The sequence below is a fragment of the Nannobrachium achirus genome (genome assembly GCF_963921795.1).
Source record: "Nannobrachium achirus genome assembly, chromosome: 16".
Classification (NCBI taxonomy): domain Eukaryota; kingdom Metazoa; phylum Chordata; class Actinopteri; order Myctophiformes; family Myctophidae; genus Nannobrachium; species Nannobrachium achirus.
Genome location: NC_137823.1, coordinates 44,360,113 through 44,432,201, shown reverse-complemented (window position 1 = coordinate 44,432,201; position 72,089 = coordinate 44,360,113). Strand labels below are relative to the sequence as shown.

Below are 72,089 nucleotides of genomic sequence, written 5' to 3'. Positions count from 1 at the left end.
GCAGAAATATTTTACAACCTTGTCTTTTTATTGGTGTCTTTGATCAAGGTTATCATTGTCAACGAGGACTGCTTATTTACTTTATTTGTGAGCAATTTTTTAATGTTGTTTTTTGGTGAATACAATGTGCATGTACATGAAATGCTTAACAACATGCGCTCCAATTCATACATTTTATTTCCCTCCCTGGTGAGTGGTTTTACCCCTTCCCATTCCCCTCTAGTTAGAGCCCACATACGTTGTTGACTTTTGAAAAGTGAGAAACGAACCATTGTAAACAGTGTGACCTCGTTTCTGTCAGTGTGAATGTGTGAGAATGTGCAGAGAAAATAATGTCACATGGAATGTGCAATCCTTTACAAAGGCAGGATTCCATCCTCTCACACATCTCACAGTGCATCACTCCTCCTAGTGGAGGGTTCTGAATTGTTACCATGGAGGGCCATGACTGTTTGTTGCCATAGTTTCCCATCTGATCTTCAAACACACATGGTAAATTCATTATTCCCACAATGCCGCTGAGGCATTTCCTGAGGTCGCAGTTATAGCATCAGCGGGGCGTCCATCCAGTAGTAAAAGAAGACAAAAAGTTGTAGAGGACCAGCCCCATGTCTTTGTACACGCTACCCTGTTACTCGTCATTGACTTTCCATTTATTTGAAGTATAAAGTGACAGACAGTGATGGGCAAGCTACTTGGAAAATGTAGTTACCTAAGCTACAAGCTACAAGTAGCTAGCCACGTTTTTTGTTTTTTAATTAAAATGTCTTAAGTCCTTAAATTGTCACTTTACTGTCATCTGGGGATCCCCCTGGGGAGGGAGGGTCAGACATCATGAATGTCCCCTCACTATTGGGGACACTATTGCAATTAACCTCGCCCACCAGGCTTTCTGAGAGAAAATTGCAATTGACTTATTGAATTATTTTTCCCAAATGTGATGGGCAAGCTATTTGGAAAACGTTGTAAGCTACATTACTACTCTGATTAAATATAGCTAAACTACACTACAAGCTATCCCCAGAGAAATGTAGCAAATTTCCATTACGCTACTTAGAAATGTAGTTAAGCTATGTAGCTTAGCTACTTGTAGCTAGCTACTGCCCATCACCGTGACCCTAACCCTAACCCTGACCCTGACCCTGACCCTGACTCTCTTCATCTCCGGCTGTTGAGCTCAGAGCATGGAAGGAGGAGGCGTAGAGAAGGAGAGGGATTGTTAGGGAGCGGAAGAGGGAGGAGGACAGTGAATGACCTCATGGAGACAGCTGCATGATTTTTTTGACTTCAACAAAAACAACCAGACAAGTCAGTGTGTCGCTTCGTCAAACGGACAGCACTTCGAACTTTTTCAATTCAGGGACATCCTTTTAATCCCTGTGGTTGTTTTATACATTTTTTCTCTCTTTATCTGACGGATAAGTGGAGAGTTTTTATTCCGTTAGCATTTAGAACATTTTCTTGGAATGCGTTCCTGCTCACTTTGCACTCCGCTGCCGTCATTTGCATGCATGGAACTTGGAAGTCCTGGCTGCAGTTCAAACTCGCTATATACTTGCGCACATTTGCTGTATGACATTCCAGCCGTGGGCCACCTCTGTGGCACATGCCTCTGACTGTAAGTCTTATTTTAGAAACAGCAGCACTTGTCACTCTCAGGCACTCCCCCCCTCCTCACACACACACACATACACACACAACTGTTTCTCTTTAATTTTTTTAGAGGGCAGGAGTTGATAAGTCACACTTGTGCACACTTGCGAACCCCCCCACCCCCCCAGCCGAGGGACAGAGAAAGTCCCATTTGCAAGGCTTGGGCAGAAGAGAAGGGAGCTTGGATATAGCTCCTCTGTTGTTAGCTTTGACTTTGGGAACTTGGGAATCCTCCCCCATGGTTTTGGACTTAGGCATGGATAATACGGCAGGATGTCCAGTCGACGACTCAGATCTGCCGGAATGTGACTGCGATGTCAACAGGCAGGACAATCTTAGAACTTTATATGCTTCTGAATTGTTGTTTTTGAAGACAGTAGCTGAGCTGTTGTGTTTGCCAAATCGGTTTGCTTTGTGAAGTAACGTGAAAGCAATTGAATTCACTTGGATGAATCAGAATCAGCATGTTGTGTAAAGTTAGTTAAAATTCATACCGGAGGGACACAGAGAATGAAAGCTGATTCATCTATGGGCACACTGTAGTAGGCTTTTATTCTTGTTATTTGTTTCTGCCTGTCAGACAATTATATTAGCTTTGTGGCTCTATTTAGATTCTCAGTATTATGGTTGTGCAATTTCTGTTGCCTTTGAGAAATGGTGTGTACTGTACCTGCATTATATTAGGGGATGTGCCACACAATGCCACACAATGAATGGCAGAAAGCTTAGCCATGTTTTTTTCTGCTGTGATTGGTTATAATTTTACTACAATGAACCAGTCAGCAAGTTACTGTATCCTACAGCAATGATTATTTGGGGAGATCCGCAGAGGATTAGCGTAATGTGCAACATTGTTTTCTCACTCAACAGTAAACAAACTCGACGTATACAGTAAACAAACTCAACGCCTCGCAACTGCGATCCTCAGTTCAAAATTATTTTGGGGGGTCGTGGCCTGAAAAGGTTTGAGAACCATTGTTTTACAGTAAACAAACTTGTACAGTACAGTAGCAGGCTGGCATATTTCCAGGCAAGATATTCTGACGATGACAGCTCCATGGACAGTCCAATGTGTGTGTAACTCATACAGATACAGTATGGCGCCAATGGATTGTGCAACGTCAGCCAGAGCAGTGGCGTGCTGCTGTTTGCACATAAGCTGCAGCAACACTGGGGGCCTAAAGTCATACTGACCTGTAAAATGTGTCCCGCAATAGCAAACCGAAGTCATCTTAATTAGTCTGTGTCAATGAAATAATGGCTTTCATTGCTTGCCTACATTCTTGACAAATTCCTCTGGTGAGACTGAGAGTTGTGTTGCTCTTTTGGGGTTGGGCGTTAACATTTGGCTGCTTTAACATTGTCAGTTGTTGTAACACAGCAGACGCATTGCTAGAGGAGTACAGTATTAGAGCTTTGCAGGTCCAAATTTGTTCCCAGTTGTTGTGTGTGTTAGAGACTAAATGTCTCCCTCCAAACCCATTTCTAAATAAATCCATGGCGCCTCAAACCTCCAAATATCCATCCAGCTCTTAAACAATAAGCTCTCAAGTGTCATATTACTGCATTGCATTTTTCAATGTTTGCGTCTCCATATTCTTGTCCATTTTCCATTAAGACAATGTTATGGAATTGAACAGTGTCCTTTACAGTTGATTGGAGATTGTATTATCCCATTAGTGCTTTGATACCGTTCTGTGTTGAATTAAAGCACATAGGTTTTAAGGTTTATCGTGCTTTATGATTCATTATTATCACCGTTATCTGATATCCAGATATCCTACAGTACCTAAAGTACAGTCAGTGTATTGCATTGCATGTTGTTATGCTGACTGAGCCAACTGTGTTACACTCTGTGTGTAATAACTTTATAAAAAAAATAAAAAAAAAACATTACTAGTGGAAATTGCCAATCGAAGGATCGTGGTTTTAGTGAACAGGACCTTGCCAGAGGTGATTGGCTATGTTTGGCTAGTGAAATACTTGGTTTGTTTTGCTCTTGTAGGATGGTGTAACAGAACTGGAAAGACATCTCTCTGCCTTAGCGTGAACTGCTGTTATTGCTGTACGTGTAATGACTGCGTTACTCCCTGCCTTACTGTGTCTCTGTCTCTCTCTCTCTCCCTCTCCCAGGGTCAAGAAGTTAAGAGAGACCCTGGTGGCTGTGCAGCAGCTGGACAAGAACATGAGCAGCCTGCGCTCCTGGCTGGCTCACATCGAGACAGACTTGTCCCGGCCCATCGTCTATGACACCTGTGACGACCAGGAGATCCAGAGGAAACTCAACCAGCAGCAGGTACGATACTGAGGGACCAAAACCAAAAACACCAAAAACCAAAACACTGCTGGTCATGGAGGCATGACAGACACAGAGGCTGGTGGATTTCAATTTTCATCAGCTGATCTCACATTTTCTTTTACAAATTTGGGTTTACAATTAGAACCTTCAAAAAATTAAGAATGAAGCCACCAGTAAAAGTGATTAAAAGTGTTAAACGTTTAATCCTCCATATTCTGAAAGTAATCATTGCTCATTGTCTCTCCGTCTTTCCAGTTCTTTAATAAACAGAATATATATTTTCATTATGATTATCCAAACGGTAGAGAGAACCAATTTACTGTATCAGCTTCAACTTTATGATGTTCCAATACCAATTTAGTTTCATCAGTTCTAGTCTCCTGATTGGATAAAATTGGTTGCGACCGTAGGTCGCAGTTTACTGTCAGAACCGGCACAGCTTGTCCGTATCCGTCCGTACAGGTAACGCCTGACACTGTGGTTCTCCTGACTCATCACTGTGACATCACAGGTGACATCACAGTGATGTCAGATACTCAGAGCAGGGATCTTCATACATGGGCATAAACAGGTGACATCACAGTGGTGTGGCTGGTTCAGACAGGGATCTCCATGTATGGGCATAAAAGAGATTGTATGTTGTGATGTCATGGGAACCACTATATGCCCATATATGGAGATCCCTGATGTTATCAATATTAACTCATACCCTGCCAAAAAATATGTTTCTATGATAAAAACGTCTTTAAAACGTCTTTTTCACTATGGACCTCCCTGCCAGACGTCTTCTGAACGTCTTTTTTTAAAAGATAATAAAAAAAAAAAAAAAAAAAATTGAAAAAAAATGTTTTGAAAAAAAAATTTTTGGACCTCCAACAGTGTACTAGGCATGATCACGATCGCGAAATTGCATGTTTAACCCCCATACCAACCCCATCTTTCAAACATGGCAGCCATGTTTGTTTACATTTGAAGAAAACATAAGGGCTCCTTTCTCCTGAATGCCTGAACGGATTTCCAAGCGGATTTTTTTGTTTGAAAGCTGTGAAAAGCATGCACATGCATAGTGCATGATCTGTGCACGAATGTGTGCACCAGCGTGCACACTATTTTTTTAACCCTTTGTTGGCGAACCGGCAATATAAGAGGTCATCCCACTTTAAATATGGCACCGACTGAGTTAAGCCCGTATCTAACAGGACTTCATATGGGAATGCCCATATATGGAGGAAGACAGCCCATATCTGTGGCTGGTACAGACAGGGATCTCCATGTATGGGCATAAAAGGGATTGTATCTATGATGTCAGATAACATAACAAATAACTGAGTAAGCATGTTTGGGGTCTCACAGCATATCTCCAGACATGGCGCGACCTTGCCCTTTTGGGTGAGGTCGCTTGTCGCCTTCAGGCGTCTTACTATATTACCTGTTAACTACCTGTTCACTAAAGACCTGGAGAGATGGGGAGACTGTTACTGAACAAATGCCTGAAGTACCGGAATATAGAGCTGTTTAACACTTGTTTTAGCTAAAAGAAAATATCACTTACACCAACTTTGATTAACTTGGATGGACATGCAGACGCCAAATAAACATTTGTTCTTACAAAATGTTACGCAAGACAAATAAAATGTGAGAGAACGTGACTCACAGTCACAACTCACACGCTGGATAGAAAACAAACACAGAACAAATGAGGAAACAACAGTATGACTCATGTACATACTGTATCTCTGGCTATTTGACTTGAGATAGATTGAATGGCTTCTGCCAAGACACAGGTCTAAATCAGGACCGGAGTCTGAGAACCTAGTGACCTATTTTCTCTCCATAGTTTGGATTTCACCACACGTGCATCTGGCTTAGTACCAGTCCCTCCCCACTACAGTGTGTTATACAGCATTCTCTGTCTCATTGCAGACAGACCAGATCACATAATCAGTTCTTTGTGGGTCTGTTACCCAAGGATGTCAGAAACACACACAACTGATGACATTGCAAAAGGCTGGTGTTTCTTTTTGTTCCAGACTAAACAAATCCTTAGCCGTTCAGTTTGTTGTTTTAATCCTTTGTTTTGTTTCGTTGTTTGCCGTTTTTAGTTTAATCAGACGCCAGCTTTAAAGGACAACTTTGTTTTTTTACAACAAGGGTTCAGATTGTAATTAGAGAAAGGAAAAGATGAGTGTTAAAATGTTTTCATTTACAGCTTTCTATTGTTTTAGCGATTTTAGTATTTTGATTTCAGTGGGTGGGCACAATAAGCCAACAATTCTTTGTTACTATTTACACCAGCCACCATAAGTCACATCTGTCCATGAAAGATTGCGGTGCATCTTGGGAATGCATCTTGAAAATTACTTTTGAGCACTGCAGAAAGGGAGAGCCACCTAGATGGCTCCAGACTTCCCAGCCTTGCTAAAATGCCCTAAATTATACTCCAAGAGCAGTTTCAAGTCTCTAGATGCCTTAGTTTTGGAGTTACACACACTCCTTACTTTAAAATGACACAGGGCAAAAAGGTAACTTTTGTGCACTGCAGAAAGGGAGAGCCACCTAGATGGCTCCAGACTTCCCAGGCTTATTGTGTCTAAGAAACATTTAGCCACAATCAAACTTGTTAAAATCACTAAAATTATAGAAAGAAGTAAATGAAAACATTTTAACACTCATCTTTTCTTTTCTCTAATAACTATCTAAAATATGAACCCTTGTTGGAAGAAAAAAATAAGTTGTCCTTTAATGGCATCAATCAACCAGTGAGGTTTATTGGCACTGTGCAAGTCCTTGCTATAAAATGCCTGAACATTTATTTGAATCATGACTCCGCTGCAGGACTTGCAGAGGGACATAGAGAAGCACAGCACGGGAGTGGCGTCCGTGCTGAACCTGTGTGAGGTGCTGCTGCACGACTGCGACGCCTGCTCCACGGAGACGGAGTGTGACTCCATCCAGCAGGCCACCAGGGGCCTGGACAGACGCTGGAGGAACATCTGCGCCATGTCCATGGAGAGGAGGCTCAAGTCAGTCTCTCTTCTCTGGATGAATAACGCAGTCATGTCTCTACTGTATACACATACTGCATATGAACGTATTCCTTCTCTCATATTCTACATATGTTTCTGTGCAGGATTGAGGAAACGTGGCGACTGTGGCAGAAGTTTCTGGACGACTTCTCCAGGTTTGAGGAGTGGCTGAAGACGTCAGAGAGGACAGCGGCTCTGCCCAACTCCTCTGGAGTCCTTTACACGGTCGCCAAGGAGGAGCTTAAGAAGTTTGAGGTGTGTTTACTATAGTTTCATTAACCACTTAAAACCTACTGTATATGTAGTGATTTAGACCTGAGCTGGGACGTTTTTGGGAGCATGTCCTCATGCTTCCCACTACGCGCTACACTCACTCACGATAGGCACAGCGAGGAACATCTTTCATGTCCCTCACTCGAGAACCTCCTCCATGTCCTACCGACTATGTCAGATGTAGTGATTTAGACTACTCTTATAGAGTAGACGCTTGGCCAAGCCAGATGCACAGCTGAAAGCTCTTCGGAGCTGGCCGGGTGTATGGAGAACCGGAAAGATTGGAGACTCCGATGGAAGCTCGTCTGAGGACGACCGAGAGAGACAGTGGTGGATTTTGACTCCTAGTTCTTTACTACTGTGCTACAACAAATCTATTTGTTGGGTAATGTTTGTCCCCAGAATAGTCATGAGAATGCTGATCAAGAACAGCTACTGAAAGGGTCAGTGGATGTACATGATGAAGTACCGCCCAAGGAAGTTGATGCTGTGCAGATCTGGGCATGAAAACCATGTTGACATTGGTCGAAAAAGACAGCTTCCCACCTTACTGTCACTTTTAGTACTTTCAGCTGTAGTTCTTTACAAGGCTTTTCTCTTCGTCAGATGTGTGTGAGTGTTTATGATTGGTGAGAGAGAGTGAAGCAAGCATGTCAGAGAAAAATACTTGATGTGATATATGCATGATGCATGAGGCTTCTAAACAGCACCGATGGCTGGCTGCAGATAGTGTTCATATGGACATGGCCATACTCACTCAAACGGACATACATACAAACTGGCAAATGTTGAAGTGGCAGGCGCCAGATCTGATTAGCCGTTAGTAGAGAGAGAAGCAGAGAGAGAGACAGGGGGGGGGGGATGACGACAGAGAGAGCAGTGTCATGTTACTGAAACCTGTCTGTGCTGGTCTACTCAGCTGCAGATGCTGCAGTCCATCATCAGGCACGTGCACATTCCTAGATGATTGTGTGTGTGGTCTGGGCCCTGCATAATGCTATAACACTCAAAAAGAGAGAACTTACAGCTTATAACAGTTAACAACTGTTATGATGAGGTTTTGGCAAACCCTAACACTGGTTAACTGCCATAACCACTGTTGTATTGGTGAATTTACCTTTGGGGGGGACGCTATTTTAATGACGTTACGCGCACGTTGCTTAACTAGCACTAGCAGGTCAAACAATGGACTATTGATATGCACCCAGGCATGTTCCGTTGTTAAATCACCCTGGTATGACACTACAGCTTTTGTAAACGTTGTTGAGGTGTGAACTCGAGGGTTGTTTTTAACCGGTGCATGTGCGTGCACATGCTCCTGCTTGAAAAGATTCGCGACGGAGTGGTACAGCGTGACACGACCAATACAACACTGGCCATAACACCAATACATTGACTGCGTGTGTGTGTGTGTGTGTGTGTGTGTGTGTGTGTGTGTGTGTGTGTGTGTGTGTACTGTGTAGGCATTCCAGCGACAGGTGCAGGAGTGCCTGACCCAGCTGGAGCTGATCAATAAGCAGTACCGCCGGCTGGCCCGGGAGAACCGCACCGACTCCTCGTGCCGCCTCCGAGAGATGGTGCACGATGGGAACAGGAGATGGGACAACCTCCAGAAGAGAGTGGCCTCCATCCTACGCAGGCTCAAGGTACTGTGCACCAGTGGTTACCAAACCTTTTAGCTTGAGACCCAAAAGGGAAATTAGACGTTTGCCTGGGACCCAAACTAGTGAAAATAGCAGATCTACAAGCTCACAACGCGTTGCTTCACACCACATTGTGAGCTTGTACAATAGATTGGCTATTTTCACTACTTCTTAATTTTCTTTTTCTAATTTTCGAATATCTTAGATTTTTCTTTTATTTCGTCATGAAATTACTCTGAATTTGTTTATTTATTCATGAAAAACGTTTTGAAAATGTTTTGATATAATAATAATTAAAAACATTTTGAAATTTTGGAAACAATTTGTCTGTGACCCACAAATGGGTCCCAAGCCACTGTTTCGGAAACAGTGCTGTGTACACTGCCTGGGAAGGCTATACATACTGTATGGATTAACATCCTGGACGGTTGAAGTAGATGACCGTGAGATCAAGATGTTTGGACAGTTTTCCCTCTTCCCATAGGCAGTGTTAACAAACCTCTCTACTCCCTTATTTACTTAGTTATTCATTCATGGGTATTTAGTTGGGTTAAGGTTTGCGATCAATAATGGTGTCCTTGTTTCACTCCCTCTGCGTGTGCAGCACTTTATCGGCCAGAGAGAGGAGTTTGAAACGGCCAGGGACAGCATCCTGGTGTGGCTGACCGAGATGGACCTGCAGCTCACCAACATCGAACACTTCTCCGAGTGTGACGTTCAGGCAAAGATCAAACAGCTCAGGGTAAGCGTGAGACATAGAACAGTAGACATAACATACTCTGAACACCGTATAAAAGACATCACTGCTTAGCCTGAAACATTGGGATGTTTGTATTAGCTGGTGTTTATTTTAGCTGCTGCAAATCGTCACTGTCGGGCATAAACCTCGTATTTCCAAGTTTCAAATTTGTACGTTTTTGTGTGGCTATTTTCACTAGTTTAAATTATTTTAAATACAAAATGAACGGTTTTGGACATAAAAGGTTTCCACCCGACAACGACGAAATGGTCCCTTCTCGTCTCGTTCTGTCTCGTCTCTTATACGTCTCCATTCTAAAAACCATGTGTGTGCGTTTTCCTCAGGCGTTCCAGCAGGAGATCTGTCTGAACACAGGGAAGATAGAGCTGGTGTTCAGGCAGGGCGAGACGCTGATAGACAAGAGTGAACCCCTGGATGCCGCCGTCATAGAGGAAGAGCTGGAGGAGCTGCAGAGGTACTGCCAGGAGGTCTTCGGGCGAGTCGAGAGATACTTCAAGAAACTCACACGGCTGCCGGTGAGTGTTTGGGGAGATGCTACACCCATATGCTATGCTACAGTATGTATAAGCATAGGGCTACACTTTGACCTTGTGCTGTGACCTTGACCAGTGACCAATTTGGATGTTTTTAAATGATAAAACCTATGGCACATATCCTGACCGTATCCCATCTCATCTACCAGGTTTGATACAAATATGATTTAAGATTTAGTCTAAAGAATTAGTAAAGGACACTACAAAATACTGTGAATTTCTATATGTGTGAATATTAATAATACAAATTCTGGGACTTGCGTTGTTAAATACATTAAACAAACATACCAAGAGTTCGTAAATATTCAAGCTGTAAAAAGCAGAACGAGCAGACATTCTGGTTTGGCTGTGTCTTGGAGCTATTTTACTGCATGCAGAATATCTACCGCATCCCCCAGGAACCATTTACTCTGTGCATTCAAAACACACTCTGCCTGTAAACAGATAGTAAAAACCCAGACTGTGGCCTCTCTCACCACCTGCGACGTGCATCATGAGGTTGCTGTTACACATGTCAAGCATACCTTCACACAAACAGCTGACTAAGACCACACTGTGCACACACACATGTTCTAGCACATTAACTGCTAGTGCAAGCCTATACACACACACACACACACACACACACACACACACACACACACACACACACACACACACACACACACACACACACACACACACACACACGTCTCACAGTTGTTGGAACGGCTGTCACCCTTCCTGATTTCACGACATCTTTGTGAAGCCACATGGCTCGTGCTTCTCTTATAAGAAAAGACAACATCAGATAAACCTTTATTGATCCCCGGACAAATGTGTGTGTCATCATGGTAGCAACAGCAACAGCAATAACAGTGAAACACAGGAACAGGTAAGAGTCAATAGCCAATATAAAATAGGGTTAAGACAAAATATATCTGCACTGGGTCTCTGAAAGTGAATATAATGTACTGTCTACTAGTAAGACACCTCAGGGTGACATGCGACCTCGCCCTAAAGGGCGAGGTCGCGCCAATTCTTGACTATCTGGCCAACCACAGTGTTTCTCTGACGATTCTAGTTGTTATCATTCTGGGGGGAGTTTGTTCATGTTTTTGTGAGGGTATCAACCCTAGGAGACACGGGGAAACATGCAAACTCCACACAGAAAGGCCCTATCGCCAACCCCATCGAGGGTGTGAGCGATGGGGCCTAAACATGGAAATGTGGAGAACACTATATATGGAGATAGTCCAGTCCATCATGTCATAATGGGACTACCGTCATAGACAGTAGCCATTGTTAGGCCGGAGTCAATGGCTGTGTCTATGACGGTAGTTCCATATGACATATTGGACTAGACTATCTCCATATATAGTGTTATCCACATCTCCATGTTAGGACTCATATATGGGCATAAAAAGTATGTCATGTGACATCACTTCCTGTACAGACAGTCAGCCATTGACTCCGGATTAACAATGGCTACTGTCTATGACGGTAGTCCCATATGACATATTGGACTAGACTATCTCCATATATAGTGTTATCCACATCTCCATGTTTAGACAGCCAATGACTCCGGCCTAACAATGGCTACTTTCTATGACGGTAGTCCCATATGACATGATGGACTGGACTATCTCCATATATAGTGTTATCCACATTTCGTGTAGCCGCCCTGTACAGGAAGTGATGTCACAACTCGCTGACATCACACTGACATCACAGAGGATACGGAAGGACGGTCACAAGGATACGGAAGGAAGGAAGGAAGGAAGGAAGGAAGGAAGGACACTCAAGCGACACGATTCTTCAGAGTATATGCGACCTTCGGTCGCAAAAAAATAAAGAATGATATATGTATACATGTTCAGTACAGTCTATCATCTGTGAATACAGTATACTTGCAAATCGTCACTGTCGGGCAGAGATCTTGTATCTGCAAGTTTCAAATTTGTAAAGTTTTTCCGTAAAGTAAAGCCCTGCTTCATCATACAAGACTGTCGCACAAAACTAGTGAAAATAGCAGATCTACAAGCACACAGCGCCTCGAGATGCGAGGCGTTGTGTGCTTGTAGATTGGCTATTTTCACTATTTCAAATCATTTCTAAAATGATAAATACAAAACGAACGGTTTTGGACATATAGGGATTCCACCCGACAATGACGAAATACTGGTAAATAATAGCAATGCTGTTGAGTTTCATTTAACTTTGTTCTTCTTCTCCTCTCCTCTCCTCTCCTCTCCTCTCCTCCCAGTTGGCTGATGATGACCTGGACGGTTCCGACCGGGAGCTGGACATGGAGGAAGGAGGCGACCTCTCGGAGCTCCAGTGGGGCGACCCCTCCCTCCCCCGCCCCTCCAGCCGACAGGCCGGAGGTGCGGCCGTCCTGGCCCGGGCCGAGCGCTCGGGACGGGGCACCCCAGCCAGCGTGGACTCCATCCCCCTGGAGTGGGACCACGACTACGACCTGAGCCGGGACCTGGAGAGCGGCCAGGGCCGGGGGCAGGAGCAGGAGGATGAGTATCTCAGGACCACCGCTGCCGTGCTGTCAGGTGTGTGTCTTGTGCGAGGACAACATTCTGTAAAGCGGGACAAGCCAGAATATTATGTTGCTGGTTGCAGCCCCCCCCCCTTTTTTTTGCAACTGCAAACCCGCAAAAGATTCACCATATTTACGTTTTGGCCATTTTGGTCTTACCCGAAACTCTGGGGTGGGTAGGATGTATGACATCAGAGCAAAATTGCCAGATGTGAATAGGTTGAACAGATTTAGATATTGCGCGTGCAGCCGCGCACACACACGCACGCACACGCACGCACGCACGCACGCAGAAGTTATAGTTGTTGTTTTTTTGGGATTTTCCTGTTGATGTTCTCTTTTTATTTTCTGTTTCAATCTCTAAGCCATAATTAAAGCCTCACTATGTAACTTTTTTTTATATTAATAAAATGTAACTGTCCAATCCGTATGGTAGAGTATGTTAATACTATATAACTTGTACCATTGGGCTCTTCTATTGAGACATTTAGATCGTGTCAAAGGTCATGTCTCACCTAGACACAGGATCTGACAAATGTTTTGACGTCAGGGTCAAGATTCAATGTATCCCCTGAGCAAGCATGCAGGCAGTTTTAGCTCAATGGTGTAAATTTCAGTGCAGGAAACCGGATTCAAATCGGGGGTTGGAAGAGGAAAGTTACATAGTGCAGCTTTAAGGTTCCATTGTTGGTAGCAGGAGACTGAAGACTAACAGACTGGGACAGATAAACAACATGACACACATTATTAAGTGGTGTGTTGTATGTCTCTTTTTCCCAGATGTAGTAATCCCAGAGAGCCCAGAGGCCTATATAAAACTGACTGAAAACACACTGAGATCTTCCTCTGGTAGGCAACGTCAACGCCCCCTTGTGGTTCCCCATGCAAATGCAGTCAAAAGACACCAATACCTCTGACCATAGCATGCTAACAAGGAATGCTGTTGCACAAGCTGACATGGTGTGTCTAAACAAACAACTAACGAGCATTTAACGAAATTACCATACCATACCATAGGCAAGCATCACTAAAGTTGCATGTTCCTCTGGCAAACGAAGTTGGACAAAAGTGTGCAAAGCATGCATCATTGCATGCAAATGGCTGATTCACCGAATGCTTAATCTCAACCATCACATTATTCATTGTTTTGTTTGGCTGCAGTTTATTTGCTTTTCTCCATTCGCTGCTAATATTTATTGTTTAATCATCTTAAAACATGACTTATTCCTCTACCACTGATACCTCATTCTCATATGAACGCATGCTTCTGTACCTTCAGTTTTTGCATCGGTCCATTTCAACAGCATGCCAAAGTACATGTACATGGTTAAAAAGGTCCTCAGTGTTCATCCATTTGTAACCAAATCAGAGAGTTCAGTGGTTCTCAACCTATGGGTCGGGACCCCCGGGGGAAACAAACCAACATAAAGTACAAGTGTATAGAGGGTATCTGCACATTTCTAAAGTGACAATTTGAGGATTTTTTAATACTCATACTCTAAAATGACAAATTAAACATTGGCCTAATTGTCAAATATTAGAGGCAGAAGTTGTGGCAGAAGTTGTGAAAATAGCCGAGCGTTGCGAGGCGTTGTGAGCATGTAGATCTGCTATTCTCACAATAGAACCATGTTATACAAAATGTAATGCCCCAACTCTTGCCTCAACTCGTGCTCTTCAGGGTGGGGGGTCCCCAGTTAAAAATATGATTATTTTAGCGGTCGTGGCTTGAAAAGGTTGAGAACCACGGCTCTAAAGGTCCTCCCTCCTAAATGTGAGAGCACCTTTCTGACCCCGGTGCAGGTGAGCCAGGCCAGTTGGAGGCCCATCTGAGACAGCTGGACCAGGCTCTGGACGCAGGACGCTACCAGCTCCAGCAGAGAGAGGCCATGCTCCACAGCTCCAGCCCTGAACTGGACTCCACATACATGGGCTATGTGAGTCTGCTTTACCCTGCACGCACAGCACATTCCCCTTCTATTAGGTTTAAGAGACAACTAGCATGTTATAATACAGCTATGTGAACATTTCCAAGATATTTTCAAAAGTAGCAGATCTGCAGTACAAGCCACTCACTATGAGCTTCGCTATTTTTGAATTAAATAAAAAAGAATGTGAAAAGATCATAACAAATGTCATAGGATGTCACTTTATAGTTATACTTATAAGAATCTTCAATAAGTAAAACTATTGTCATTATAGATGCGTCTGATGGGTGAGTGCCGTGGCAGTATTGATGCAGTGAAGAGAGTAGAAGGTGAACTCACTGAGGATGACATGCCTGGACTCACCAACCCCACCAGTACAGACTCACAGAGTGCAGGTCAGTCACACACACACACACACACACACACACACACACACACACACACACACACACACACACACACACACACACACACACACACACACACACACACACACACACACACACACACATTCAACATATTTATTTTTCTTTCACATTTAACAATAGATTATTTAACACAAACAATAGTAGATGCACAAACTCAACAACAATATTCCAGGCTACACATCACGGGTACAGGAAGCATCGCCTCCTCCATATATGGCGACTGCCAATTTCCACAGACACTGAACAGAATTCTGACAATGCCTTAGCTCTTGGCTTGGGCATGCCTGCAATCTGCAGGCCTCTCACAACTGATTTATGGACATTACCGACTATCGAGGCACATGACACGTGCAATTAATAATAAAGACTCAGGGAATTGTCACATTGCAGGCAGGCTGCTATGAGATGACCTTTCTGCTTTATTCAGCCTTGCTGACAACAGCCTTCCTCTCCATTCAGGTGTGATTGAGCGCTGGGAGCTGATCCAGGCTCAGTCTCTGAGCGAGAAGCACAGGCACAAGCAGAACCTGCAGCAGTGGCAGCAGCTGATCTCAGACCTGCAGACCATGAGGGCCTGGCTGGGCCAGTCTGAGGCTGAACTCAGCCAGCTCAGGGGGCTGGACCTCAGCACGGACATACACACCATCCAGGAGAGAATCAAGAAGCTCAAGGTGTGTGTGTGTGTGTGTGTGTGCGTGTGTGTGTGCGCGTGCGTGCGTGCGTGCGTGCGTGCGTGCGTGTGTGTGTGTGTGTTGGTGGATACAGTATATCGTCAGTGTCGGGCAGAAACCTCGTATCTCCAAGTTTAAATATTTTGTTTTTTTCGTAAATGAAAGTCTTACTTCATCATAGTGTCGCACAAAAGTAGTGAAAATAGCAGATCCACAAGCACACAACGCCTTGCGATACGAGGCGTTGTGTGCTTGTAGATCGTCTATTTTCACTACATTAAATCGTTTTTAAAATAACACAAAAAAGGAAGGTTTTGGACATACAAGGTTTCCACCCGACAACAAGGATATGCAAACATGGCATAAAACAATCTCTGCAAAATGTCATGCAGTGCGCCATGCACCCTGTGTTTAAAGGGTGTGTTTTGTGTGTGTGTGTGTGTGTGTGTGTGTGTGTGTGTGTGTGTGTGTGTGTGTGTGTGTGTGTGTGTGTGTGTGTGTGTGTGTGTGTGTGCGTGCGTGCGTGCGTGCATGTGTGCGTGCGTGTGTGTACAGACCGATTCATAATTCATTGTGTCAACGACTTGTGCCTAGAAGCGTTGTGAGCTTGTAGACTATCTTCGGTGTGCTACATCAGCAACTAAGCACAAACCAGGCTTAATTGTACAGTACGATATCTTTCTTCTCCAAGCAGTTTATCAACAGTAGTTTGATGCCACTGGCCTCTTCAGCTGCAATGTGCATTGCATTCATGAGCTCTGCATGCACACACACACTCTCACTCTTTCTCTCTCTCTCTCTCACACACACACACACACACACACACACACACACACACACACACACACACACACACACACACACACACACACACACACACACACACACACACACACACACACACAAGCAACTCAGCTTTGGCCTGTAAAACATCAGACAGGATGTCAGCATGCTATAAATACACATCTCAGAAACCTACAGTACCATGCGGTATCCAGCCTGTACGTACTGTCCCTGTCAGCACCTGGAGTGTTGTCTAGTACTGTTAACGAGAAGCAATGTTGTGTTACGACTGTAAACAGTGCTGTAAACTCGACAGTACAGGTACACAGATTTGTTGCACACATATACATGACTCGGGTATCAGGTGCATCGTGCATGTCAAATAATAGCTCTTTACCTCTACGAAACGTAACCCAGAACCTTCCAGAACCGGAAACTACAGTTTTCAGAACCCATGGAGTTCTGTGACAATGTTTTTGTTTGTTCGTTTATGCTTCGATTCTATCTAGAACCACCCCTGAAGGGGAAAATATGTCATAAATAGAACAAAAAAGTTCACAACGCTTCACATTGCACCGTATTGGGAGCTTGTAGATCTGCTGTTTTCACTATTTTAGAGGTAGATTTGTTGTACCCTTCTTTTCATGATGCATTGTGGGATAAAATGGGTCCACCATTAATTATCATTATACATTCAGACACCACTACAAAAGGAAGTAATAATGCACTATATAGTGATTATTTACTAAGTAGAAATGGAGAAACACTCATTTATGTTTATTATTATTGTTGTATATTTTAACTCATCTATTCCTGTCTCTTCTGACCAGGAGCTGCAGAAGAGTCTGGATGGCCACAAGTCAGAGGTGCTGTCAATCAACCTGAGCAGTGCCGACTTCCTCCAATCGGAGCCCGACTCTGAGGAGGCGTGGGAGCTGAGGGACGCACTGAAGGAGATGAACTCTCGCTGGGACAGGCTGGGTGCCTCCCTGGAGGCCTGGAGGGAAGAGCTACAGAGAGCACTGATGCAGTGTCAGGTACCATAGATCACACACACACACACACACACACACACACACACACACACACACACACACACACACACACACACACACACACACACACACACACTCACGCACTCTGGGCGGCAGTGGCTCTGGGGTAGAGTTGCCGTCTTAGAACAAGAAGTGTTCCCAGTTCGATCCTGGGCTCCCCCATAGTTAATGTCGAAGAGTCCTTGAGCAAGACCACCATTTACCACTCTCTCTCTCGTTACCTAATCTAATCCATAAAAAAATCTGGTTCGATTTATGTTTCATACACTTTGCGTATGTTCCTGTGAACCTAAGCATGTACAGAGGCTCTCAGATTAATATTGTGAACGCTTATGGATGGATAAAATGCTCATAGAGGAGGTAATTGCAGCCTACATGCACCGAATGTGAATATGGACAAATCTGAACAATGTCTACTGTCATCTCTCCTCCTTAAGGAGTTCCACGAGATGAGCCACGGGTTGCTCTTGTGGCTGGAGAACATCGACCGCCGGAGAAACGAGGTGGTGCCCATCCCTCCCAAACTGGACCGTAAAACATTACTAGCTCATCACAGAACACTGATGGTAGGTCTGTCCATGCAATACTGGGTCGTGTATAACAGCACGTACCGTCCAATCTACACTGAAAGTTCTTTCCTATTACTGATGAATGTCAGTCTCTGTGACTAATATTACCAATATCAAGACCATTGAATAGAAAAATAATTAACATTCACGTAACTCTTTTAACCCATTTAGACCTGGAAACCATATGTCACTTTAGATTTTAACCACTATTTTATACTTTGGCTATAAGCAGGTCTAATAGCAGATCTACAAGCTCCTAGCGTGCCACTGTGTGCCACGCTAGGATCTTGTAGATCTGCTCTTTTTTAAGAATCGTGAAAATGTGTGAAAATATTTTAATATATTTTACAGCAAACATTTCTAACTCCAATCTTTGCTTCTGGTGGTCCCTGGAACAAAATATTTTGAGATTGGGGTCTGTGACCAAAAACGAAACAGGATTTAGAAGGCATTTTTTAGTATCGGCCTCAGGTCTTAATGGGTTGATCATTCTCAATCTCCAATTTGTATACATCCTCATCCCCCAGCAAATCAAGAGTGAGCTGCTGGACTCCCAGCAGAAGGTGACCTCCCTCCAGGAGCTGTCGGCCCAGCTGCTGGTTCACACTCAGCCCCAGGGTGTCCTACTCCAGGCCCCGGCCTCGGAGCAGCAGCAGGCCCTGCATTCGCCCACGCAGCAGCAGGCCCAGGGCAGTGAGCGCCTGGAGGCCCAGGAGAAGGTGCACGTGATCTGGAACAGGCTGAGGCTGCTCCTGAGGGAGGTCAGCGCTGACCTGGAGGCTCTGGAGAGGAGGCTGGAGAACACGGACGCACAACAGGTCAGAGGCGGACCGGACCGCACCGCACGCCTTTTTGAGTTTCCTTGAAGGTTCCAGCCCCAAAGTCACTGTGAAATTTTAGTAATTAAGTGAAGTAGGTTTCTTTGGATGAGGTGACTGTTGTGAACTTTCCTGTTAAATATATAGGTGTGTCTCAAAGAAATGTGGAAAAGTTAATTATTCTCTGTAATTCTGTTTCATATACTGTACTAGATACTTCTTGATACGGTGAGCATGCAGTGAAATATTAAAAATTGTTTTTTCTTTGTTTTAATTTAGATTTTTATGGCATACAGCTCATGAAAATCAAAAATCCATATCTCAAAATATTACAATATTACACAAGACCCAAGATTTCTAACAGAAATGTCAAGTCAGAGTTACTTGAAGTCCAATTTAAAAATGTCCCAGTCAGTAATGATTTGGGATATTATGGCATCTGCTGCTTCCAATGCTTTTTTACTCAACATTCACATTTTTCGAGACAAACCTGTAATTTCCTCCTCAGTCAACACTGTCATTTTCTACTGGGTTTATGTTGCAGGAGTCCCGGCTTTCTCTCCCTGTTAACAAGTCCAGCATCTCTTCATCAACTAGTCCAGTGACAGAAGGGGCACACCCAAGCCGCAGGCGATCGGTAATGTATTCCATTGTACTGTCATGGGAGCTATGTAGTTAATGTCTCTGATATAGCATCTTTGAAAGTTAGTATGTACTATCAACCAATGTATGGTTCTCCCTCTTTCCCAAATGCATGTGTAGACCCTGTAATAGTGCTAGACCCCACCCTACCCCTTTGTTTTTATGATCAACGCAAGTTGATTTCCCATGGTTTCCCTTGTCAGTTGCTTGCCAACATGCCAGCTGATATTTTGCTATCCCAACCACCTTTTTGGAAATGTTTTTTGCTGCCCACACCATATTGATCTGCATAGCCAAAAAATGTACAAGAAAAACTGGCTTTTCTGTTTGCTAGAATGATGACCAAATGATTTAATAGATTAATTGATAGTTTACATGATGCTTGAATCTTTATATTGTGTCCTTTTAATTACGTAATTTGCTTCACTGTTTTTAGCAGTCAGGTTTGAGAAGCCAGATTTCTTGGTTCCGACAGTATGTCACCGTCATTGATTATGTTGCTGCCCCTTTGGTTGATAATGTCCTCTCTCTCTATAGCCGAAGTTACTGCTATCTTTATGTTATTAGTTTGTTTGTTTTCCTCTCATCTGAAGCTTTGTCTTTATTTGCCCTGGACTGAAACATTCTTTCTTTCTTTTACCCCTCCCTGCTCATTACGTTGGTACAGCCCCGGGGCAAAAGTAGTCAGGCCCACGCAGAGCGACTCCCTGAGAGCGGCCCGCGCCACAGGTACCTCTCTCCTGGACTCTAGAACCACAGGGAGGATTATGGAACCAAAGTCACAGCGGAACCCAGCCTTTTCAGTATTCCCTTTACTCACAAAGCATCAGCATCTGCATTTCCCATAGTGGGTTTTACCCCAACCACAACTATAGGAACTATCGATCAACTAACTAAACACAAATATAAATGATGTTTCACTTGTAGTAGGAGACACAATGCTAAGAATAATAGTAGTTCTGATTGATTTTTATATCTCTTGCAATTGGATAACGTCCTGACATCAAGTTCCATCATCCTTCCTTTATCTAGAGACCATGTTACCAGCTATTAAAAGAGTGGGGAATGGCCTGTATCGGGCAGCTCCCCGTCTCCTTTAAGAGGAAATGTTTTATTTCTGTGCTTCCATTGCCCTGCTGCTCTCCCTCGCTGTTCCGAATGCCGCTGTCAAGTGTTATAAGCTCATCATACACTTCTTTTGCTTCCCACCTTTCTCAGATTAACCCTGTAGTTCTCTCTTTTGCCACTAGATGACACTATGTGAATCCTAATACTCTTTCTGGTCTCCCTTTAGTCATGTCGTTTTTGTGTCATATCTCTCTGCACTGTTTCATTGTGTGTATAGTTTAAAATGTGAGATCTCGGGTGTTACATCCCTCTGTCCATTTATTGTTTTCCTTTCGCCAACTCTGCTTCTGTCCCTCTATTATTTCTGAAACCACTGTCTGTGATATCTAATAACCCAGTACACCATGTACGGGTACATCATGTGGTGAGTCGTGACCTTGGTTTGATGGCAGTCATATGCCAGCAGTGGTATGGCGCAAAGCAATTAGTTTGTTGCTTTCCTTTTTGTATGTGTATGACGCAGCGAGCATTGCATTCCAACCTTAGTTCATACTAATAGGCTGCGGAAATTGAAATCTACCAAAGACGGCAGGGTTGCCATGGAGATTAAAATGTTTTCTTGCGTGGGCCATCTGAAGAAGCAGATGCGCGAGTGTGATGTGTGCGTGTGTGTGCGCACACATACACGCACACACACACACACACACACACACACACACACACACACACACACACACACACACACAGAGCTTGTGGCCATGTTCCTGGTATAGTACTTGCACACATCAGTCATTGGTAATGTAGAAGGACTGAGTCAATTTGTCTGGTTACAGCGTGTACATTTGGAGGGTTTCAGTGCAGGCCTGTGGGGTCCGTCTCAGCCCAGATAGGTTGAGTCAGAGTGGGAACATGGTGTTCCTTCTCCTGCCTCCTCTGCTCGGCTCCCACATGGGAGTCTCTGGGAGTCTCTGGGGAGGCATTTGGCACGCCTCTATTTTTTAAGCTTGGAATGAGATGTGACATTGAACTCTCACACACTCCACTCTGGAGCCAGAGCATCTTCATCCTCAGCGAGGAAAGAAAAACAGCTTACTAGTTGTCAGTGGTGGAAAAAGTGCTCGAATGTTTTACTTAAGTGAAAGTATCAATACTGCAATGTAGAAATAAGTAGAATGTAGAATAAGTAAAAGTCCTGAATTCAAAATGTACTTGAGTAAAAGTATGAAAGCGTGTACTTAAAGTAACAAAAGTAAAAGTACAAAATGTTTTAAAATAGAAGATCTACAAGCTTGTGAGCTTGTAGATCTGCTATTCTCAAACAGCCTAGGTATAAAATAGGGCTAAAGTGGTTTATGTATGTTTTATAATATTATTTATATCTGCAAAGTAACTAGTAACCTCAAAAGTGTACCTAAGTACATTACTTGTGTACTTAGGTACTTAGTTACTTTACACCACTGCAGCCAACTAGTAGTGCAGTCGGTTCATTATGTTCCGATACTAATATGTATGTGGGTGTTTGTTCTGGTTTGTGTATCAGTATCTCTGTACATGTATGTATGTGTGTCCAGCTCTGTGTATGCATGTGTATGTGTGTGCAGGAGTATTCTGGTGTTTCTGTTACTTTCAACTTTCCCATGTTCTTATTGTAACTATGTTTTACTTGATGGATATAGGGATACAGTACATGTTGCATTTCCGTATGTCTAGCTCTCTCCTTCCTGCTGTGTTTGAATACCAACGTTTTCTATCCTACCAGACTGAGTCAAAAAGGTATTGGCAAATGATTCATGTCCTCTGTTTTAACCTACACAGAGCAACAGATAACTGGTGTTAATTCAGATTGTGGGTTTGGGCCGTCCGTCGAAGAAAGAAAAAAAAACACACTAACAAATTGACTTTCCTGCCATTGTCTAAACATCCTGTCAGTCATTGTAGTGCCCTACATGGCGAACACCACTTATCTGAAACCCAACTTGGGTTAAAACAAAGTATTTGCCAATGATATATGACCCAGCTCTGTGTTGTGTGGGTGTGCTTGATTTAACTCCTGTCCCCGTCTCCCCTGCAGTCTGAGCAGATCGTCAGGGGGCGTTGGCTGCGCTTCCTCCCGTTCTGACCTCCCAGACGGCCTCTCCTCCTCCTCCTCCTCCTCCTCGGCCCCGTCGAAGGGCCAGTCCTTCCTGCTGCGCGTCCTCCGGGCCGCGCTTCCCGTCCAGCTGCTGCTCCTGCTCCTGATCGGCCTGGCCTGCCTGGTGCCCATGACGGAGGAGGACTATAGCTGCCACCACGCCAACAACTTTGCCCGCTCCTTCCACCCCATGCTGCGCTACACCAACGGACCTCCGCCCATATGAGGGACAAGTTTACCGAGCCAGTGTTTCTCAAACCTTTTAAGATTTCAAGGTCTTCCCTTAACTCTGACGGTATACAAATGGAACCAAATGGACCCGTTACGGTCCATTTGGTTCCATTTGTATACTGTAAGAGTTACAGACCTCTATGGGTCAATTTGGACCCCTCTAAAGGAACCCACAGAGTCCCTGGAATCCACTTTGAGAACCACTGTACTGAGCTACCTGCTGCTTCGCCAAGGGCTCCACTGAGTCGTATGAATGTTCCCTCTCTTGCCCCCCCACCCACCCACCCACCCACCCACTACCTGGCTCTACGACAAGAGACTCCGTTCCTCTCGTCGTGGAAGGACACTAACTTGTAAGTGAATGTAGTGGTGGTGATGGCGAGACTCGTGTCTGATGCCATCTGATTTCCCTACTAACAAGAAATGCACTCTTCTGAAGAGTTCCCCCTGCGTCTTTAAAACCAATTTCTATCTCCAGGGTCAATGGACCTTTTCCTGAGATAACCCCCAACCCCACCCAGTGATGTTTTTATCCTTTCTAACTAAAAAAAAAAAAAAAAAGAATAAGAAGAAATGTGTACATTACTATTGAAAGTTTCTGATGAAACATTGTGTCATTGATGAAAAACAAAGCACTATTTATATACTGTATGTTGGGAGCCAAAGTCAGCCGAGCTGTTTGTCCACGCGAATTCAGTGCTGCTACTATTTATTTTGTGTTCAATCAGTTGGTAGATTGTTAGTAAAGAATAGATGAACATAAGGCACCACTTAGGGAGTGGCGTATCATGCCTAGACTGTAGTAGACTACGCAAATGATACCATCACAGCCCTAGATATGAAGAGTTTTGCTCCAAAGTGACATATCCAGCCATTTGAAAAATCATCACATCAGCTGTTATAAAAATGAATGAATAGCACAATATTAAAATCCCTGATTGTGTACTTTGAAGGTTTAGTAACCAAAGTCCTTGTTTGGCAAAATGAGTGATTGACTGAGTTGCCAATCAACTCGTATATATTTTGGAGGTATTGGATGATGAAGCTTTGACTTTTTTTCTTTGTTCCAAAATGGGGTTGGATTTAGCATTTTGGATCTCTTCATATGTGAATACAGCTAAATCTGAAACCTATAGCACTGACTTGAGCACTGTTGAAGGTACTGCACTGAAGCCGTCCGGCTGAGATGGCCCACTTGTTTTCCCCGAAAGCCAACGCTAGTATTATTTTTATTTTTATTTCAATATTTAATCATCTTGGGCATCTACAAAAGTAATGAATCATGTATGCTCACTTGTTATCAGATTCAGTTGATTTGTAAATTAATGTTTGAAATGCCTTTGAATATAAGCAGTTATTTTTTTACCTCGGTTTGAGCATGCACTTGAAAGTCCCTTGCTTTTGAGAAAACCAAACAATCACTCGTAGTGTTGAGTTAGCTGGACATGACATGAAATGGTGTGCTTTGTAATGAAGTTGATTCTTATGTGATGGACAGAGATCAGAATCACAGCGTTGTTCAAATATACTCTGTAAAAAAATAATGAAATATGAAAATGGTTATTTATGTATGTACAGTTTGCTAACGCTAACATTCATGAAGAATACTCTCTTTGCATATAATAAAATATCAAATATACATGTCATCGTCTCCTTTATGAGAAATTAAATAATATTCACAGCAATACTCAAAGTAGTATTCTTTGATGGCATAATAGTATGGTACTTACTCAAAGTAGTATTCTTTGATGGCATAATAGTATGCTACTTTTTAATGCATGTTAGCTGGAGAGGGTATTTGTATCAGTTGTGTTGAGAAGTGCATGTGATCCTTTGTAACCTGAGGTGATATCTAGTTGGCGGCGATGTGGCGTATATTGAGTGGCGTTGCTGCATACATACAGCCATCCGGGGCTACCGTGAGCGAGGGGAAGGCGACAACAGTCTCTATCTATGAGGCCTTCCCCACAAGTAGCAAGAGTTGGTGCAAGACCATGTTGCAAAACGAATGTCGCCACACTATCGTCAAGCTGGCCGACCAAGGTAAAGACCAAGGCACGGAACTTCCCCTTCACAGCTAGCTCAACATCGATGACCTCTCCACTGTCAAGCTTGAGCTTCAGCAACACCTCACTGAGTATATCTGATGACACAATCTTAAGCCGCGTAGGTTCCTCCTTGCTGGGTCCATCCACAGCAAGCAGCACGGAATGGCAACCTTTGTTAGGTCTGACATTTGCTGGAAAGCCATAGTCAATCTCCATCATTGCATGCTGGTCACCAAAATCGAGGAAAAGACACTTGTCAACGTCCTCAAGTCACCACATCAGTGCTGAGTGCTGACTGCATCATCACTCCCATCCGTACCTGCACCTGCCATCTATGCAAGTGACTTCAACTGTCAACTCACAGACACTCAGGAACATCACTGAGTGACTGGGCCTCCAGGACCGACGCACTACTGATGTATGAGCCTCCAAGTGTATCATCTGCACGCTGGAACACCGACACTGTGTGCTGCAGTAACGACCTGAACCTGGAGAGACGCATCACTGACATTGTACTGTCAGAATCCAGAATGTCAGAAACTGAAGGCTGACATACAGTACATATAAATGCCTCAACAGTAGAGAGACATGTTCAAGTGGCTCAGTTGATGGTGTAGTGTTCTAATGATCAAATCCAGTCACTGCCATCTTTTTTCAAGAGATAAATTATTGATAGGTAAACAAAATGAATTGTGATTGCGACCGTAGGTCGCATTTACTACCAAAACCTCCCCAGGCTGTCTGTCAGTGAGTCACACTTTTGCCCTGCTCATATCTCCACAACCGTTGCCTCCATCCATGCCAAATTTTGCACACACACTCCTTGACTGCCAAACTACAACCTCCAAGGACCCCCGGAGCCTGTGCTCACACGTCACACGTCACACTTTTTCCCTGCTTATATCTCCGCACCCGTTGACCCGATCCGTCCGCCAAGGCAACGCGGAGACCCCACCCCTCATTTCTCACATGGCCCTATTCTAGCGCCACCTTCAGGCCGATTTTTAAAACACATTTTTGGACACTGCTCCTACAGTTTTTGCCCTAAAATCACGAATATCACTACACAGCATTTCTACACTCATGTCATCAACATGGATAAGGAAGATTTGGGAAAAACACATTTTTGCCCTATTTGTGGAGATAAGCCACCTACGGTCGCTTATCTCCCGATTAGGGAGTCTTACTGGTTTTATTAGGAGATAGCTCAATAGGTTGAGGTACTGTACATACGATCCAGAGGGTGGTTGTTCAAACCCCTCTGTGTTCTTTATGGGGAAACTTTCCTTTGCAGAATAAATACCAGAAGAATAACTTAAAAGAAGTGTGGGCCATGGGAAGAGATGTAGATTTATACAGATTGTTATTTAAAACGGCAACCAAAATTGCATTCCTGTCAAAATGTAAGGCAGGAATTGAACTTATAACCTTCTGTGCTTCAGGAAGATTTTTAGACCAGTGAGTCACTGAGGTTTTTAGTATTTTAGCTGGATAATAAGACAAAAGGTAGAGTCCTGTTTCTATTGCAGTTCCAAAACATTCAAACATCTAGATAAGCAACAACAAACAAGAACAAATATGCTATTAAAGATCTTCTTTTCTTTTTTCTTTTGTAACGTTGTTTGTTGTTTGTCTAATAAGAAAAAATACTATTTTATTTCAAGCAGCAAGTAACTTAATGCGTTAGGATACTGAGTTAATGATATAGAGATTGTGGGTTCAAGCCCAATTGAAGATCTTACTTTAAAGACTGATTTCCAGCAGTATAACTTCAAAACCAGTTCAAAAAGCATTGTGAGATGACCTCGCTGTGATTTGCTTCAGTCATCAAATCTTTGATTGATTGATTGAAGACTTTATTAGAAGTTTGCATAGGAAAAGGTACAGTTTCATGATGGTACAGTTCACTGGTACACGGTCTACTAAAAGGAGATCCTAGAAAAGACTAAGCTTATTTCCACAGGAAACTATTTAAGTATCTCATATAACATTGAATGACAGACGAATAGAACACAGTACTATGCAGTAGATATAGTCAGTAAAAAAAAATAAAAAAATGAAAGAACAAAATACAGTAGGCTAAGTCAATACAAACAGCAAGTATATACAAAGAAGGGGCAATCTGTACACCATTTGGCATTTTAAGGCTGAAATTGTACCCACGCTAGTAAAGCAAGCCTGATAAAAGTATCAAACATGTATCAAACAAAGGAATTTAACAGAACACAGGGAAATATTATATTTCTGTTAAGAAGTTTTGGGAACCCCCGTTGTGGAGTTCCGTGCACTGCAGCAGCTGCACGACCAAAATAGTGAGTCCCAAAATCAAGGCGAAAAACCTGGAAAAAAGTGAGTCCCATCAAGGCGAAACACCCAGAGAAAAGTGAGTCCAAAAATCCCCCAAAATCCCCAAAAAGTGAGTCCCAAAATCAAGGTGAAACACCTGGAAAAAAGTGAGTCCCATCAAGGCGAAACACCCGTAGAAAAGTGAGTCCCAAAATCCCCCAAAAAGTGAGTCCCAAAATCAAGGCGAAACACCTGGAAAAAGGTGAACCCCATCAAGACGAAACACCCGCAGAAAAGTGAGTCCCATCAAGGCGAAACCCCAGAGAAAAGTGAGTCCCCATCAAGGTGAAACACCCGGAGAAAAGTGAGTCCCAAAATCTCCAAAAACATGAGTCCCAAAATCAAGGCGAAACGCCTGGAAAAAAGTGAGTCCCATCAAGACGAAACACCCGGAGAAAAGTGATTCCCAAAATCCCCAAAACAGTGAGTCCCAAAATCAAGGCGAAACACCTGAAAAAAAGTGAGTCCCATCAAGGCGAAACACCCGTAGAAAAGTGAGTCCCAAAATCCCCCAAAAAGTGAGTCCCAAAATCAAGGCGAAACACCTGGAAAAAGGTGAGCCCCATCAAGACGAAACACCCGCAGAAAAGTGAGTCCCATCAAGGCGAAACACCCAGAGAAAAGTGAGTCCCCATCAAGGTGAAACACCCGGAGAAAAGTGAGTCCCAAAATCTCCAAAAACATGAGTCCCAAAATCAAGGCGAAACGCCTGGAAAAAAGTGAGTCCCATCAAGACGAAACACCCGGAGAAGAGTGATTCCCAAAATCCCCAAAAAAGTGAGTCCCAAAATCAAGGCGAAACACCTGAAAAAAAGTGAGTCCCATCAAGGCGAAACACCTGGAAAAAGGTGAGTCCCATCAAGGCGAAACACCCGGAGAAAACTGAGTCCCATCAAGGCGAAACACCCAGAGAAAAGTGAGTCCCATCAAGGCGAAACACCCAGAGGAAAAAAAACTCATGCAAATGAGGTCCAAGTCAGACCATAGTCTGCACAGCACAAAGCTGCTAGGAGCATCACAGTAGAGGTGAAACCACAAGCCAGTAGGCTACGTTTAAATATGTATTAGTTATCCCGGACAACAGGCTAAGCTTCAATGTTATGCCCTAACACCAATGATTGGCCTTGCAACATCATGGAACCATTATGGCAATTGCAAAGAGCTGCTTTGGTGCGGTTGACCTTAGAACAGTTTTGTTGCAAGGAGTTGCAGAGTGAATCGTTAGTATAAAATTCAATAAAACACAGGAAAAAAAATATATATATACGTTAGGATTAAGTTATTGGGGGAGGACCCTCAGATCCCCTTTAGAGAATCTCCTCCCTACCCCCTTGAAAAAATATATATAGAAATTGAAATCTTGTTGATTCTGACATTCCAATGTTGCCAACCCTGCATATGGTCTAGTGGACTGATGAGTGGTCTCTTAGATCAGAGGTAGCATGTTCAAATCTCAGTCCTGCCACACTTTTGTTTTACTTGGACCTTTTCAAGGTTCAAATACAAAAGCACCAGTTGTATTTTAGGTTGGAGATGGTGTAGTGGTCTAAAGATCAGATTTAAGGTGCAGAGGTTCCGTGTTCAAATCCCACTCCCCCTACTAATTGCTGCTCTATTACTTGGATCTTTTCAAGGTTAAAATACAAAATAAAGACTCAAAAGCATCAGCTCAAAAGCATCAGCACATATTTACAGAAAGAGATGGTGTAATGGTCTAATACTTGGACTCTCAGTTAAAAGGTGCCGTGTTCAAATCCCACTCAACTTACAGTCTATCTCTAGAGTATGTTGACCTTTTTTAGGCTAAAATTGTCTAAATTTTCTCAATTTCTTCCAGTGCTCTCGAGGCATGTAGGTCGGATTTTCTTCTGTAAAATTTCAGTTGGACAGAGGTCTTTCAGATATAACGCCCCACCTTTAGCTCTCAGGAAACAGGGGGAGGGACACCCCTCACAGTGGTCCTCCGTGTACCTTGGGCATGGGACTTGAACTTGTCTGAAACCTGCCTGTAACAGGGACAACCATCCAAGCGACCATACCATTGAGCCAAGGCACCTTTGGGCCCTCAGCAGGTATCTCCTGGTTCTTTTGAGTTTGCTCTTGTATTTTAGCCTTGAAAATATCAAAGTTCACAAGCAATGAAGTGTAGGAGGACTGGGACTTGAACATGTGACTTCTGTATTGCAGGTCGGATGTTTAAACCACTACACCATCTCTAGGAGCAGGAATTTTCTGGTGATTTTTTGTATTTTAACCTTGAAAAGGTACATGTAACACAGCAATGATCTGCATGAGAACCAGGATTTGAACATAAACTCTGAACTGAGTCTGATCTTTAGACCACTAGACCATATCTCATTTAGAGCAAATGCTTTTGACTAATTCTTTAGTATTTTAACCTTGAAAGAAATGTTAAAGAAACACCGCAAAGTAGGAAAGGTGAGATCTGAACATGGAACCTCCACACTATGAGTTAAATCTTTAGACCACTACACCATCACTGACTGCAGATGTATTCCGGGTGCTTTTGAGTAATGTTTTGGTATTTTAGCCTTGGAAAGGTACAAGTAATACAGCAATATAGGAGGACTGAGATGGTCTACTGAACTCTAGTGGTATAAAGATCCGCCGCTCGGTGCTGAGGTTCCAGCCAGGTTCAAATCAGTCCTCCTATGTTGCTGTATTACTTGGACCTTTCCAAGGCTAAAATACCAAAACATTACTCAAAAGCACCAGAACACACCTGTAGTGAGTGATGGTGTAGTGGTCTAAAGATTTGACTCGTAGTGTGGAGATTACAAGTTCAAATCTCCCTTCTCCTACATTACTGTGTTACTTTAACATGTCTTTCAAGGTTAAAATACTAAAGAATTAGTCAAAAGCTTTTACTCTAAATGAGATGTGGTTTAAAGATCAGAGTTTATGTTCAAATCCTGGTTCTCAAGCAGATCATTGCTGTGTTACATGTACCTTTTCAAGGTTAAAATACAAAAGAAGTAGTCAAAATCACCAGAAAATGCCTGCTCCTAGAGATGGTGTAGTGGTTTAAAGCTCTGACTCAATACAGAAATGACATGATCAAATCCCAGTCCTCCTACACTTCATTGCTTGTGAACTTTGATATTTTCAAGGCTAAAATACAAGAGCAAACTCAAAAGAACCAGGAGATACCTGCTAAGGGCCCAAAGGTGCCTTGGCTCAATGGTATGGTCGCTTGGACGATTGTCCCTGTTACAGGCAGGTTTCAGACAGGTTCAAGTCCCATGCCCAAGGTACACGGAGGACCATTGTGGAGGGGTGTCCCTCCCCCTGTTTCCTGAGAGCTAAAGGTGGGGGGTTATATCAGAAGGAACTCTGTCCAACAAACATTATACAGAAAGAAATTCTGACAAAATTCTGACATTCATGCCTTGAGAGCACTGGAAGAAGATGAGAAAATTGAGACAATTTTAGCCATAAAAAGGTAAATGTACACCAGAGATGGACTGTAGGTAGAGTGGGATTTGAATATGGAAGCACTAGACCATTATGCCATCTCTCACTGTGAATGCAAATTGGTGCTTTAAACTAATTATCTTGTATTTTAACCTTGGAAAGATCCAAGTAATAGAGCAGCAATTAGTAGGGTGACTGGGATTTCAACACAGAACCCCTACACCTTAAAACTGATCTTTAGACCACTACACCATCTCCAACCTAAAGAACAACAGGTGCTTTTGAGTAATTATTTTGTATTTTATAATATTTCTCTACCATTTGTTGTCTAGATGTTTGAATGTTTATGACCCACAATGGAAACAATCCTCTGGCTTTTCTGTCATTATCCATTTGGAATTTGGAACATGACCTTGTACCAGTGAACTGTACAGTCATGAAACCGTACCTTTTCCTATGCAAACTTCTAATAAAGTCTTCAATCAGTCAATCACTAAGCACAGTGGCTCAAGTGTTAATGAGCACACCTGGGGAGCAGGGGGTTACGGGTTGGATTCCCCAGCTTGACTATTTGTCTCCAACAGCTTACATTTTTTTTATCTTTTAATACAAATCTTTCTTACAGGAGCTCCTGGCACTACATGTTTTCAGATAGATGTCTGCTTGAGAACTTCTGTGTCATCGCAGCTCGATGGATAGAACTGTCTTGAGGACAAGAAGCTGGAGGTTCAAGTCCCAGCACTAACAATGATTTGTGTTGTCCTATATGACAGCAGCTGCCAAAATAATTCAAGTCAAGATGTAATCTTCGAAGATAATAATTAGTAGCAATGCCCCCTAAGCTCATAGTGATGGATATAGTGACATCATTATTTCTCAACCACAGGAACTAATGTTCTTGTTTGTCTCAGACCAAGGACCACGATGGAAACAAGTCACATGACTTATTTTTTTTACCCATTAAAATCTGAGTCTGATTCTACAAAATGTCTTCTAAATCCTCAGTTTTCTGAAAAACCTATGTAGCTATATCATTGGTTCTCAAACTTCAAGGACCCCACAAATTATATGTATTTGGCCGTATTTTTCCTTTTGTCTTTGTAGTTGTTCTTTTTCTTTGGATTTTGTTGTACTGAAAAACTAAAAACTAAGAATGTATACAAATATAACATTTCATAATCTGTTCTTAATAAAACATATTTGACCAAAAAAGAAATTACAGACTATATTCACTTGAAGGGGCCGTACCTATGTTCCCCAGGTTCCATGTTAACCTGGGAAGTGGGGAACAAAGAACCCTATTCTCAGTAAAACAGACCCGAGTAGCAACTGTACTTAAAACAGCTTTTTCGTCTATATAGCATATCTCACTATGGATGACTATGGTATTTACTATATAACCCGAACCAGTGTTTTTTAAAAGCGATGAGAGGCATTTATCTTAGCACAGAACAAATGTGTTTAGTTGTTGGTCCATTGTTTGTCTTGCAGGGTCTTCTGTGAAACATTAGAGCCAGCTGGTTGCACTCCCAGCCTCTGCTTTGGGAGTTAATATATCTTACCAGTGCATTTTGTCCATTGTCTTGCATGCTCTTCAGTGAAAGATTAGAGCCAGGTACAAACTTGGAAACAACTTATAGTAAACCTTTATTCTGGACTTTGTGTTGTGGACCATATCACATGGCAAAGAATGTTTGGTAAAGTAAAAATAATTAATTAAATGTAGTCTATGTAAATGATTGGTGCACAATGCAATGTTTAACTTGACCATAAGGTAAATGTAGTAAATTCATAATAGGCTGCTTGCGCAGAATGAATGGCAAACTAAAAGTCACATGAGATTTGATACAAGATAATGCATGTTTTATGGATAAGTGGACTCACTCTGTTACGACTTCGATTACCAGAATTCAGCTGGTGTGGTCCTAGCGCCAAGGCTATTTAAGCACACAATTTATATGAACTGTAAATACATACAGTAGCCTACATGAACACATTTTCAGAACATTTCTGGTGCCCGCGTCATGTTGGTGTGTGTTGGCGGTAGAGCCTCATGTCATGAGCCTCATGATAACACTGTGTTTATACAAGTTGTCCAAAAATAAATTATGATGATTATTTTCATTGAAAACATTACACACTATAACTTTAACATTGTGCAACTTGTAGTTTTGCCTTTCTGTGGGGAATTATTTTTTAATATACCGGTAATGAAAAGTTTTAATTGAGGTGACCTGTCGAAATCCCAGTGACTGCCTTTTGATTCATGACGATGAGTTCAAGCAGGTCACCCATTTTGGCATAAATAGCAATGAACAAACGTAGACAAATAAAACGGACCAAAGATCCTTAATATATAAAGATCCAGTCCCATGCCTCACCACTAGATCAAAAACTTGTCGTGTGCCTGTTGTCTCCTAAAGGGGCGGGCTCCCACATCATACAGATGCAGCAGTGATTCTCAACCAGTGGTCCGGCCGGGGACCCCCTGTGGTCCTTGAGGGTGTTCCAGGTGGTCCAAGCTAAATGACAGAGAGTTGGTGACCAAATGGACCCTCCCTCATAGACCTTATAGACATTAACATTAGCCCAGCAATCCCAGCACCTCGTGATCGAATCCCACTCATCGCAGTCTGTTCTTACCAAACGGGAAGAAAAATAAAAAGTGCGATAAGTGGGATTCGATCCCACTTATGGATTAGAATTAATTTGTTTGATTCGCAACAGAGCACCAGCCCAAACAAAGCACACTTTCCGACAATACGCTCCAGGATTAGTTTTAATCGCAGTAAAACATCCTGGTTTGAATGTGCCCTCAAACTCTTGAGAGTGTAAAATGAAACCAAATCTACAAGAAGTACAGTTAGATCACTGTTTTCCTGTTATCTCTCCTATGTGCCCACATTAAGTTTTGGGTCTGAGAGGCAAAAAGATCTCAATCAAACGGTGGTCTGTGGCTCTAATGCAGAATAAATAATGGACTTTTATATGATAAGGCTTGAAAACCACTGAAATACAGGAAAACAATCAAAGTGTGCAAGTCTTGGGCTCTGTCTGAAATCACTCACTCACAAGTCTATGGGTGCGTTTATATGCACAGATGTATTCCACTTATATTCGGAATGACTGCTCATTCAGAATAGAAATGCTCATATAAACGTTTAGGAATGGCCATTCCGGTCAAACCCGAATGAATTTTCATTCTGGTCTGAAGAGGTGGTTTATACTGTTTCAATCGGGATACATTTGTCATATAAACGCTCCATTCGGAATGAACTGGTGTCTGAACTGCCCTCCCCCCCCTTCTCCGACCTGAAGTAGGCCTACTTTGCGCATGCCCAAAGTTCTATTCCGAATGAATCCTTTGGTCATGTAAACGACAGTGGAATGAGGGATACTTGTATTCAGGTCCCATGTAAACGTTTGGGTATGAAGCTCTATTCGGAATAAGTTCATTCTGAATGCCATTCTGAATGTGCATATAAACGCACCCACTGTTTCACTACTCCCTACTGTATATAGGAAGTTCTTTGTAGATGCCTATAGTGAACTCATTTGCGATAAATAAATAAATCACACACGCACGCACGCATGCACGCACGCACGTCGCACGCACACCACACAACATGCACATTGGATTAAATTACCCAAAGTTTGACAAAACCTGCAACATATTTTATTATCAATGCTCCAAGCTTTGGCTCTGTAACTAATTTACAGTAGGTAGTCAGAATTCACCTCTGTCATACTGTGCGCATTTCCAGTAAGGCACCTGACATTTGATGGCATTGGCAGTTGCGTTGGCAGTTTAAACACATTATTATTATTATACAATCATAGTTTACACTAGTCAGCATGATTTGCACTGTAGTGAACACAATGCCCATAGCCCCTTGACCCGAGAAGTGCAATTTAGAGAAGGCACCACTTATAATCCCAGAAACAAACAAACAGACACACTACATAAAGACTCCTATATGACAAAAAAGATAAATTAGCTGCTCTCAATTTAGAAACACTGAAGCTGACATGAAAGAATACACAGTATATTAACACCTGCTGTTTTGGAAACGATAAGCTGTACTGTGAAGATATGAAAGACCAACACATCATAAGTCACAAAATGCAGGATTAAAGAAAGGCTGCAATGGAGCTTAGTTAGACTGTAGTGAATTAAGGCCGTCTAAAAGAATGCCATTGTTGAATATACCATTGTCTCAGTTAGCTAAAACTGTGACACTCACTTAAATTACAGTCATCAAATATGAAATGAATTTGTGTACAACGTTAATTTTTCAGCCAATACAACACCCTCGGGGCCTGTGCAACACTCGATTCATTAAAGGTGATACACCATGCATTTAAAAAGTATTTATGTCATATTGTTTATGTCCCAAAAAACAGCTTGTTTTGAGAACCCGTGGGATGCTTTTAACCTCCACCTTCCCAAAACCAGAGAAAGACACAACGGTCTGAAATGGGACTTTGTGAGGATAGAAGGTGCTAGTGGGACCCCAAAAAAGGTTTTAAAATAGGAAAAGTTAATTTTCATGGTGTATCACCTTTAAGAATGACGTTTGACATTTCTACTACACAGGAAAGTCAGTGTTAATTTATCCATTTGTAAACTCTTGAGTGAGTATGTACAAATCCTCAAAGCGTTGTTTGTACACGCTCAGTGTTAAATGAACACACAGGATTATACTGTGTGTATTCAGGGGCGTCACAAGGGGGGGGAATAGTGGGACTGCGTTACTAGGGCCCAAGGTTGAGAGGGGGCCTTACTTATTTTATACGTTAACTATTGAAAAATAGCAGATATACAAGCTCACATCGCGGCACCGAGTGCCGCGCTGTAAGCTTGTAAATCTGCTATTTTTGAAAAGTTGTGAAGATGTGTGCAAATCTTATGAATATATGTATTTTTAAGGGAACATTTGTAACTCAAATTTAGCTTCTGGGGGTCCCTGGAACTAAATATTTTGAGATGGGGTCAGTGGCCAAATATATATCATTTTGGGGGTCCTTCACATGAAAAAGTTTGAGGATCATAGGGAAACATAGGTTTTTCAAAAAACCCTAGAAGGATTTGCACAAATTTTCATGATTCTTTCAAAAATAGCAGATCTACAAGCTTGCAATGAGCTTGTATATCTGCTATTTTTCAATAGTCAAAGCACAAAATAACACGTAATAATGTGTTCCCAGTCTAAATGGGTTGAACCCCCTCCCCCTATCAAGAACATTCATGGTGGGCCCGCAGTGAATCCTTGTACCCAGGGGCCAGAATTTGGTGTGACACCCCTGCACGTCTTGGCTTTTGCCACCGTCTCACTGAATGGGGCTGCAGCCAGGACGGGGAACCCCATATTGGAGTACACCTGGGCCAGACGCTCTGCTCTGGGTTTCAGGGTTGCCTCGGTTGGATACCGTACTGGGGCTGCTGCTGGTACCGGGAGGGGACTCTCTCTCGGCCGGTTCCCAGGAATGGGTCACTCTGATTGGGTGGTGGAGACGATGGGCATCCAGCATCTCAAGGAGCAGGTCATACAGAGGCACTTTGTTCTTGCACTTCATGCTGTAAAGGTGCTCCATGCCTTTGTTACTGCAGTGAGGAGGACAGCGAGAGGGGATTTATTGACTCATACAATACAATAAACACCCCCTTTTGTTGGCAACAAAAGGGGGTGGGGACCATAAAGCAGGGTCTTCAACAGGGGGTCCGGGACCCCTAGGGGGTCCTCAGAGTTACTACAGGGGGTCCTCCAAATCTTCCGATCCGTTTTATATTAACAACTTGAAACCTAGTGCCATATTCTGAGAACTGTACAAGCTCACAACGCCTCGCGCTGCAAGGTGTTATGAGCTTGTAGATCGACTATTTTCGGCAAAGAGGTTTGGTGTAGAGGGCGGAAAGAGCAGACTAAGTACAGAGTAAAAGGTCAAATCTATTAGGTAATGACGGCATCTATGAAAAGGCGGTCCCTGCTTCATCTCTCTCAACTAAGGGGTCCTTGGCCTGAAAACGTTGAAGACCCCTGCCATAAAGAATGGACAAAAGAAGATTTGTCTACAAGCTAACCGTCTTCTCAAAAATCTTCAACCTCATCTGCAACCTTCTCACTAATTCTTAGATGAACCCAGGAATTGCTGTATTTCCATTATTAACACACAGAAATGTATGGAAGCATAATATCTAATCTCTATGTTGCTTTTTCCTCTTTTACCTGACCCATGACTGGTGCTCCTTCAGTGATTTACTCTTATCTCCAACAGGCCAATGTCAATTTCCAGAGTTGCTCTTTCAGCCTGTCGATGCAGACTAAACATCCTGCCTTGGGATTAAGTTAGACCTAGCATGCCAGCTTTAAGTCACACTGTTGATTTCCCACCATACCGCAAACCCCTGGACCAGTCTAAGAATAGAGCCACGGTTATCAAAAAAGGTTCTTTTAACTTGGCTAACTGGAACATTTCATACATCCACAAAGCGTTATTCATACTCCCATGACGGTTAGTATTAGGCTAGAAACCTGAAACCTGTCAAAGGATTCCTAAAACACAATCAAATCAAGCATGAAATGAATTTTCACACTCTCTGAGTTAAATTAACACTCACAAGTGTTGTGTGAAGTTGCGTGAAAATAAACTTAAAGTTATACTATGTAACTTTTTTTATAAAACATATCTTAAAATTGTCCTAACTATTAAATCGCTAAAGTTTTAGAACACCCACTCCGTTAATTTCAGCCCCAAAAGCCTTTTCTTTATATGTTTTCTACATAGCTGTGACAGGGGCTGTATTTCCCGGCAAAATGATGTCATCTCCCACATGATACACTACCGGCCAATCACAGCGCGGATCATACACCACCGGCCAATCACAGCGAGTCTTGCTGTCTCTAAAGGAAGTAGCTTCCCTCAGCAACTGTGTTTACATTGGTGAAGGAATCTTGCCTGCTACTCCCTCAATCCTGGTCTAAAAATGACAGGAGACGGCTCTACGGATGCGTATCGGCGAGGCGGAGGTGCTCCGTTCCGGTGGTCCGCGGCGACTCCGGCCGAAAAAAGCAATACCGCTACTGACCACTAGTTGAGCAGCTTCCACAGTACAGCTTTAAATGATAAGTCTGATTTTATACCTTGATGACCTTGCAGGCTTATGCAAAGGCTAAAATGCCAGGTCATTGTTGACCTGGCATCCTATAGTGTGGATCGTTTCAATGTAGAGATTATTGATGATTCTTGGTTTACCCATGATCCTAGATTACTATTTCTATGCATTTGATTTATTACCTTGTGTTGTCCTTGCTTACTGTAAATCACTCTGGATGAAGAGCGTGAGCATGTTACATACAGTATTTACCTCTTTCTAATGTTAACATTATTTACAATGGCTCCAAGTCCATTGGCCAAGACCCCAAATGTTGTGGGCAAAAATTCTAATTGTGATTGCTTTTATTGCAATACATCGCTAGATTGTGTTTTTATGACAGACCTTGCTGACTGGTAACTTATTGTGTTTTCACCTCGTACTGCTGTCATTCAAAAAAACAGGAAAGCACCTTCCCTGGAAATCCATTTTTATTTCATTATATCATCTACCGGGGGTGTGTCTGCAATACTGGCAACCCATAGATCATTTTAATAAGCTTCTATATCATGTTTGAAGTAATGTATCTAATACACAGTGGTACTTTATTGATAGATTTTCAGATTTGAATCATTGTAATGTATTTCTCAATGAACACATTCCCTGCCAAATAAAGCCCTACTTCATCATACAAAATTGTCACACTAAAATAGTGAAAATAGCAGATCTACAAGCTCACAACGCCTCGTGATGCTAGGCGTTGTGTGGACCGTGTGTCAAACTTGTAGATCGTCAGATATATACTGTAGATATAGGCAAGGTTTTGCACACTCAAATGGTGACGTCTGGCCCACACGGACTGTTCCAGATACGAGGGTGGGGACAGTTCTTCCTCACCTCATGTGCCTTATGTGGGAGAGCAAGAGAAGCAGCTGAGCCTGTCGCCTCGACTGCTGCTGAACCGAGTATCCCGACTGGCCAATGTGATGGATCAGAGCATCGGTGATGGTGTCCAGCATGCCTTGCACAACCGAGCTGTTATGGAGGGGCGTCATTGTGCCTGTGCAGAAGGAGAAGGCACCTGAAAGAGAGAGAGAGCGCAAGAAAGAGAGAGAGAGAGAGAGAGAGGGAGAGAGAGAGAGAGAGAGAGAGAGAGAAAGAAAGAGTACTGAAATGGCACGAGAAGAAAAACTCACGTCTAACAGTATACTGTACAAAACCCCTCTGTTCTGAAAAGGAGCAGCTGGGTCAATTTCTGCCACGCGCTGCACAATTTAGTCATTATGGCTATAACAGCGCGTAATTGATCCAGGAGCAGCACACATATACAGTATACACTGAAACATGCGCACACACACTCCCTTCAGACACACATACACATCCGATCCAGAGACAAGTATCACCTGCAATACTCTTGGGTTGTTCATGCTACGAGACATGATGAATTTCATCTCATAGGATTATAACTACAGAGATCCATTTTAGGCAATCAGAGGAGAGCATCCGAAATGTAATTCCTTGTGCTTGGGGAGAATGGTGCATGTCTAGTGTAGACATGATATCTGACATGATTAGAATTGTTTGAAGGCACAACAAGTGTGTTGAATCAAGTGTTATGTTCTTTGGGTCAGGGCTGATAAGATACACAGTTAACCCACCTGTAACTCTGAGAGTGTACGAATGTAATCACATGGAACCTTACGGATCACACGGTAGCATTTGGTTACATTCGTACACTGGCAGAGTTAAACAACACTGAGGATTTGACTGTGTGTGCAGACATGAATGAAAGTACATTTAAGCGAGCAGAGTTCCTATTAACGTAGTTAGGGTTGCCCACACAGTAATCAAGTGCACAACAGGCCACTGCATGTGTCAGTGTCATCCTGGCGGCATTTCTGTCCTTTTCCATTACTCATGTCGAATGCCTTTAACCCGTTTAAAACGCGTACACAATTTGTGTATCATTATTTTATGCTTTAACTATTGAAAAATAGCAGATATACAAGCTCACAGCACGGCACCGAGTGCCTCGCTGCGAGCTTGTAGATCTGCTATTTTTGAAAAATCGTGAAAATTAGAATTTTGACCCGATTCAAAGTGTCTTTTGAATCCTTCTAAGGTTTTTTTGAAAAACCTAAGCTGGCCAGCCATTGTCAAAGAAAAGGTCTGTTTCACTTAAATGGAGCTCAGTCAGTCTGTTCTTGAGAGACTACTATGTCAGTGGTTCTCAAACCTTTTCATGTGAAGGACCCCCAAAATGATATTTATTTGGCCACGGACTCCCATTCAACATATTTAGTTCCAGGGACCACCCAGAAGCAAAATTTGAGTTACAAACGTTCGCTTTGAAAATACATTATATTCAAAGATTTGCACACATTTTCATGACTTTTTCGAAAATATCAGATCTACAAGCTTGCAGCGCGGCACTCGGTGCCGCGCTGTGAGCTTGTATATCTGATATTTTTCACTGGTTAAAGCATTCAATAATTCTAGGCCTAAATGGGTTAATCTCCAAGATTAACTATGACCGTCTCCGCTGTCTCAAGTTGCCACGGTTACAGTTATTGGGTTTACTGACGCTACGGGCCATTTGAGAACACTCTCTTCGGCTAATGTACTTCTGTGGCATTCGGAAGCACACTCCTGTGGGCGTATAGTCTGACACACGGTCCATTATTTTTACAAGGGAACAGAAGCAAAAATGATAACAACGTGACATGCATACGACAGATATCAAACTAAAGGAGCGATGGTTTAGAATTAGATAAGGTCTTCGTGTATAATGTGGATCCAAGTCATATTGCCATTGTGAAGTTTAAGTCAACTGTCCATGACATGGGAACCCCTGGTTTAATGTGTCTGTTTAATAAGTAAATAAAGTGTTGGATCATAAATTATTTGGGGAAATGAATACCTTTCAATAACAGTGACAGAGTGTCATATTGTGTAATATTGGATCCAAATGTTTTGCCCTAGCCCCAAATAGCAAAAATGCTGACAATAATTGTCAGGTCGAAAGCGATAAAAATGGCACAATAATCTTATAAATAGGTGTTTAACTAAACAAATTAATTTGTTTGCACAATTGTTCTTTGACACACACATCTATGCTTGCCTGTGCGTGTGCACACACACACACACACATACACACACACACACACACACACACACACTCTTTGCGTAACTCACCAGCATTGAGCAGGATGATGGCTTTGAGACAGACAAACTCCTCAGCCCTCAATTTGAGCATACGAAAGCGTGAAACAGTGGCCAATAGCATGTCAAATATTTCAGCCATGCCCTCCACGCAGTCCCCTTCACTCCTGTATCCAATAAACAAAACAAAATCAGCGTAAAAAACACAAGTTAGTAAGAGCTAGACTGCAAAATCATCTTTGACCACATGAACCCTTCCTCTATATGCCATGTCATAATCATTCAAGATTCAGTGAAAATAGAGATTTGGTGTAAAGGGAAAATTTAGCCACGGACCATGATGACTTGAGATTTAGCCTCTCAGACCCAAACCGTAGAATATTTTGATATTGTTGGATAAGATCTTACCCACAATTCCATTATAGTATTGATGTTGGTGCCATAGGAGAGATAGAACTGGCAAAAGTTGAACAAAATAACACTTCTTCTACATTCTCTAGTTGTGTAGACTTCGTGTAAATTAAGTAATACAGATGTTTAACAATAATTTAACTTTTGAGAGTGTAAAATGAAATGGGTCCATTTGGTTTCAATTCACACTCTCAAGAGTTAAAGATCTATAAGAGTCCATTTGGTTACCAAATCTCCATTTAGCTGGGGACCACCTGGAACCTCATCAAGGACCACTGGTGGTCCCCAGACCACTGGTTGAAAACCACTGCTCTATTGGGTAGCCCTACTTTACACTTTGTCGTACGTAGTCACCAGGCATAAATATCTGATCTAGAAGATATGTAAGTTGCAACCTTAGATCTGCTATTTTCACCACCTTCCATTTTTGAGAATTTCTGAAACCTTTGGGGGAAAAAATGCAATAAATCCATAGGTTTAAAGCAGGCCCTCTTTGGAAGAAGGATGAAAATAATAATAATAATAACAAAAATAACAGAAATAATAATAATAATGGAGCTGGATGTCAGCGTGATTTAAACATGATGGGAGGAGATGGATAATATCCGCTAGGTTGAGGCTCCAGATGAGGCCAGACAGCACAGAGCAGACAGAAGTCGTCAACCCCTCACGCTCAGCATTTTAGCCATCATCATGTCCAATTCAGGAGGACACTCACATGGAGCACATTTTTACAGGTAATATTCCCTCATACGCCTCTGGATCAAATGGGTCCATTACGCTCATCAGAGAGTAAAAGCACTGTCTATCCGTTGGTCTTGCGCTCTCCCATTGTCTCTTTTCTCACAGTGCTGTCTTTCTTTCTGTCTGTCAGTCTGTCTGTCTCTCACACCCTCTCTGTCTGCTCTCTTTCTCTGGTTATGGTGGTTTGGCGTGTTTACTTTGAATTGGGGGGAAGAACAGGCTCTGCCTGCAAAACAACCACGTCTCCCCGGATCTCTCTTCTCTTATCCGCAGTTCTCTGTCTCTCTCTGTCTCTGTCTCTCTTTCTGTGCTTGCCTCCCTTTTCTCTGTCTCTCCAGCGTCTCCATCCTTCCACGCATTTGAGTTTTTGATTAAAGATTTTGATTAAAGTCTCCGCCAAGGTTGCCTGCTCAGCAGTATAAAGCTGAGGGGGTATTTCAGGGCTAGAGAGTGGCTCCTCTCATCTCCATGTGAAACACATCATTACTCTATGATAGCCATTTACAAAAGGAACAAATGAGGTGCAAAATGGAAAATCTACAATGCCAATTTATCAATCTGAAGATGAGTGTGTGTGTGTGTGTGTGTATGTGTGTCTGGGGGGAGGGGGGGGGGGGGGTGAACGGGCAGAGAGTGCATGTGTACAACCCTAATAACACGTGTACATACAGGTGTGTGACATGCAGAGGTATGGTGGGCGTATAGACGAGTTTCTTGTTTACAAACATTAAGACTAAATGCACAGGTGACTGTATCATGTAATCAATTCCGTCCAATCCCCAAACCTGTTGTTTTGGGGAGCGCTGGTTTCATTGGCTAATTTTGGTACCGACCTGCGCACGCATCTAGTTCTTATCAGTGTAACGTAGACCAGAAACGGGTCCATAGGCTATTCACAGCAGCCATTTTGGTGAGAAGTTGGGTCTCTTCTCACTTCCTTCACAGATGTTACCAATAATACTAATGAAGGTGCTGTTCTGGTCAAACAGAGTCAGATATGCTGATATTGTCCATGTTGGCTCACTTGAAACACTCTGCTACACCAGTCAGTCTCAAAGTGTGGTCCAGAGACACTCATGGTTCCTTGGGAGTTCCAAATGACCCCTTAAGGGTTCCATTTGGTTCCATTTGTACACTCTCAGAGTTATGGGGGTCCTTGAAATAAAGGAGAATGGCTGAGTTACATGAAATGGTACAGAGCCTTCATTAGTATAATTTAAACACTTTAAACACCTTTAAAGGAAGTGAGAAGAGGCCCAACTTCTCTCCAATATGGCAGCTGTGCTGTGCTGTGTTTTTTTCTGACATTCTCTACTGCATAGCTGTGTCCTATCCGTCTGTCATTCAATGTTATATGATGAGATACATAAAGGTTTCCTGTGTAAATAAGCCAAAAAGCTTACTAGGATCTCCTTTTAGTTGACCTTGTACCAGTGAACTGTACTGTCATGAAACTGTACTTTTTCCTATGAAATCTTCTGATAAAGTCTTCAATCAATCAAAAAGTGCATATCGTCACTGTCGGGCAGAAACCTTGTATCTCCAAGTTTCAAATTTGTACGTTTTTTTCGCGAAGTAAAGCCTTACTTCATCAGACAAGGCCGTCGCACAAAAGTAGTGAAAACAGATCGGCTGTTTTCACTAGTTTAGTTCATTTTTTTAAATGATAAAAATGAACGGTTTTGGACATACAAGGTTTCCACCCGACAACGACGATATGGTGCTGTTAAGTATGACATCATTTTGTAGGCAGAGGACAATTTCTGCCCCCAGTTTCCGTGAATCTTTTTACTATTTTTACTATTTACACATTTTTCTTCTCTTTGTTGTTGAAAGGAAAGTGTTAGAATTATACTTTAGTCGTTATACTTTAGTCGTTGTTTTTTGAAATAGCGAGGGACAGAAAATGCTCTGGGGGCAGATTCTCCTCTGCCTACAAAATGATGTCACAGCTTAAAAGCCCCATAGCCTATACCTGTCCAGGATGAGGTCCTGGGCGAAGATGAGCTTTCCAGGCGACTGCATGGACCTCCAGACCAGGCCGATCATCAGCACCTCCAGCCAGGAGCTCTCCAGCAGCTGCACCTGGTCGTGAAGAGAGAGCGCCAGGAAACCTGAAAAGAGACACACGGGAACGCATTATTACACATCGTTACTTTAACCATTATTTTATGCTTTAACTATTAAAAAATAGCAGATATACAAGCTCACAGCTGCGAGATTGCAGATCTGCCATTTTTGCCAAGTCTTCAAACATTTTTGACACGATTCTATAAGTGTCTTCTAAATCCTTCTGAGGCTTTAGGTGCCACGCTGAAAGCTTGTATATCTGCTATCTTTTAATAGTTAAAAGCATAAAATAATGGTTAAAGTGGTTAAAATCTAGTGTGACACGGATGCAGGTCTAAATGGGTTAATTCAAAGGAGCTTTATTGGCATGAGAAAACACAGGTTTACATTGCCAAAGCAAGTGTGAAAATATAATAAACAGTTGAAAATGGGGAACGTATATATAGTTGGAGGGGGTATAGCATTGTGTAAACAGAGCTATAAGTCACATATGGGTATTTTTATACATATTTATACAGGGTATAAAGCGTTTTGAAAAAAATAGCAGAAATCTTTTGCAGTCGCTTTGGAACCAATAACAGCATTCGTTGTATTCCATTCGCTTTCCTTTATCGCCTTCTTTTATCGCAACTGTTCACATATCTTGCTGCTGTGTTTACACACACACACACACACACACACACACACACACACACACACACACACACACACACACACACAGTTTTTTACGTTTACATATAAGCAAGCAACAACACAACAGCTCAAAATCTGTAGCAAACACTTCAAGTGCCAAATAGAGGACAGATACAACTGACTGGCTCAAAGATAAAAGATTGATGCATGCTGTAGTCATTGTACTAACTTTGCTAGCTGTTCTGGCAGTTCCATCTGCAAACCTTGTTGCTAGCATAAAGTGCCTTATCTCTGGCACTCAGCTGTCTCAATTCATATTTAATTACCACCATTTGCCTCTCGTTGTGGCCATCTCCACCCCGGGTTGGACCTCTCGCAATTAAAACGATGTGCCTTTAGGGTTTTATTGACACATATGGTCCCAAATTAGAATTTACTCACTCAGCGGGCTTGAGTGACGTGTATATTTGTGAGTGAAGGTGCTTGTACAGGCAGATTGTGCTACATTTATGCTCTATGGGGTGCCTGCAAATTGGACAAACAACCCTTTTAAAGGTGATGACTGTAATTACCACCCCAGAATGCAACAGTGTGTGTGTGTGTGTGTGTGTGTGTGTGTGTGTGTGTGTGTGTGTGTGTGTGTGTGTGTGTGTGTGTGTGTGTGCGCGCGCGTGTGCGTGTGTGCACTGCAGCAGCCAAGATCTTGCATCACCTGAGCTTTTGCCCAAGCAATCAGCCAAGGACACCTGTACACCCACGACAGTCACTGTGCACTGCAGACAGAAATAGCTCATACGCCAATCAAGTTTGATGACGACACATAACAGTGCTCATCTCAAATGATATACGGAGCAAGGTTATTTTCCATTACATTTTTATTTTGTTTTTACTTTTTGTTTTCAATATCAGGTAAGTTTTCATTGGGTTTTTGTAGTTTTTAAAAGTTTGGTTTGTACTTTGTAGTAATATGGATAGTCAGGGGCAAGATTCAACAAGATCAGAAATATAGCAAAATTTGCAGATCTACAAGCTCACAACACGCTGTGAGCTTGTAGATTTAATATTGTCGCTATTTTGGAAGATTTCTGAGAAGGTTTCTGCATTCATGATTTGAGGCATTTTATTCCAAGCGGACCAATCCTGCAAACTTTGGAAGCCAATGTTAGTCAATTATGATGGAATCCGAAATATCAGACAGAACCTAGCAGATTTAAGGCTAGCTTCACTCTTTCTGGTATAATTCTCCTAACAAGTGACTCGTCACAAGCAAGGCAGGTTATTCTGATGCCTTTGACACAACAGAGTTACATTGTGAGTGTGATATTGTTCATTACTGTTAATAATGACGATTGATTTGACAGTGTGTGTCTCACCTGGCACCTTCTTGGCCCAGGCGATCATGTGGACCAGCTCCTTGTCCGCCATGCTGGTGAGCAGCGTCATCATGGTGACCTCTGTGTAGGGTCGGCTGACCTTCTGGCGGGAGCACAGCGCCGGGGGCTCTGCACCCTGCAGCAGGAGGAGCACCTATAGCGGGACGGGGGCGAGCAAGGAGGAGTTAAAACCTGGGGTGGAAAAAGTCCAGAATTCAAAATTTACTTGATAAAAGTACAAAAGTGTTGACATCAAAATGTATTTAAAGTACCAAAAGTAGAAAGTACTCAACATTAGCAACATTGTGGTGATGACTTTTGCTGCTTTCACAAAGTACAAAGAGATTTTTGATTGATTGATTACCAGTGGTGGTTCATCCATAGAGGGGGCAAGTGTGCCGCACCACCTCTCCACCTCCCCCAAACCCATATCTTCCTTGAATAAACGTGGCATTCTTTATATATTTTAAATGATTTAAACCAACAAAGAAATTATTATATGGTTAATGACTAGTGACTGAAATGTATAGCTTCCATTAAATGTAGACAAAACCACTCTACGTTGTCTAAACGTAATGCTTTGGGCGCAGACATTTTTACCATTCACTCACAATGTTAAGTTTCGTGCAAATGCAGTTCACTCTTCAATGCAAGTGAATGGAGCTTCCTTGGGCACAGATTTCCAGCGACCAGAGCATAGATATATACGTACAGTACACATAGAACTGCACTGACTGCTGCTGCTCATTCCAACTGATGAGCTTCCCTTCCTCCTTCTATGCCTGTTATGTCTATAGTGAGTTATGCCCTTTAGGGTGAGGTCGCTTGTCGCCCTTAGGCTTCTTACTGATTATTATTATGAACAAAATGGCATCTATGTCAGTCTCATTGTGTCTTTGTGTCTTAGTGTTTTTGCGTTGGCACCTGGTCAGGGGCCATGAGGATTTCTGAAGCTCTTCCCCCTCTTCCTTCTCCCTCTGCTCTTCCTCTTGGGCTGTTGTGTCTCCTCTCATCCAGAAGGGGCGCCGCTCTGTCCTCCACCTGCACTATAGAGGGCTTTTCTCTCTCAACAACAGTGCCACTCCGCCGCTTGTCACGTCGCATACGACCCACGCGGTCTTTCCGCATACCTTCAATGTGGTGATAAGACATTCACCAACAAAAGATATATATCGTCACTGTGGGTTGGAAACCTTGTATGTCCAAAACTGTTACTTTTCAGAAAATGGAAAACCACATACACACGTTCAGTTTCATTTTCAGAATTTAAAAACATAATAGTGAAAATAGCTGATCTACAAGCTCACAACGCATCGCACTGCGACGTGTTGTGAGCTTGTAGGTTGGCTATTTTTGCTACTGTTGTGTGACACTCTTGTATGACAAAGTAGGTTCATTTACGAAAGAACACTGTTGAAATGTGGAGATTAGATACGAGGTTTCCGTTGGACAGCAACGATATGCATATTAGAGACAAGAGACATAAGTGTGAGCACACAGGCATAGTAAAAATCCACATGAACCACACTAATACAACTACTTATCAGGCCTCCACTGTAACCCCCCGACAAATAACTTTGCATCCTGTCCTTGCCGTGGTATTCAAAAGTGTATTTTTGATGGCTGTGTGATTTAAGAGGTATGAAAAACAAAAGATTGGGTGTGGGCTAATCGGTCGTTGAACTCCAGGAAACCCACTTCAAGGCCACGTTAAAGTTATGGCACGTTTTCATTAAGTGTCAAGCTTATCTGAATTCAGCAACCCACTCACACTTCAGTAAGCAGGACTACAATAATGGCAGCATGCTCCATAGATGGCAATTGAACACGAGCAAATGAGGAAATCTGTGATCATCCAACTATTCTATAGAGATAATTATTTGTTTAAAAAAAAAAAAAAAAAGGATTGTGCTAATGAGATAAGAGCCCAGGAATGAAAACATCTAAAGATTAAACTAAATAATGAAGATAACAAAAACAATTCATATTAGAAACTATAATAATTGGACGTTAGGAACCAAAAAGCTGCTTGTTAAAGTCAATGTCAAGAGGACAGAACGTCTGCATCGATGGATGAGGCAAATTAAATGAAGAAATGCAAGGCTGGTCTGAAAGATATGGCAATGAACAATTTTCTTGACTGGAGCTGAATGCATTCAAGTGTGTGTGGGTGTGAGTTTGTGTAAAAATAATTAAAGAGCATTATTTATTTATTTTCCTTCAGCAGATCGACAACGCATTGCGATGTCATGCTTTTTGAGCTTGTATGTAGATCATCTATTTTCGTGCGACTTTGTTTATTGTTTAATTATATAGTTGATTAGTTATTTATTTTTTACGTTGACTCGATATGTAAATATACAGATGTATATATTAGGGCTGGGATGCGATTCAATATTTTAATCTAATTAATTACAGGCTCTGTGATTAATTAATCGCAATTAATCGCATTTTAATCGCACATCGATATTTGACCTGAGAAGCATTTTTTTTCAAGTAAAACACATTTTGTTGTACGAGTGAATCAACAAGTGAGTTTTTTAAATCTAAATTTCGCATCCACTGGGCCAAGCAAAGCGCTCTGATCGGCTACTTCTCCATTTGCATTTGTTGTCTCTTCTTGGTTGGTGCATCGCTATGATCGGTATGCCCGAAACTGAAGGTTCTGTGGTGCAAAAACTAAGTGCGATTAAAATGAGTAAATTTTTTTAATCGCGTTAATTTTCTGTAATTAATTAATCGCAATTAATCAGTTAAAGTCCCAGCCTTAGTATATATATTTTAAAAAAATGCTATTATTTGAAAAAAGGAATAAACGGAAGAAAAAACAAATAATCGCCAAGAAAACAATGGATAGTTGCAGCCCTACAGTACTACCCACCTCCTTTCATCATGCCCACTTCGTAGCACTTCCTAAGACGACACGCCTGGCAGCTCTTCCTTCGGTTTCTGTCAATAGTGCACTGATTGGTCGCTGGGCACATATAGTCATTGTGACCTAAATAGGGTGTGGAGGAAAAAAGCATTATTAAGTGTGCCACTTCAGCTCTCTGAGTAGAATTATGTAATGTAGTACGCAGGAACTGTCTTATCAATTCATTAGGTTAATTAAGGTTCATTATCAATGAACCCTTTACAAAAAAAAACATTGTATCTGTGCATGATCATTACCACAGAGACCATTGCGACTGTGACTAGTCTTTTGATGGACAAATCCCATATTTCACAACACATTTCAGAGCATTGCAACATGACTAAGCATATGAAGCTTTTATGTACAAAATAATGTTCCATGGGTCCACACCATGTTCTTTGAAAGGTACTATACAATACAAAATATAACAATTAAATGACATAAGGACAGGTGAAAAACTAGAAGTATATGCTCAATCCTCATCAACATTATCACAAAACATTTCACACTGTAATCCAACATATCTTTTTGGTTGATCGAAAAAGGCATAGGCTGAAGCTCAAAGCTTATTTATGCCTATTCTGTTGATTTAACAGTTTCAGTTAAAAAGTTCATAGTGATTGATTGATTGATTGATTGAAGACTTTTTAGAAGTTTGCATAGGAAAAGGTACAGTTTCATGACAGTACAATTCAGTGAATACTCAAAGATATTCCATATATTCAAGACTTTACTTATACACCCTGGCACACACAATTGACGATTTTATACACCCATATACACATTCAAATACATATGCATACATACTGTATTCAAGCACCAACACTGATACATCATATCATACCCCTCAATCCATCAATTAACTAGTTATTACATAGATCATTATCATTTTTTACCAAGCAGACAACACTCCCATATATAGCCTACAGAATTATTATTATCATATATATACACAATATAATACAATATATAATAATATCAGTTACATGCTATTTAATTCGTATAATTATATACTGTATAAGATTTTTATTTTCCTTAAATCCTTCAATTGTCATTTCTGTATTTCTCAAAAAATAATTCTCAGATTTGAACACTGCATAATGGCTGCGGAACACTGTTTGCTGAAATGCAGGTAGTGATTTTTCCTTATTCTACATCCCTTTGCTTTCCTACGCTTTATCGGTCTTCATGAACTGATAATTGAATACACGTATTGTTGAGTAGTACACCGCTGTTCCTACACCCTATTTAAACACAGCTGCTTCTTCCCAGACCCTATTTAAACCACCTGCTTCTGAAGCCAATTAACAAAATAATGGCTTTAGAAGCTGTCTTGGTTGGAACCCAGTGAGAGTTCACAATCCGTGTCATCATGACCCCCCACGCTGGAATAAAGGTTTACAGCATTTAATTAAGTGTGAGATGAGAATCCTATCTTCTAAATGATGTTCCTACTGCATCTTAAAAAATTACTTTTTGTCAGGGATATTTTTTATCTCAGCCAATAATTTGATGACCAGCAGTGGTTCCCTATGGAGACACAAAGAGCCTGCTTTGTTATATGGAGACACAAAGAGTCCCTCAAATTATTGTCTATAGGAATACGACAAAAACAAAACAATATATCCATGAATTCAAGCCTCCATGGGGTGAGTAATCTATAGAAAACGTCAATTTTTTGTATCATGCTGCCTGTATTTTTAGGACAGATACATGCAGTGTAATCCTGTGTTGGTGAGTTGTTGGATCTCCGCTGTGATGTGAGAGACTAAACTGCATCATCTCCATTACTGACGATGGAACAGCAGGTCAACAAGTAACTAAAACTAAAATAACTGGCCACGGTGGCACAAGTTTATATACAGCACATGAGGGGAATCAACGATGAAGTACCATGGTTAATGGCCAGCTGTGATCTCGGTTCATATTTTTCATTTACAGTATACTTGGTCTTCATATTGAGACCCATCTGTGTGAGCTTAATGCAATTGAAAATGAAATGCATTTTGCTGTCTATTAACCCATTCTACAATCCTATTAGGCAGATACTTTTTAATAAGGTTAATCCAAATTATGAATTTGTGTGGTTGGATGACTCAGAGAAGCTGAAACGACTCTTTCAACATGATTTTTTTTCTCTTTTGCTTTGTTTATATGCATGTTTATGAATTTGTTATTTTATAAGAGAGGGCTTTGCCTACCTTGGATGCTCCTCTTGAAGAAGGCTTTACAGCCCTCACAGGACCAGACGCCATAGTGGTATCCAGAGGCATAGTCACTGCAGACAGCACAGTAGCGTGTCTCTTTGACCATCTCAAATGCCACCACCCCCGACCCTGAGCCTGCTCCTGGCCCTGGCACTGAACCCACAACACTGTAGGACTCCGGATCATCCGTGGAGCCACAGGCTTCCCCCCTTGATGCAGGTTGATGACTGGATCCTGGGACAATGGGCCTGACACAGTGGATCACACTGTAAATCATTTCACACAATACCGTTTCTCATGGTGGTGTCTAATAACAACATGGATCTTGGACATAATGTATGACATTATAGTCATAGTTATGTGGGGTTATGACCCACATAATTATTAATAAAGTGGTCAGGGGCCTATAATATGTACATAAGATAACCCCTTTTTGATTCCTGGGGGAAATTCAGCACCGATAAGCATCAAACACAGGAAGGTCGACCAATCCTCGCTAGCACAACTCCCACATTGAACTCAACTACAATCAGAATCAGTGACATCACTGATGACATCACTGGAGTGGATTGTGTATCCAGGATTGAACTCAACTGGTTGCCCTACTGGTAACCACATAGTTCCTTGAAGGACTTCCTGATAAACTGTTACATAAACTGTTATTGTTATTACTTGCGCAAGCAGAGCGTGCATGTACCGTTTTCGGTTTGGTATGTATGTAGGTGACAGCGATTTTTGAAGACCATAGCCCTGGAATGGCTGGGTATGTATGTATTTATGTATGTAGGTGTCACCTACAGCCATACCTCCAGCTTTCCTGGTGATTATGTCAGCAGAGTTTGGTATATAAGAGCGCTCTCTGTAATGTCTTCATTAACGGGCAAAGACATTAGGGACATGAGGCCAGCAGCGCACACCTTGTGGCGTGCTCTGCTTGCACACAAGTAGGCCATGTGTGGCCTGCTTGAGCATAAGGAGCAAGTTGGCACCTCGACAGAATTCAGTTCTAGTTATTAGTGTGGTTGGACAGGGCAACACACTGTAGTCCTGGGGAAACTTTATTAATTCTTCTTCTTCTAGAACTTTTTTGTGAATCAATTGGGAATCAATGGGAGGTGTGAATCAATAGGGAATCAATGGGAGGGGTGAATCAATAGGGAATCAATGGGAGAGGTGTTAGCTCGAGTATTGGTCAAGCTTCACATGACAGTTAGCATGCTAAAGAATATAGTCACGGCAACCACACTTGCAATTTCCAATTGCATCTTTTTAGTTATTATTAGTGTGGTAGCTATAGGCAACACACTATTGTTTTCGGTCCAAGAATGTTTTGCCAGAAAAGTGAACCTGCTTTTTGTAAACTTTTGACTGATGTTATCCGGAATGTAAGGCTGGATAACTTGGACAATATAATGTCCAATCAGACAGGATTGGTCATGCTTCACTTGACATGCTTCACATGTCATCACTATATACTCAATATCACATCAATGACTGCCACAAAGTTTATTTTACTCCAGGGTTTTACACCAGGGTCAAGCTTTGCAGGACGCTTGATGAAATTAACTCATATAAATAGTACCCCTCACTTCACACTAGGTGTAAAAAAGTATCCGGACTCCTAAGTGTGGCCTACATCTGGCCTACATTCTGATACAAATGGCTCAAAGTTTGTTGTCACATCACGTATGTCCCGCCTCATCCCAAATTAGCCAAATTTAGCAGGACGCTTAAAGGGGAGAATCACCCATTTACAATATTGAACTATGTCAACCTCTTAAGCCCCAGGGGGGTCCAGGGGAAAAATCCGCCTAAAATGTATGCCCAAATTGGAACAGTTGTGGACACAAAACTACAATGATTGTGGTTACTCTTGACTCACCAAATGTCAGCTAACCCCTGAAAATGCACAAATGCAGTGTAAAACATCACATTTCTCTTACCAAATTGTCCTGCTGTCATCATTTACGTCGTCTCAAAGTGTTGTTCGATGTTGTATTCCTTTGCACAAACTTATGCAGAGGCAGCAGAGCATATCAGACACGTAGGCTTGCAGTTGAACTCAATAATGGATTGATATCAAAATATAAAATATGATGTGGTGACATGTGTTATGCATGATGACACAGATTACATGTGTTAAAGATTTGTACTTTTGTAATGTTGTTCCCTAGCGCTGGACCATCAGTAGAGCACTAGAGCAAGCAAGGTGTAAAATGCATCCATTTTATTTAGATTATTTACAGGCCAGGGTTTATTGCCAGGGTTTCAAATAAATGACAAAGGCTTGAAAAATAATATACTGTATACTAGTCCATACCCGGGGATGTGCGCTCTCACTTGCAGACTTTGAGTTATGTTAACTTTGGGAGAGGAGTCTGGCACTGTAATGATTGATCACAGCTGGTGAGAGAGAGTGGGGGAGAGAGTTGTTAAGAGTGGAGATCGTAGCTGATGTGAATAGCATTAAAGGAGTAGTTCACCCCCAAAATGACTTTTTTTCTATTGATTACTCTACCCATGGAGACTTGAATTCATGATATGTTTTAGTTTTTGTCGCATTCCTAAACCAATAATTTGATTATAATGAATGATTCCGGTAGGGGACCCAAAGTGTCTTTAGGTCCCCTACCCGAATCAATGGGGACTTTATTGGCTTAGGGGCTTAATTGGCTTAGGAATGTGACAAAAAAAATGTCCATGAATTCAAGTCTCCATGGGTTGAGTAATCAATAGAAAAAAGTCATTTTGGGGGTGAACTACTTCTTTAAGGTGTATGTCTGGCATGAAGATATGAAGATGATATCCAAAGCTCCCTCTCAACATGGGTGCAGATAAAGTTCTTTCTCTGCACTGTGTATTCTGGTTCAAATAAATATCCCTGTGTAGTGTTCCTCCATAGAATGCTCGGACTTTGGTGTGTTTACGGACTTGTATTGTTGATAGAGAAAGAAGGCTTGGGGACACCCTGGGGCCTGCCAATCATCACAAAGCTCACATGCCCACACTTTGCAGAAAACACCCTTTTTTTTGCAAAGCCACGCCCCTTTTCGCAGGCTAGTATAAAGATTAAATGAAGGGCACAGCTTTTTTTTCTGAAGGAAACGGCTCAAAATCGGCAAGGGATTATTAGACTGCAGTGTTACCACAGTCAAAAAGCGGTCCCTCAGTCCAAGTAGAGTTGAAATCGACAAGCTTTCTTTTCCTGGACAGCATTTTAAATCACAGCACTGGTAGCTCTTCTCCTCAGCTTTCATGTGAATGGTGATACTTTGCCTACCTGCAGCTCTATTCATATGCTGTGAATGACAACGTAAGAGAGGCCATGTTCAACTAGTATGCTAACTCTTCCCCACATGATTTTGGGGGGGTCCCCTGATAACAGTGAAATGACAATTTAACTTGTAAGACCTTTTTAATACCGACAAATAGGCCATTACTGGAAAGACCATTATTGCATCAAAAGTAATCAACAAACTACATTATAAAAACTGGTCAAACATTGGCCAAATTGTCAAATAATATATAAGAAAGAGGCTTTTTTTAAATAGCCGATAAACTCACAATGCGAGGTGTTATGAGCTTGCAGATCTGCAATTTTCACAATATTTATCTGTGGAACCAAGTAAACGAAATGTAATGCCTCGACTCCTACAATTCCAAGTGCTTGTCAGGATGTTCAAATATGATTATTTTGGGGGTTTCTCTCTACAATGTAGAAAGAAACAATTAAAAACACAATACAATGTACAATGTCTGTGTCTGTGTCTGTATCTGTGTCTGTGTGTGTGTGTGTGTGTGTGTGTGTGTGTGTGTGGTGTCAACTGGCCATCACCAGTATCTGGATAAGTATGTACAATCTATCAACAGTGAATATGATGAGCATAATTATGCAAAGTCTATCGACAATGAATTAGTTAATCATTCATTAAGAGTGAATACAGGTAAATAACCTATGAGCAAATTAGTGACTGGCGATGGAACATTTGATGCAAATAGTTTTCACCGGAAGACCAATAACCCAATTATTATTATTATTAACACACACACACACGCACACGCACACACACACACACACACACACACACACACACACACACACACACACACACACAGAATTAATTGGGTTTTTGAGAGTGGCAGAGAAGAGGAATATTTTCCACCCAAGTCAGAAAACAAGCTGTTTGCGTGTGCTTCTGTTGTTCTTTTCTCATGGTCCTTATCAAAGTCCTTAATCACTGGTATTAGAACCTGGCCAGCCTTGATCCTTTCATTAAGATAATGGTAATATTTTGTAACCCAAGATAAAAACTAAATAAAGGAATGTTATGTATGTATATCTACAATGTATAATATACAATACTTGTTATAGCAATGTGAGGAATAAGAGTTTACTAAATAGGTACTAAGTAGTTTAAATATCGATGGTGGAAAAATGTATATTGTTAATACATACAGTAAGGCTGTATTGTGTATTAGGCTAAGTATACAGTATGTATAATCATATTACATACCATACTACAAAAGGTATATATCATTTTAAATTAGCTTTTTGTCCTTGTGATTCAAAGTATTTACTTATATATTGACAATATGAGGGAGAAAACAGAATCACAGAAACCCTTTGTGAAGCTACTTTATCATTGACAACCAGAAATATTTTGTCTGGGGCATTTACATAATAAACAACAAAACACTGTGCACAAGACTGACTAAACAACTCATCTTGATTTCTGGCGGTGGCATCTATTACCATTCAGCAGAGACTTAATGAATGGGGTCAGAATAACTTTCCCTTCTACTCCTACAGCACATCATTTCTACATTTAGAAATGATTTATAAGTCGTCGGCACAAGAACTCCTGCTCACTTTCAAACTGAAATGTAATTTTTGGGTCTTCTCCTGTCGACACAAAGTAACAGAAGAACATACAAACTCACCTATAAATGGGTGTGGAGGTGGTCTCCAAATAGTAGGGCTGGCTAATCAGCCCTGGGTTGCCGGGTGGGTGCAGAAAGGGGCTGAGCTGGGGGCTGGAGGGCACGAACACAAGTGGACTGGAGGGCCCACTCCCCAGGGACTGCAGGCTGCCGTCCGAGGGCGGTCCGTGGGCATCCAGGGGGGCAGAGAAGTAGCCAGTGGTGGAGTGGCCGTAGAGCAGGGCAGCCGGGGCAGCGTAGTCATACGCCCCTTCCAGGAAGTCCACGACGGCAGCCCCTCCCGGCCCCCGGCTCTCCTCGGGGTACATGTCGCTGAGGGGGGCGCGGGGCTGCGGCGAGAGTCTCGGCGGGGAAGGGGTCTCCAGTGCTGAAGCAGATGGGTTGGTCCGGAGCCGGAGCACTGGTCCGCGAGGCTGCCTGCACTGCACCGGGCTCTGCCTGGGCAACATCACAGCACGACAGCTCTGATAAGCTGCATGGTTTACACTGGCTCACCCAGTCGTGGGAGGGGGGAGAAGGAGAGAGGAGTGCTGCTCTCTCCCCTGTCTATTTCTCACTATCTCACTGCTTTTTCTCTCACCTTCCCCTGTGTTTGTCTACCCATAGCTAATATCTAGCTGTATAGTTGAAGGTGAGGGAGAAGGGTCCGGCATTCACTCAAGTCTCTGACGTCTATGCCTTTCTGATAAGTGATTTTCCTAAATTACCCCTGCTTAAAAGGAAAAAAAGAAAAACATCTAAAAGGACTCCTCCCAGCTTGCATATAGACCTTTTTTAGGAGCAGAGCTTTTCCTCTATTTTTTGATTTCCTCTATCACACACAAACTGGTGTGGGAGGAAAGCAAGGCAGAGTCCGAAAAGGAGAGCAAGATACAGACCATATACTTTGATTCCTGTCTTCTGTAAAGAAACTAAATAGCTTTCTGTTCTTTATTTTCCACAAAAACACATTTAGTGGCCACAGCTGGTATGCAGACAGTAAGGTTGAAAGCCCCTCTATGAATACGTATGATTCATTTAGCTGATAGTTAGCACACTACAGGAATAATTAATGACCAGCCCAAGTCCTGGTAGCCAGACTTATCGAATACACCTGAGACTTTAACACAAATCAAATCACTGGGTAAATGAGAAAGATTAAGACCGTTTTCAAACTCCAAAGGGGCCTTGCAGAATAAGACAAATCCTGCTCAAAGTGATTCCACACTCACCTATTACAGATCAATCATCTTGATTTTGTGTTGTGTCTTTTAAGCGTTGCGGTCGCTGGGTGATATCGGAGAGAAGATTTATCTCTCTAATGTCTCTGCTTACCAGTCTCCCTGCCTTTTGCCTCTGACTCACAGGCATCTAGCTTGGCTAGTTCAACACAATGGGAACAAGCGATAGGTTTGAAGAAAAAAAGAAAGAAAAAAAGGATAAACAAATTAAAGATGCTGCCAAATCGATAGTGATGGTGCATTTCAGTGCCAGGTCACCATAACACAGCAAACAGAACATCAGGTCAGCCCTCACTCCAATAGCCAATATTACACAATGCCAATTTCAGATAAGACAGATTAATCAGACATTAAATGACTCACATTTAATTTATTCTATCAAAAAAGATGGCATTTAATACAAATTGACCTGAAGTAAAGAATATGTGAAGAATACATTCCTAGCATTCGGTGCACACATGCAAGTCAAAACCTTAATGTGAAATACAGTATATCAGTCAGTCAATCATTTATCAGTGATGGACACATATCGAATAGAACACCACATAAACAGAGTGGAAAAACAAGAGTTTGTAAGTATGGTTTTAATGCAACGCATGGTCATGTTGACAGGACAAAAGTTCCAAGTAAGTGGTTTTCAGGAACTCCTGCACGTTTTGAGGCTATAAGTCAAGGTCAAATGTAGACCTTGCGAGATGAACCACAAAAATAAAATAGAGAGAGCAAGGAAGTACTACATCCACATTGTTTTCAATCAAAAGTGCATTGTCTCATCTATCAACTAAGGCTAATAGAGGTGTGTGGACATGTTTTTAAACATCGACCAATTAATTAATTATGTCAATTGTTTTAATGTCGTTTTTGTTCAATAAATAGCTCTATATTCAGAGTAAATCATTGCCACAGAGCTTTTCTTCAGTAACAGGACTCAGCTGCCTTTACAGCTCTTTAGTAAACATAAAATGCATTTCCACAAGGGGATGCCAATTTTATCCAATCAGGAGAGAGAACTCATACAGGATGCAGGACACACAAATGTAAATGGAAGTGATGACACAAAGAAATGAGCAGGCAAAAATGAAACGGTAACACCGTCAAATTGAAGCTGATAAATGGATACTCTCCCGTGATTGGATCAAATTGGCAACCCACCTGAAAATGTTTTTCTGTTAGAGCTGGAGACAAACACGCTTTATAGCAATGATTACCGTCAGAATATGGAGCTTTAGCTTTTTCTCACACACGCACACACACACACACTTTGTTTCAACCCAAACATATCATGTTACCTTTCATTTAAATACCTCCCCGACGAGCATCACAAGAGAAATGAAATAGCTTGTGACCGTAATTGGAATCCTCCAGATTTCACTGTGTGAAAAGCATGCTTTAAATATGCTCCATTTGTGAACAAGACATTACTGAAATTGTGCAGCATAATAAGCAACCAATCAACTGCCAAGCCAGAGGGAAAATGAACACTTTGCACGGAGACTTCTTTCCCCCATAATGATTGCTACGTCTCTTCAGTAAACAACACAATTTCAGTCATGTCATGTCATGCACAAAAATAGTAACCTTATACTGACACAACTATTTTAATTTATTTCTTACATTTTCCCATGCTAAACTATTGACACGCTGATGATAACTCAACCAAATCATTTAAATGGGTCAAGTATAATTACGTTTAATTTAGTCATTTTCTTAATGGAACCATGTCATTCTACTCCACTCACCATATATTATAGGCCTACTCTTTATTGAAAAGATTGCTATGGAGAGAAATGAAGACCAATCATTTTAACTCTATATTAAATTAAACCTATTTCTGGAAAAATATAATCTACTCTTGTACCACTGAGAAGAATTCTGTTTATTATCACCACTGAGGCACTAGTGCTGATGATATAACATATTGGATACTGAGATCCATCCATCTACAGACCTGCCAACCCTCGCAAATTTTTTTGAGTACTCATGCAGCGCCCGCGTTGCAATTTTTGTTGTTTTCCCGCACAAAACAGCGTATATTTTGGGGGGTTCCATGCACCTTTTTGGGTGGGACCTTTACAGTTATGTTAACAAAATTTCACACCAGAAATGTAGCACATTGCATGTCTTGACTTACACTAATAGGAGGAGGCAAGATGTTAGAACAACCTTTTAAATAAAAATGCCATTTGGTCAGGAGAAAAAGTAGGCTAGTATTACCAGGCAATACAGTAATGTTGCTTTGGCAATATTGTTGACAAATCTTTAATAAAATATACTAACTGCACTTGCTCAGAGTTAGTTAACAATAGACTAGCAAAACAGTCTCACCAGTGACTTAATGAATGAACATACATCAACATAATCATGTTATTCAAATAGCAAAATAGCTTTACATTGTCAGGTAGGCTATTTACCTTTAAATATTTACCTGTGTCTTTGTTAAACATTGTTCATTGAGCAGCCTAAATAAAACCACCTTTCTGTGCATGATTTGCATTAAGTTGAAAGTATTCAACTCATGTAGGTTTCTATTTCATCCATTAATTGATATATAGGCCTACATTGTGTATAGATCACATACAGCCTAGTCTGTATATTCATTCATAATATAGGCTGTAGGCTACTCATTGTTGATACTGATAGACCATTAATGTCATTCATATATTCACAGGTGATAAATGTGTTCACTGTTAATGTTTTTGACAATACACATAGGCCTAATTCATTCATTCATTCATACTCGATGGGTCACACGTTTTGACATTTTCCGACTGGTTGCTCGCTGCAAAACCGTCGTATGACAAAGTATAACTCCAGGCGGACCGGAGCAGCTCGTTGTTTCGTTTCACCAGCGTCGCCAGATAGGGTTAGGTTAGGCATAGTACAAGATTTCACCAATTCTCACCATCGTGGCTGCTATGACATGTGAATTCACCTCAGAGGAGGGTTTTAAAAGTTTATTACCCGTTAGACTCGTTGGCAGCACTACAGGGCGAACAGTCGCTGTGCATCGACTCGCGCAACACCACGGCCCTTCTCCGTATCATCTTCTTTATACATTAATCTGATTAATATCGCCGTTATGTATCCGATCGATAACTCGTCTGCGTCGCTGTGAGATGCGTGCATGCTGAACTAAACCAAAACCTTCTTCTATAACTCTATTACCAAAACAAACAGTCCGCCAATCATTCTTCTTCTGTCGATAAAACGAGCATCACTTCCGTTCTAGTGCTCCCCAGCGCCATGCGCCCCATTCACACACCATTCATGTGGTGCCTGGGAGGAACTACACGGCATGGAGCAAAAATGTTTGCCTCACTTTACCATCACCCGATAATGCGTAGCCGTTAGAGGAGTTTGCGTACCTGCGTACAGAGACTAAAAATGCGTGCTTACTACGCAAAATGCGTATGGGTTGGCAGGTCTGCATCTATTGGGATACATATTGTAGGTCTGGGTTGCTATCGTTTATAAAACAGACAAACTCTGTAAAACGTTTTAAGACATACAGAACTGAATGGAATTGTATGCATAATAAGCCATTTCCTGCCCACACAAGCAGAAATATGTAAACATTACAATTCAATATATAGTGCATTACATTTAAAAGTGATGTTTTTTTTCTCTGTATAAAATGCCACTGTAAGGAATATTCCATTGTTCAAGTCCTGTCGGTCTCAAGGTGATGAGATTGTATGTGAGATGTATGATGGGAAAATCATTAGTGAACCTGGATGGCACTGCACAAAAAACATTACATATATTTCTAGTCCTGCCGAGGCAAGAACCATATCTTCATAACCATCGCATCTTATGGCTTACAGACTAACTGCTCTCTGTCATTGGTTATGCTGCTCAGTGTAACTTGAATGCCTGCTTCTCCAGTGCCTTCCTATGACCAGCCTTATTGTTCTCTGTGCGGGCTGTAGAACTGAATCACTGCATACTTGCCACTGGTCATCCAGTCTGGATCTTGGGAGCTTAGCTTCTCCCCTTGACCTGGCTGCAGACCAACCTGTATGTTGGCCTTCAGAGTCCTCAGGCTACACAGCGGGGCAGGCCCGAAACCCCTCAGCGCAGTCTCAAAGGCCACCACGTGGTCCCAATCGCGGTCCCCCGCCAACTTCCTGTAGTTGAGGTCTCCTTTGAACAGTATCAGGTCTGCTCCCTGCAGTGTGGCGTAAAGGTCGGGCGCGTCGGCCGCCATGTCGCAGAACTCGTGGGGCTGTGTCCAGAACGGATGGTCGTGATAGGACCAGACACCCTCGCGCACATAGCTTTGCCACTGGACACCCGATTTGGACATCCACTTGTGATTGGCTGCCATGGTCTGCCGGATGGTCCACTGGAAGTCAGTGGCTGTGACATCGGAGACAAACCAGGGGATGGATTTGCCATGAAAGTGGACCTCGCGGGCGAGACCAGCAGAGACCAGGAAGTCTGCTAGGATCAGATCAGTGACCAGCTCGAACCCAGCGTTGTCTAGGACAATGTCTATCCTGCCTGGGGTAGATGTACTAGACTCTCCTGGCCTCTTAGCAGATGTAAGTGCTGACCATACCTTGTTGGAGTCATCTACCAGGATGAAGGGTTGGAGGTTAGAAAGGGAGTCAATGGGGCTTGCCTTCTGAGAGTTCTCTTGCCCAGCAGAGATAGACAGGTCACACTTGTTTCCCCACAGACACACCTGGAAGGAGAAATGGGCTTTACTGTGACATTCCATTCTAGTGTACCATTTAGTGGAACTAAGGACACACAGTCAGTCCATGTTTCGAAACAACCCATAGGCTTTCTTGGGTTTGAAATCCTCTTAGCAGACCTAAGAGACATGCGACAAATTTTGGCCATCTGACCATTGATGTATATCGGACCAGTTACCCATACAGTATATGGAGATCCATGTACTGTATATAGTACATCCCTTTTATGCCCATATACATGGAGATCCCTGTCTGAACCAGCCGCACAGATATGGGCTGTCTTCCTCCATATATGGGCATTCCTATATGAAGTCCTGTTAGATATGGGCTTAATATTTATGACATCAGGGATCTCCATATATGGGCATAAAAAGGATTCTGTTAGAGTGGTTCCCATGACAACATATCACACCATACAATATATTTTATGCCCATACATGGAGATCCCTATCTGAACCAGCCACACAGATATGGGCCTTGTATTGGCCATCTGGCCAGTAATATATATATGTCACGGTTAGATAGAGAAACGGTTGGATAGAGAAACGGAGCGCTCGTTGTGCGTCGCGGGGCGGAACAAGCGGTCGCTTTGCGCCACAACAACGTCGCGTCGGCAGGAATGATAGCGCGCACCCCACGGAGGTTAGGGTTAGGGTTAGGGTTAGGCATAGTTTTACTGAGGTTAGGGTTAGGGTTAGGTTAGAGTAAGGCATAGTAAGCTAATGGGCCACTGCCGAGCTAGGCTAGTAAATAAACGAAAGAGAGTCGCAAACGAGTGACGTCAGCCCCTCACTAGTGAACGGCTGTTGCCGCCATCTGGTGGTGATTGGTGTGTGGTGAACGACAAAACAAGTGCTCTTACCATGATCTCACTGAGTTACCCAAACTGACTGTAACATATATATATCGATGACATCAGGGATCTTCATATATGGGCATAAAAGGGATTCTGGGGAATACCCATAAATGGACTTTTACATAGGTGATGTCACCTGTGATATCACATGTGATGTCACAGTGATGTGTCAAGGGAACCAACCCATAGACTGTAAAAATGTGTACACACACGGAGACAAGCTGTGACATTTCTCATGGTAAACTGCAACCTTCAGTCGCAATAAGACTGTCATCAAAAATCTGTTAAATATGAAGTTTAACTTATAACAATTATCTAAATTAAATGTATAATTTGTGTTGAAAAACAGGATTTCTAACACAGGGATTAAAGCTAAAACAAAAGTAACTGATATTTTTGTTAGGCATGTGATTTGTGAAAGAGTTAAAGGAGTCCTCCACACTAGTGCTGTTTCCTAACAAATAAGCACAATATGTAGAATTATGATGTAGCCAGCGAGTTGAAGAAATGTAGATTGAGATTTTACCATTGCTTTTACCGTGCTTCTGAACATCAATTACAATGTAAGAAATACATGTCTAGAACACCAGTCTTGTTTTCACCTGTAACAGTTTGTAGAACCACTCCATCAGCTGTGTCTCCGAGAGTACTTCCATGTTACTGTAGAAGCCTTGCAGATATGTACACACACCCATCACCGCCTGCTGAGACTCAAAGAAACTCTGAGTCTTTTGTTCATTGAACACATCAAAGTCACTGATGGGTGGACTGTAAAGAAAGGAGAGAAATAAAAACTAATTATGTCTGAACATCATCAATTTCAGTAGGTCTACCTGAAAACATTCTGGATAATTTACATTCCTTGTTTTTATGGGGTCCGCTCATTGTTCCGCCAGTTTGAGTAGCGTCGGCAGGTTAGTTACTCGTCACGGTTACTGAGGTTAGGTTTAGGGTTAGGGTTAGGGTCTGCATACTGGCCCGTCTGCATATTACTGCGGACCCGTTTTTATTTGGGATAAATTACATATGCCATTATCTCTGGTCTGTACTTAAATGTGATAAAAGCCTGATGAGCTACTGTATATGCTACAAACAGACCACAAAGCTGGAGACTACTGTAGATCACATCCATGTGCCTAATGGGAATCCTATGAATTCAATAAACCAAGTGTCAAAGTCAGCATATTAAAGGACAACTTTAGTTTTTTACAACAAGGGTTCATATTTTAGATTGTAATTAAAGAATATAAAAGATGAGTATTAAAATCATTTCATTTACTTCTTTCTATTGTTTTAGAGATTCTTATTTCAGTGGTTGGGGGCATGCGTACAAGTGGCTAAATATGTCATTTTACACAGAATAAGCCTATTCCCAAGATAGTAGTGTTACTGTAAATAGCAATAAAGAAACTGATGGCTTATTGTGTCTAAAAATACATATTTAGCCACTTGTACGCATGCGTGGATGTATACTGTATGCTGGATGTATGTGAAAGATTCCCTCCACGACAATAAATAATCTACCTGTTTATTTTAATCCAAGATAAATGTAAAGTTAATGTCATTATTGTCATCCTCACTTGAGCCAAAGGGCCTCCTGTATTCTGCGGTACATATAGCACTCCACGTAGAGCCAAGGAGACTTAAACCAGCTGACCGAGTCCGGTTCCCCTTGTAAAACCTGATGTCTCTGCAAGTAGAGGTTCCATGAGTCTGTGTCTTTCAGACCATCCGACAAGGGCAGGACTGTCTTGTCGGTTTGCAGTTCATTCCTTAGCTTTGACAGCAGACCAATCGTCGCCTTCTCTGCCTGGACACCCTCCTGTGGGAAATGTATGTTTCAAATGAAATACGGCTTTTCTGCGGATGCCAACCGGGTTTAAGTAGCATGGGCGGTCACAGGAGGAATGTGCACCAAGGAAGAGTGGGCACCTCAATGTTAGATTGTTAAAAATTAAAATATTTGGAAAATGTTCTTAAGTAATGTTTAGTATACGTGATTAGAACATGTTTGAAAAATGTACAAGGCCTAATATACAAATAATATATATAATATAATCTACAAATGCTACAAAACCAGTATAAGCCGTCATTTTAAACATTATAGTCAGGGACCCAGTCCCTGATAATGGGAGAGGACTTGTGATGTTCTGCCGTACTTTTTATTTCTGTTTTATCTATTAGTTTGGTCATTAAGGTCCACAGAATGAGAGGCCTGCTCTGCCGGAAACATCGCGAAAAAAAGTTATGGCCATTTGTATATTTACTGTCCCATCGACTTCACTATACAGGAAAAGAATACAAAAAATAAATGTGCTTTAAGTAGCTTGTGAGGGGTCAAACTAGATGTGAGGGGTCAAACTAGGGGTGCTTGCTTCATGATTCTGAATCCATTGCAAGCATTTGTTTTGCATGAAAAACATTCCTTGGACTTTTCACAGTTTTGGGGGACCGATATTTTGCCCTAGGAATGTTTTTCATGCGAAACAAATGCTTGCAATGGATTCAGAATCATGAAGAACCCCTAGTTTGACCCCTCACATGCTCACCCTAACCCTTTTTTAATATTTTTCTGTTCCTGTATAAGTCGATGGGACAGTGAATATACAAATGGCCATAACTTTTCTTCGCGATGTTTCCGGCAGAGCAGGCCTGTCATTCTGTGGACCTTAACTCATTCGTAGTTTACGGCCGTAAAGCCCGTTAATTTCTCTATGTCTTTCACTTAGGGTTGTTCGATATGGCCAAAAAATAAAATCTCGATTATTTTCTCTGAAATCCCGATTTTCGATTTCGATTTGTTTCAACTATTTTGTTTTCATTTAAAAAATGCAAGGAAATGATTTTTTTTTCCATTATTGTTTCATTTTTTGTTTTTTTTTATATAGCCAAATAGCAAAATGCAATAAAACAATAAGGGTATTAATAATAATAACTTTAGTTGTGCAACAATCACATACAACTTTGCGTCCTTAGTGTTTCATTATCAATAGTGAGTGACAAAACAGCCAAAACAAGCCAGCTCTTGGAGGCTGGTGAGGCATTTTGGTAGGCATTTCGCCTACCAAAATGTAATTCCTGGCTACGCCCCTGCCCTGCACCACTCATGCACGGAGATGTTGACTGATTGTAAACGGAGGCGAAGCGCTTCGCTTCCCGACGCAAAATTAACACAGTGACAGGGACAGTAGGAGTAGACTACAGTCAGTAGGTGGGTAACACAGAATTAATAAGCTTCTTTCAAACTACAACAAGTAAGTAAGTTTACCAGCTCAGCAGCGTTTTGTTCTGTTTGCTGCTTGAACCATCGCGAGTGAGCGCAGTGCGGTGGTGAACTCTGCTCAGTCTGACGTGCGCTAAACGCGCATCAAAGAAATTACACATCAGATAGAAAGTAGTATTAATTTGGTGTCGGACCTTGTCGTCCTGCTTTAGGAGGACGGGGCTGTGTACTTTTTGCGCGTGCAAGGCTCCAATGAGTAAGAATTTCCCTAATTAAAGTGAAAATCGATTTTACGATTTCCATTTTTTTAAATCGTCCAAAGGAAAAAAACCGGGTTACGATTAAAAATCGATTAATCGAACAACCCTACTTTCACTGCCGGCTTCTCCGAGTCCTACCTGTTAACGTGGGCGCTCGTCCAGTTCCCATCGTGCGTGATCGGACACTGCTCGTGTGTTCGCGTATTCCATCAGCTTCTCAAATCTGTTGAAACTTTTTCAATTGATCAATAAGTTCTCCATCTGTAAGCCACGGAGCTCAGACAGTAAGCTGGGCCAAAATAGAGGACGGACTTCCGCTTCCGGTTCAGGGACTCCAATGTTAAAGGTGTCCGCTCAATAATGTGTCCGTGTAGAAACCGATCACGGAACATTAGTTCCGGCCTATTTTAGTTGCGCTTCGATAAAAAAAATGTTTTTTAATTAATTTTTATTACATTTACGGGTTCTACGGGCATGGCAGAGAAGGGGTACAAAGGGGTATTTTGATGGCAGAGTTTGTGTTAATGACCAAACTAATAGATAAAACAGAAATAAAAAGTACGGCAAGACATCACAGGTATCACCCCTATTCCTTGAGCTTTTGGGCTTGTGGGTCCCTGACTATTATAACAATATAGTCCAGTAAAAATAAAGCTGAGGTTGGAAAAAATTGTGTTATTTAGTTTCTCAACTGATTCTGACAGGAAATTAGGTCTACTAGCCAGGATAAAAAATCTACCATAATCTGCTCACTGCAAATACCCACAGTGGCCAAATCAAGTTGGCAAGCATTTGTTTTGCACAAAAAAACATTCATTGGCCCCAGAAAATGCCCACAAAACTGATGAAAAGTGATGACTCATCACTTTTCATCACTAAACCATCATTTTCTGGGGCCATTTTTAGCCCAAGGAATGTTTATTGTGCAAAACAAATGCTTGCAATGGATTCAGCATCATGACAAACCCTAGTTAGACCCCTCACATCCTACTTAAAGCAGATTTCTTTCTGGGTATTTTCCTCCTGTATAGAAAGTCGATGGGAGCCCAACTTGATTTGGCCACTGTGGGTATTTGCAGTGAGCAGATTATGGTAGATTTTTTATCCTGGCTAGTAGACCTAATTTCCTGTCAGAATCAGTTGAGAAACTAAATAACACCATTTTTTCCAACCCGAGTGGACCTTTTTCCTAGAATCACTAGACTAATAGGTTGATGGGTAGGTCTGACGTATAATGATGTACCCATAGTTATAATAAGAAGGGATGTACCATGGCATGCATGTTCAAATCATGTACAGTAGTCTATACTTCCTCTTCCTTGGTGCCCAGTTTGCCCACTGCCCACTCTTCCTAATTTATGCATGAATTGTGTGCCAAATGTGTAGACCCACCCACGTCCCAGTCCTCCATATCCCTTACCTCTCCATACTCTTCAAAAAACTTGTTTTTGTTGCGATGGATGGTGTCTATAACTTTGGTCAAGATGGTCGGCAATCTGTCTCTCACAGTCAAGTAAGCAAATGACCTGTGAAGACATAGGAGCCACATTGACAGCCCTGAGTATATCAAACTTAAACCGGGCACATGATTAGCAATGACTGTTATCATCAGGTCGCTTTATAAGAAATAGCTTGCCAACATAATGATCAGAAACTGTAATTCTCCGCAGGCCGATTGATTCATAACACTGCTAGCAAGTAAGCTAATGCTACTTCTGCTCTAGCTGTCAAATAAGCCTCCCCGCAGTCCCCGGTACACTAGCGTTGTTAACGGCAATGTGAGAAATAATTGTTATGAAAAGCTTTATATTAAATCAACTGTCTTTACCCAACCACTTTAGCAGACAGAGAAGGAGGAACTCCCAGCACAGCTTGATCAGTCGCCATCATCATTGCACAACTGACAGGTGGACACAACATTCAAGTTAAAACTTTATTCAATTCCTACACAGAGCAGAAGTTCACGCACGTCTGCAGGAAATGCATGAGTTGTGATATTTTCTAAGATCAGCTACAAATATATACATAGGCTATATATAACTTATGGTTAAATATAATAAGCAGGCCTACGCTGTGCATGTATTTGTTTTTATTTCTAGTCTAGTTGTTTCCAGGCGAGGTTAGTTGTTTCCTGTTAACTACGAATGCATGTATAAGCCTTAGCCAACACTCCCATCTAGCGGTAGTTGGTTAGAATGCAAACTGCAATTGCATACAGCCTACTGTGACTGGTGCCTCCTAATTTGACATGCTGCAAGCTGCATTATCGAGATTAATGTTATAACCATGTTATAACCTCATAAGGATTCTTTATCTTATATAACCATGAGTCATGAAAACTGCAAAACACTCCACTGTAATTCATCTATTGACTCACTGTTAAAAAAAATCCAATCCAAATCCGCTGTTTGCCTAATAGATGCCAAATTTGGAGGTAGCCCTTCTGTCAGCATCCCTGGGCATCCTTTGGTGTCGAGGGCAATGGTTGTCATGGAGATGGTAGGCAGTCTTTCAGGAAACTGCACAACGCCAACCCTAAAGGCCTTTGGCGGGAATAGGAGGAGGGGTTGGGTACAGGGTACATTTGTTGTTGAAAGAATTTGAAGTACATTTCTGTGACTTGGTTTGGTGTGTGTGTTCACCACATCTGTATAGCTTTTATTATTACAAACTAAGCCCCAGCCTTTATTCCCATGAGCTGTTTTCATGCACTTCAATCCAATTCACTTCATTAGTTATAAGGGGGAAAACCCCTGAACGTGGAACGGTCTATTTTGAGTGAAGTTGCTATGCACAGACTGTGTTCTGTGATCTACCCCTCGCATGTTTACAGCCCACTCCTCTCTCTCATGTTGGGAAAAGGAATGGGGCATTCTGAGGAGTTCTTTCAATTCTCTCTTTAAAGAACATGGCAAATTGATTTGATACACTTACAATTACGAGGGCGGAGAGATAAGCATATTCCCTTTAATTCTGATAGTACCCCCCCATTCTCCCCCCCTTTGCCTCTCAAATCAATTGCTGAGAAAGAGGTCACCATGGGAACCTTGCAGCCCATTGGCAGGATGTGTGGAGTCCCGTAGTGTCCTTGGGAGCGGTGTCCAGCTGTGTCAATCTCCGGTGTTCTTCTGCATCCCCTCCCCCCAGCAAGCCTGGCCGGATCTGTTTTCCTTAACCGAGAGGGCTCAGTTGAGGCGGGGGGGTTGTGAAGTGACTCACCACTCCGGTTTCAAAACAGGCCATGGCCAGAGGGTTTAACATCAAGGGCCATGTTTAAACAGGTGCTTCTGCTCACCACAAACTCTCTAATTACACAATTTGAGAAAAGTAATAGAGCTTATCGAGGCTTGCTTAATTCATTATTTGAGCAAATTAAAGGAGTTATCTTGTTAAGTTAAGTTGTTTGGAATAGAACACTGACACCAACAGTATATACAGTGTATATACACGTACATATTACTGTTTTTTTCCCCCGTGGGATAATAAAGGTATCTATCTACATCATTTTGTAGGCAGAGGAGAACTTTTGGGGCCAAAAGGCCCCAGCGCCCGTGAATCTTTTTACTATTTTTACTATTTACTAATTTTTCTTCTTCTTTGTTGTTGAAAGGAAAGTGGTAGAATTATACTTTAGTCGTTATTTTTGTCTCGGATCTGTTGAAATAGCGAGGGACAGATATTGATAATAAATCTGCTTGGAGGTCTGACTACAAAATGATGTCACGGCTTAAAAGCCCCATAGGCATTGACGCTAAATCTCTTTTACCTCTGTAAAATCAATTTGGTGGAAATCAGCGTGGGGCAGTCATGTGAAAGTCCAATGTATGTCTCTTTTGAAAAGACTGTTCTGACTATCTTTGTGGTGTGTGTGTGTGTGTGTGTGTGTATGTGTGTGTGTGTGTGTGTGTGTGTGTGTGTGTGTGTGTGTGTGTGTGTGTGTGTGTGTGTGTGTGTGTGTTACTAAGTGTTACTGTTTTATGGTCTGGTAAAAGATTATATCGATTAAATTGATCTCAAGTGTGAATGAGAATGAGCCACTAATCAGTGTTTATGTACTCTGCTAAAGCCTCCTACTGTGGGGCCATCAGCAATGTAAACATGCTTTTGTTTCACTATCATAATGATTACCTCTCTTATACATATAAAGTGCCAGTGATCTCAATCACTGTATGCTCTAGTCTAGTCTCTTTCTGTCTGTTGTGAAATATTATTGGCCCTTGGCTTGCATCCATTATAATCAATTGGCTAAACAGATTCCGTCCAGACAAGGACAGGAGGATCATATCGAGGTCTGTTGTTTGTTGACGGCTTCGAGACTTTGAAGGGACCCCTTCCTGCGCTCCCAGATCCCTTCCCTTTCCATTCTTTTGCTCCCACCGTTCAGCAAACCTTTCAGTAAAAGTCTGAGGTCTTGAGATTAGTCCTGTCCTCCTCAGTCAATGACGTTCTACAGCTTCATACTCTCTTGCCTTGCTCTAAACCTGAAATGCAACCATGACAGACAGGTCTGCCAAAGACGCTGTTTGCACTGGGACTATCCACCCTGCAAACGGGTGGATATTGTCCTCTGAACAGTCTAATGACAACATACCGGTGTTTGCCTCCAGAATGTGTCAGACAGTATCAAAGGTACCCTCTTGACATGACAGATAATGGGGCTGTATGGGTGCAATCCTTTTTCTTCAGACTTCTATCCCTTCCCTTCACTTGTATATGTATTATTTTGCAATTGCGGTCATAATATTTCAATGACCACAACACACTAGGTCCTACTATAGATAGGCCTACTTTCACATTATAGGCTACTTGTGTTTAGTAAAGGGTGATGATTTCACTTTTCTTTTAGATACTATTCAAATATTTGTTTGTTTAGGATTTTTTGAGACACCTCAGTCAGTTTAATAGGCAGTTAGGACATTTAGGAAAACACATCTTATTAACTTGACCTTGCAAAGCAACTGTGAGGCTACATTTTGTAGCCTAAAAACAAGCCACAGGCCTTGATGTGTGACTGGCTACTAGTTGTGTGTCCACCTAAACATATGGCCAGGATGATCAACTTGAACAACACTCTGAAATGGGATGTAGCATGTGTGGTTCTCTTCCTCTGCTATTTCACATCCTGTTATCCTTAGCCGACTCAGTAAGGGGATGTCACACTTATTCAAAGATAACCGTAAACAGGAGAAATTATTATAATTCATGCAAGATACCAAGTGATTAAAGTAGCTCACTCTTCTCAACAGTAACACATTGCAAGTTACTGATACTATGATAGTATACCAAACATTGTCAAACAGTAGGTTGCCTACTTTAAAATAAAAATCCAGAAAAATATATATAGGCCTATAGGTATCTGCTTGTGGATTTATTTTACAACACCTAAGGTAGGATACGTGTCTCATATAGCCT

At 41.9% G+C, this 72,089-nt stretch overlaps 3 protein-coding genes across 4 annotated transcripts in view; 1 reads left to right on the top strand and 2 right to left on the bottom strand.

Annotated features, from left to right (window-relative positions):
• Positions 1–24,624, top strand: part of syne1a (spectrin repeat containing, nuclear envelope 1a) — a gene marked incomplete at its 5' end in the record, with an annotated part of 197,608 nt that extends 172,984 nt beyond the window's left edge. Inside the window, 17 exons of the mRNA XM_080744962.1 lie at positions 3,787–3,949; positions 6,788–6,975; positions 7,083–7,233; positions 8,715–8,897; positions 9,499–9,636; positions 9,978–10,169; positions 12,433–12,730; positions 13,498–13,566; positions 14,521–14,654; positions 14,920–15,040; positions 15,533–15,744; positions 17,358–17,564; positions 18,020–18,148; positions 18,679–18,969; positions 19,514–19,606; positions 20,279–20,340; positions 22,751–24,624. Coding sequence (XP_080601088.1) covers positions 3,787–3,949; positions 6,788–6,975; positions 7,083–7,233; positions 8,715–8,897; positions 9,499–9,636; positions 9,978–10,169; positions 12,433–12,730; positions 13,498–13,566; positions 14,521–14,654; positions 14,920–15,040; positions 15,533–15,744; positions 17,358–17,564; positions 18,020–18,148; positions 18,679–18,969; positions 19,514–19,606; positions 20,279–20,340; positions 22,751–23,036 — 2,917 coding nt within the window. The 3' untranslated portion in view covers positions 23,037–24,624. The remainder of the gene's footprint in view (positions 1–3,786; positions 3,950–6,787; positions 6,976–7,082; positions 7,234–8,714; positions 8,898–9,498; positions 9,637–9,977; positions 10,170–12,432; positions 12,731–13,497; positions 13,567–14,520; positions 14,655–14,919; positions 15,041–15,532; positions 15,745–17,357; positions 17,565–18,019; positions 18,149–18,678; positions 18,970–19,513; positions 19,607–20,278; positions 20,341–22,750) is intronic.
• Positions 24,625–34,523: 9,899 nt separating this feature from the next.
• On the bottom strand, positions 34,524–57,777 carry esr1 (estrogen receptor 1; the record flags this gene model as incomplete). Of its 2 annotated transcripts, XM_080744036.1 has the most annotated exons (10): positions 34,524–36,475; positions 38,861–39,044; positions 41,159–41,292; positions 44,256–44,394; positions 46,357–46,510; positions 47,281–47,486; positions 49,238–49,354; positions 51,472–51,725; positions 56,419–56,856; positions 57,630–57,777. In XM_080744036.1, 9 exons carry the CDS (start codon positions 56,724–56,726, stop codon positions 36,202–36,204), a joined length of 1,770 nt encoding a protein of 589 aa, XP_080600162.1. In that variant the 3' UTR covers positions 34,524–36,201. The 2 variants fall into 2 exon arrangements, with proteins under 2 accessions (XP_080600162.1, XP_080600161.1); XM_080744035.1 differs by lacking the exon at positions 57,630–57,777 and having other exon boundaries at positions 56,419–56,867.
• A 257-nt stretch (positions 57,778–58,034) lies between these two features.
• On the bottom strand, positions 58,035–68,592 carry armt1 (acidic residue methyltransferase 1). The gene is made up of 5 exons (XM_080744321.1): positions 68,506–68,592; positions 68,098–68,203; positions 64,775–65,016; positions 63,797–63,962; positions 58,035–62,325 (listed from the first exon to the last, which is right to left on the bottom strand). The coding sequence occupies exons 1-5, from the start codon at positions 68,568–68,570 to the stop codon at positions 61,543–61,545; spliced, it is 1,362 nt and encodes a 453-aa protein (XP_080600447.1). The 5' UTR covers positions 68,571–68,592; the 3' UTR covers positions 58,035–61,542.
• Positions 68,593–72,089: the final 3,497 nt, after the last annotated feature.

What these genes read in the sequence shown, in the direction of transcription:
- armt1 (XM_080744321.1), bottom strand. Translation starts at nt 68,570, where the DNA reads ATGATGATGGCGACTGATCAAGCTGTGCTGGGAGTTCCTCCTTCTCTG. An exon ending in CTGTCTGCTAAAGTGGTTGG is followed by an intron (nt 68,204 to 68,505) that starts GTAAAGACAGTT and finishes ATGTCTTCACAG; the next exon opens with GTCATTTGCTTACTTGACTG. An exon ending in CAGGAGGCCCTTTGGCTCAA is followed by an intron (nt 63,963 to 64,774) that starts GTGAGGATGACA and finishes CTTTCTTTACAG; the next exon opens with TCCACCCATCAGTGACTTTG.